Source organism: Gossypium hirsutum, chromosome A05, assembly GCF_007990345.1.
Source record: "Gossypium hirsutum isolate 1008001.06 chromosome A05, Gossypium_hirsutum_v2.1, whole genome shotgun sequence".
In the NCBI taxonomy this organism is placed as follows: domain Eukaryota; kingdom Viridiplantae; phylum Streptophyta; class Magnoliopsida; order Malvales; family Malvaceae; genus Gossypium; species Gossypium hirsutum.
The window spans coordinates 80,361,948-80,434,036 of NC_053428.1; the positions used below are offsets into that span (position 1 = coordinate 80,361,948).

At 35.7% G+C, this 72,089-nt stretch overlaps 2 protein-coding genes, 1 long non-coding RNA gene and 2 other non-coding genes across 6 annotated transcripts; 1 reads left to right on the forward strand and 4 right to left on the reverse strand.

The window, feature by feature from the left end:
* Positions 1-18,480: 18,480 nt before the first annotated feature.
* LOC107960068 (protein VAPYRIN) lies at positions 18,481-20,489 on the reverse strand. Its single transcript, XM_016896274.2, has 2 exons — positions 19,453-20,489; positions 18,481-19,149 (listed from the first exon to the last, which is right to left on the reverse strand). Exons 1-2 carry the CDS (start codon positions 20,446-20,448, stop codon positions 18,730-18,732), a joined length of 1,416 nt encoding a protein of 471 aa, XP_016751763.1. The 5' UTR covers positions 20,449-20,489; the 3' UTR covers positions 18,481-18,729.
* On the reverse strand, positions 19,614-24,310 carry LOC107960067 (probable methyltransferase PMT22). 2 transcript variants are annotated; one of them, XM_016896272.2, is made up of 8 exons: positions 23,648-24,309; positions 22,992-23,141; positions 22,583-22,853; positions 22,383-22,493; positions 22,101-22,278; positions 21,649-21,903; positions 21,376-21,570; positions 19,614-21,283 (listed from the first exon to the last, which is right to left on the reverse strand). In XM_016896272.2, the coding sequence occupies exons 1-8, from the start codon at positions 24,107-24,109 to the stop codon at positions 21,094-21,096; spliced, it is 1,812 nt and encodes a 603-aa protein (XP_016751761.1). In that variant the 5' UTR covers positions 24,110-24,309; the 3' UTR covers positions 19,614-21,093. The 2 variants fall into 2 exon arrangements, with proteins under 2 accessions (XP_016751761.1, XP_040968439.1); XM_041112505.1 differs by lacking the exon at positions 21,649-21,903 and having other exon boundaries at positions 21,094-21,283; positions 23,648-24,310.
* On the forward strand, positions 21,083-22,753 carry LOC121229139 (uncharacterized). The gene is made up of 2 exons (XR_005926731.1): positions 21,083-22,056; positions 22,170-22,753. It is a non-coding gene; the product is annotated as an uncharacterized lncRNA (long non-coding RNA).
* A 160-nt stretch (positions 24,311-24,470) lies between the features above and the next one.
* Positions 24,471-24,543, reverse strand: TRNAK-CUU (transfer RNA lysine (anticodon CUU)). Its single transcript has one exon. It is a non-coding gene; the product is annotated as a tRNA-Lys (tRNA).
* Positions 24,544-24,584: 41 nt separating this feature from the next.
* Positions 24,585-24,657, reverse strand: TRNAK-CUU (transfer RNA lysine (anticodon CUU)). Its single transcript has one exon. It is a non-coding gene; the product is annotated as a tRNA-Lys (tRNA).
* Positions 24,658-72,089: the final 47,432 nt, after the last annotated feature.

Consider the following 72,089-nt stretch of genomic DNA (forward strand, 5'->3'; position numbering starts at 1 on the left):
TAGCCGAATGTCAATTCACCCGGGGAGCACGAAAATGTACAACGACTTGAAACGTCGGTTTTGGTGGCATGGTATGAAGCGAGACATCTCCGACTTTGTTTCGAGATGTTTATTATGTCAACAGGTGAAAGCGGAACATCAAGTGCCTTCAGGATTACTTCAGCCGATCATGATACCCGAGTGGAAATGGGACCGAGTCACAATGGACTTTGTGTCCGGACTGCCATTGTCCTCAAGTAAGAAGGATGCGATTTGGGTTGTTGTTGATAGGCTGACTAAGTCGGCTCACTTTATCCCCGTGCGTACGGATTTTTCATTGGATAAACTAGCCGAATTGTATGTTACTCAGATTGTGAGATTACATGGAGTACCTATTTCTATCGTGTCGGATAGAGATCCGAGATTCACCTCGCGATTTTGGAAGAAATTGCAAGAAGCTTTGGGTACCAAGCTGCATTTTAGCACCGCTTTTCATCCCCAAACCGATGGTCAATCCGAGCGGATAATTCAGATACTCGAGGATATGCTGAGATGCTGCATCCTTGAGTTTAGTGGTTCATGGGAACGGTATGTACCTTTGATTGAATTCGCTTACAACAATAGTTTTCAATCAAGTATTAAGATGGCACCTTACGAGGCTTTGTACGGTCGTAAATGCCGTACACCATTGTTTTGGACCGAGCTCAGTGAAAGTAAAATTTTCGGAGTTGATTTGATTAAAGATGCCGAACAGAAAGTAAAGGTAATCCGTGAAAGTCTGAAGGCAGCCACAGATCGTCAGAAATCGTATGCGGATCTGAAACGGAAGGACATTGAATATCAGGTGGGAGATAAAGTGTTCCTTAAAGTTTCGCCTTGGAAAAAGGTACTTAGGTTTGGCCGTAAGGGCAAGTTGAGCTCGAGATTCATTGGGCCGTACGAAATCTCCGAACGAGTGGGGCCAGTTGCGTATAGATTGATTTTGCCCCCTGAGCTTGAAAATATTCACGATGTCTTTCATGTTTCGATGCTTCGACGCTATCGATCTGATCCGTCGCATATAATTAGTCCGTCGGAGGTTGAAATTTAGGCTGATATGAGCTATGAAGAAGAACCGATTCGTATCCTAACTCGTGAAGTGAAAGAGTTGCGAAATAAAAGGGTTCCGTTGGTTAAGGTGTTGTGGCTTCAACACGGGATCGAGGAAGCAACCTGGGAAACCGAGAGCTCGATGAAAGAACGATACCCAAACCTATTTACCGGTAAGATTTTCGGGGATGAAAATTTCTTATGTGGGGGAGAGTTGTGACAACCCAAATTAGACCCTGGTCGGAATGTGGTTTCGAGACCACATTACCGAGCCAAAAATTTATTTTCGTGTTTTAATTGCATAAATTGTTGTGTGACAGTGAATGTATGAGAAATTAAATGCTTAATATTAGCATTAGGATGGTGAATTCATTCAAAAAGGACCTAGTTGACGAAGTTAGGAAAGATGATAGATGAATTATAAGGATTAATTAATAATAGGTTGAGGAAGCATGGCTTTGCATGTCAATTTGCCCATAAAAATTCATGGTGGCCGGCCAAGGAGTGATAATGCTCCACTCATTCTAATTTAATATGTTTCTTTGGTGAACAAATGATGGGGATAATAATAGAAAAGGGAACAAAAAAAAATGGGTGTCATACTTGCCATCTCCTAGCCGAAAAACCAAGAAAAAGAAGGGGAGAAAAGAACTTGGAAGGAATTCGGCCATTGCTTGTGCCTAGGGAGAGTGTTTGATGTTGTGGCATGAAAAATGAGGGAGTTTGAATGCTTAATAAGGAGGGAAGAAGGAGTGTTCATATTTTCTTTCTTTTGCAATTGTTCTAACTAGAGGAAGAAGAGGAAGCAAGATTCGGCCAAGGTGGTCCTTTAGACCAAGGTATGTTCAATGATATTTTTGGAAGCTTACCCTAACTTTGGGGTGATGAGTCTAGATTCTATCTATTCCATGGTTGGATTTGGGGTTGTTGGAGAGTTAGGATTCGGCTAAGGAGTTTAAAAATAAAAGCTAGTTGATACCTTGATGCTATTAGCATGCTAGTTATATGGATGTGTTAAGTTGCTTGTTATGTTAGCATGAAAGTTGAAAATTGTTAAGCTATTTTGTTGGAGGTGCCAAACTTAGGACTAGGAAGAGAATGAGTATTCGGCTAACATAGTGGAAAGGTGGTGTTGCCGATTGCTAGATTTAGACTAGGGGAGTGGCTATAATGGGCATTAAGATGTGGGACTTAAGAAATGTAGTTATATGTGGACTTACATGATGTTACAAATAGATGTGAAAATATGCTAGATTAGGAAAACTCGATTAAGTGTTCATGAGATGAAATTAGGTGTTTAAATGATGTTATAGTTGACATTGTACATGTATACATGCATTTCGGCCATGGTCTTTGCTTGAATTTGAGATTTGTAATGTGATTTTCCTAAATTGTCTATGAATTTTTGGTTGTTGATTCCATGGTAATGGTATATTGAATCCATGAAAATTTAGTAAGGTTGCATTCGGCAACTTGCTTGGAATTAAAAATTGATGTCTAAGCTTAGGTGATTTCGATGATGATATATATATATTCATAAGTATATTTAGTTGATTCGGCTTTGGTAGTTGCATGAGGCTATTGGCCGAATATACTAACATACATATACATGTGAAATTGGATTGTAAATATTTAGCAAGGTGGTTAAACTAGTTAAATTATTGATTTAGCTCAAGGAGTTAAAGGAGGTGAATCGAGCAAAGGCAAAGAAAAGGTTATCGAGTAGCCGAGTTGGAACCGTCTTACCCAACACGAGGTAAGTCATTAAGCATGTAGTTGGTATTATTTCAATGGTCATAACGTTATGGATTGATGCTGAATGGAATGAATAAATATACATATATATATATATGCGTGTACGTATGTGATGATGAAATTGTTGAATGAAAGAAAAGAGGTAAGATGTATTGAGTTGTTGATCTCGGCACTAAACGTGCGGGATAACCATTTATGACCATGAGATTGGCGCTAAGTGCGCGGGATTAAATTGTACAGCACTAAGTGTGCGATTCGACTATGTTGCACTAAGTGTGCGAAATGAATATGATGCACTAAGTGTGCGAATTGACCATGCGGCACTAAGTGTGCGAGTTTGACTATGTAGCACTAAGTGTGCGATTTGATTACGTAGCACTAAGTGTGCGAGTTGATTATATAGCACTGAGTGTGCGGGCTCAATATACATTCGTGAATCATTATGGACACTATGTGTGCGACACTATTGAGTCGATCGCGGACAGCGGATCGGGTAAGTGTCTTGAGTACATGGCTAATAGGTGCTATGCTTATACTTGGTGTTGAGCTCGGAAAGTTGAACCTATGTGACAAATATACTTGAAGTCACGTACATAAAATTTATCATAGAATGGGTGAAAGGCCGTTTAGTTGTATGTTTGTAACGAAAAAAAAATGATTTATGAAAATGCCTCGAATATCCTATTGATGAGTATGTGGATTGTGAATGCATCAATTGGTATGAAATTGAATCGATAGGTTGGAGGAACTATGGTATGGTACGGTATGGATGGAGTAAATTGTCTCATTCCATTTTGTTTCCTCTTGTGATAATGTTATTGATGTATAGTAGTGCATTGCTTATGACTTACTGAGTTATAAACTCACCCGGTGTTTCCTTGTCACCCATTATAGGTTGCTTGGACTCATCTATTTTTTTTGCGGGGTCGGGCCGTCATCGAAGTCATCACACCGGATAGCAAGTTTTGGTATTTTCTTCTTAGTTGGCTTAGAAGAACATTTTGGCATGTATAAGCTATTACGTTGTGTTTGAATTTTGGCATGTAAACTTTAAGCCATGCGAAAATGGCACGAATGTTCGATTGAGTTGGATCAAGGGTAGGCATGAAATGGACCTAGTTACTTTCGTAACAGATGCTGGCAGCAGCAGTGTCATGAGATTGAAAAATCACTAAAAATAGTAGGAGTGGAATTAATTGATGAATAAATTATGTAATCGAAGCTCGATGAGTATGCTTTCATGAGGAAGTAACGAAAAGATCATATGGGCAGTATATTAAGAGATAATCAGATTTTTGTGGGACAGGGCCAGAACGGTTTCTGGATTCCCTGCTCCGACTTTGGAATTTCATTAAAAATTAACCAGAGATAATTAGGGGTCGTACCATATATGTACAGATTCCTCTCTGAGTTTAGTTTTCATAGAAACAAACGGCATGAGTATTGGAGCCCCGTGCAGGGAGATATCCAAGTCGTAATGGTCAAAGGTCAGTGTAGTCGACCCCTGCAACTTGGGAGACTTTGACTAATAAACTGTACTAATTGGCCCAACCAAAAATTCTAGAAAAAAATACATAGATGGGCACATGAGTCTAGTTTCGGGGAAAAATTACGAAACTGATTTTCGAGGTACGAAACTCAAGATATGATTTTTAAAACGACTAGTACACAGATTGGGCAGTGTCTGGAAAATAAATTTTGTAAGGGGTTAAAGCCAGTTAACACCTCGTGTTCGACTCCGGTGTCGGTTTCGGGTTCGGGGTGTTACACTTTTATTGGTTTGTTCTTTCTCGAATTTCTATATTATCACGTATTCTACTCAAGCAAAGTCGACTTTTTGGTTTGCGATGCAATTCTCTATCCAATAACAACTTAAACGGAGCAAGTGATACATATCGCCACTTACGTTCATCTGGGACTGGTGAGAATACGTGTCTCCACACATTGTATATGTATTATATTTTTTACACTTTGTTGACATAGCTCATAGGATCCAAATGGAAATTTTGACAAGCTGCAATTGCATGAGCGCATAGATAACGAAGTGCGTCAAACATCCCACAGTCGCAAGTCCTATTTCTCAGGTGTACACGATACTGCCCACCGGTAATACCTTGGTTCAGTCTGTCAAACTCTGTCACATGAAACCATAGGTTGTCATGATCGTGACACACTATGTGCATGGTGTTGGCCCGTGCGTTCGCCTTGTTAATTTCTTACAATACCTTCCGGCACTATACATGGCCTTTCTGCATTTGGCCTTTATAACTCGCTGCTTGCTTTGGAAATTGTGCTGCCAAATGGAAATATGTCTCCCACAAAAATAAGTTTATCAAAAAATGACGCATTCTTTTTAGAACTGAATTTATGCATTCAGCCAGGTTTGAGGTCATATGACCATATCGTAGGCCACTGTGGTATACTTGTACCTATTGATCGAAAGGTATGTTACAGAGGTAGTTTGCGCCTTGACCATTAACTAACCGCAAAATAGCCAACATCTCATGAAAACGGTCCTTATTGATCTCGTACCCTGTTAATATAAGTTGGTAGCGAAAAATACATACCACTCTTCCATTCAGAATAAACTGAATATTACAAACGAAATTATATTAGTGAAGATTAAATACCTATGTTGGTCACTTGTTTTCGTTCAGTGGTAAACCGATATTGTCCGTAGTAATTGGACGCAACATGCCTTGGATAAGATTGATGGTGTGTGTGATCCCATAGGCTTCCTTGTAGTTCAATTATGTATAGTATTCTAGTTTCTTGATCCGATATAATGTAGATATCAGGTCGGGGGCAAACATGCCTCCTCAACCTAGAAAGAAAGAAATTTCAGTTGTCACTTGACTCCCCTGGTGTTATGTCAAACACAATTGGAAGGATTCTCCCATTGTCATCTTGTGCCACAACTAGCAATAGCCGATGGGTATATCAACCATACATAAAGGTACCGTCAATTTGGACCAATGGCTTACAGTATACAAATGTATCCCGACATTGCTTAAAGCTCTAGAACAAAAGCTTGAACACTTGGCATCCACGGAGCAAGAGGTCGTTGTAGTACACAGGATCCGTTTCAAGGTCTGTTATGCAACCTGGGACGTACCTCTTCAGCACTTGACACCACTGCCACACCTCATTATATGAAGCATGTAACACCCCTAACCCATATCCAACACCGAGACAGGGCTCGAGGCATTGCCAGAACTTTACACTTTCGGTATACTAACTCAGGTCACAAAATTTCATTTAAATTTAAAACTTTTCAATCATGAGCATCTCGTCTCTTGTATAGGACTTCGAGTCCTACAACATATCGGAAGGTAATGCGGGACAAATACGAGCATGTTTGATTAACCTTGGGCTTCTCAGAAAATTTTTTTCTTAACATAAAGGGACACACGCCTGTGTAGATTGGGCCATGTGGACTTATACGCCCGTGTATCTTAAGGCACGCCCATGCCCTTCAACCATGGGCAACACTGATTTATCAACACGGCCATGGAAACAAGCCCGTGCTGCCTACCTGTAGACGAAACTGTCATTTTAACAGGGCCATGATACATGCCCGTGTGGCCTACCCATGTACAACTTTGAGCTAAAATTTTAAGTGCAGGGGACACACGGCCATAGCACACACCCATGGGAGGGAACCGTGTGTCACACATGGCCTAGACACACGCCCGTGTGTCCAACCATGTGGACTTTATTAGGCTATTTTCCAAGCCTTTACTCACCTGTTTCTACTACTTGTGTTTAGTGGTTACCAAGTTTGAGAGAAAACATAATTTTATGCTTGTAAATAACCTTAATGAAAATAGTTGTATGGAAACCTCATATCCTTGGTTTCATACATAAATGGTTATTTCCTCTTTAGTATCATGGGTTCCCGTGTTACATTAATCCATCCGAAATTGGCTCATTCATGTGACTCATTACCAATTGATAGCAACCCATCATTAGTAATTAAAACCATGCATAAAATTGTAGGTCATAGTCTACTTAAATTAAGCCAATTTTCATGGCCATATACAAAGAGATAAACATATTTCTACATGCCTTTACATGGCAATCAAATGACACATATAATAAAATACTCAAAAGTACTATACATGCCATTTAACAAAATAAACAGAGTCTTTATACCAAAGCTTGTTTAGTTGATAGTGTGTTGACTCTCCAATTGTCCTCCAATCCTTTCGAGTCCTCGAGCTCTGTGAGACAGGGAAAAAGATAGGGGTAAGCATTTACATACTTAGTAAGCTCGAATAACCGGAAAGTAAACTTACCGAGTAATTAGCATACATCCATATCTAAATCATGAAATCATCCATTATGAAATGATTTCCTATCACATGCACTCAATCAATGAGTTAGTCACATAACAAAGCATCATGTAATTTATATAGATGAGCTCATCATTCATCATCTTGTTAACATACATAATATTATCCCGTTGAGTTTCTAGGAAATCTCGATGGAGTACCCATTATCTGTCAATTCTTATGAATGATCATTTCACATATATGCACTCCCGCGAACCTCACATCCCATGGCAGGATTACCAATCCAAGCTAAATCCTTCATATCATGAACTCGTAAGGTGATGTCGGATTACCAGTCCAAGCTAAATCCCTTATAGTGACAAACACCCTTAATGAGTTCGGATCTGAATTACCAGTCCAGACTAAATTCAGACCCTAATTGGATTATCCATCTGGGCTAAATCCGTAATTCACACATATTCTTCGGAAGGCTTGATCATTCAAGGAACACCTATCCGGGCTAGATTCCTTTCCATATTTGAGATCACGGATTACCCGTCTGGGCTAAATCCTTACTGCAACACATGCAGGTTCTCAGTTCACATGTAAGACATGGTTTATCCATCGAATTCCTTTTTAACCTCAACCGAGATAGTTATCAACAAGTCATTACCAAAGGTGCATTTCATGCATTTTCATACCATCAATAAATGCAAATATCATGCATTCATAAATCATACAATTATGTATATTAGGGGTTTACTTTAAGTTATCCGAACTTACTTGGTATTCTTTTCAGGATTGTGTTTCGATTATTCCGAAACCTTGCGTTTACCACGATTGACCACCGGAATTTGTTCCTCGAGGTCTATAACAGCAAAATTAACTCATTAATACACTACATTATGCATTTCAAGTTTAATATCTACCCCTGTTCCAAATGACCGTTTTGCCCCTAACCTTTCACATTTTTACGACTTAGTCCCTAGGCTCGGATAATGAAACACATGCACTTTCTATCTTACCCAAGCCTAGCCGAACACTTTTCCTTCTTATGGTAGCCCACATTATCCATTATTTTCTCATTTCTACCACACATTTACATTTTTTGCAAAATGGTCCTTATAAGGGTTTCTCATGAAAATCAACTAGAAAAAGATGTTCAACACACATTAACCTTTCATATTCATCCATAGTCCATCAAAACACAATCAACTCATGCATGGGTAAATTTTTAAACATAAACCCTAGCATGAAATATGGGTAGAAATGGAGAGATCAAGCTACCGGGATTTCAAAAATACAAAGAACATGAAAAAAGAGACTCGGGAGCACTTACTATTGAGGTTGAAAATTTAAGAAACCCTAGGTATGGTGTCCTCCAAATTTCGACAGCTATGGGAAGAAGATGAGCACATTTTTGCTCCATTTTTCTATTTTTGTCCATCCAAGCCCATTTTTGTCTAAAAATTTAAAATTTGGGAAAATTGCTCTCCAAGACCTTCTAATTCATAATCTAAAGCAATTTCATACAAATTTCTTCTAGAAACCAAGTTTTGCAATTTATTCAATTTAGTCCCTAATTTCCAATTGGACATCTTATACTTAGAATTTCTTCATGAAACTTTAACAAATGCATATACTTATATTCTAGGCCTCATAATAACCATAAAATAAATATTTTGATGTCGGATTTGTGGTCCCAAAACTACTATTCTAACTAGGCCCTATTTCGGGATGTTACAAAGCGTCCCACCCACTATGCGTATTTTCCAACCCTTTCTGCTTAGCTATCCAAGCCTAGCAGTAAGAGGGCGTGTGTAACACCCTTAACCCATATTTGTCATTAAAACAGGGTTACGGAGCATTACCTAGCAAACAGAACAATAAACCATTCAATTCATACATCAATCCAAATATAATCTAATTTCATTTAAATACATTCATAGTATCCCTTAATCGAGCCCTCGAGCCCTAAAAATACAATAGAAATAATCAGGGACTAAATCAGAAACATTTGGAAAGTTTAAGAAAATGTTATAAAAATTTGGACTGCAAGGGTCACACGACTAAGACACACGCCTATGTCTCAGGCTATGTAACAATGAAATAGGGACACACGACAGTGTCCCAGCCCGTGTCCATACCCGTGTAACTCATTGACTTGTGCCACACGGCCAAGCCACACACCCGTTTTCTAAGCCGTGTAACACTCGAAATGCAAACTTAAAAACCTATAAGGGACACACGACCATGTCGCTTGGCCATGTGTCACACACGGTTGAGACACTCGCCATTGCCTTAGGCCATATGGACAAGAAATAGGCCAATTTTAAGCCATTCCTTTCACCCAAATCAACCTTGAACCTATAAACCAAAAACATCTATGAACAAAACACCAAAACATGACAAAACATGTATAATAGGACCACTTTCAATATACCATAAATCCATACAACCAATATGCTATTTAGGCACCTCAAGCACAATTCATCAAATTCACCCAAAACATATGCATAATTGATCATTGATTTGGCATTTATATCTAGCCTATTTCCATACCAAAACTTACTTTAAATGACCACAATGAAGCTTCATCATCACATACCAAGTTTGGTCATAAAACCTTGCATGAACTTGATAAAATAAACATCAACCATTTAGCATCAAAGTACCACAAACATACCAACCATCATGGTATGAAAATACCATTAATTCCACACTTCAAAACAATATTACAAGTCATAAACATGAACTAGACCTTAAACATAAGTCCACCTATACATGCCATTATAACTATGACCCAAAACGTCAAAATCTACCAATATTATAGTTGGATAGTGTGATAGATCTTCGACAAGCTTCCAACCCGATCAAGCTTCTGATAATCTATAAAGTAAGGGAAAAATAACTATGCAAGCAATGAATGCTTAGTAAGCTCGTATAAACTTTAAACATAATATTCCATTTCAACAATGAACTTTATAGATTAAATATAAACCTATACCTATACCTCAAGATTTATCCATTACATAATCATCAATTCATAAATGAGTAAGTCTATCAACATCATATGTATTTTTCATTCTTAACTTAATATGATTTTATAAACATTATACACCATCATTATCTTTTTCATAAAACTATGAATTATTTCCTTTACTTACTTTCCGTTCCATTTACTAAGCATAAACTTAAATAACAACATCAACTCACTAATTAGTATATTTATTCACATCATAGGTAAGTTCATCCATAACATACGTAATTTCTCATATATAAGCACATCATTCAATTCATCAATCCCTTTTTTGTCATATCACATTTCAATAATGAACTTACCATTTCATTACCTTTTCTTACCCATTTCATTTGTATAATACCAAAAATAAGCATTAACATCAATAATAATCTCAAGCTTGACAAAAGCCTAATCACCATCATCAATACACAAGTTAGTGCATTTATGTACACAACTCATTCGGAGTCAATCACATGATAAACCATTTTATAAGAAAATACACTTTTTGAATCATACCAACTTTTCATGAACATAAGCATATTCCCATTTTTTCCATTTACCATATCATTGTATATCATTAATATTAAACATGATATAATGTAACTATAGCTTAGCATAAATCTAAGCATCATCCACAATCTCAACTGTTCAATTTATTTATGTTTAGATCAATATTCAATAAATAACAGATCTTTCAAATTCATTAAACAGATTACCTTATCGAGATTTTCCATTCGAAGGATGACTTACGGATAAAAGTACATCGTCAACAAAAGCTCATAGAGCTAGTCCACCCAAACACACCAACAGAAGCTCGTAAGAGCTGAATAGAAGCTCAAAAGAGTTGATCCACCCGAATCACGCCAAATAGAAAGTATAACGCAAGAGTTCGCAACGAATACTGAACCTCAGTTTACTTGGGTAATATGCCGATATCTCCCTCCAATACCATCAACACTCCAAACCCCCGTAATAAACCAAAACACAAATGTAGTTTATCCCACGTTCAATTCAAAACAAACATCAAAATTAAATATTATAACTCAAATAATGATTCATTTCCAACAACGGAATATATATACATATATACATCACGTTATACCATTCACGATTTTAAATAAATATTAAAATTTTAAATGTACGAATTTACCTGGCCAAATCATAAAAATGTCAATGTAAAGAGGCTATTTGGTAATTTTTCATTCTCCTCAATTATTTCCATTCGATCTTGATCTAAATTAATAATTTCATTCAATTTATTAATTTAGAAAATAAAAAATATATTTTATGTAATTTAGTCATTTTTATATTTTTACAAAACTGCCCTTAGATTTTTACTTTTATTCAATTTAGTCCTTGAGCCTAAAACATACAAATTAACCATTTTTATTGCAATTTTCCCACTAGCCGAATATTCATAGTCTCCAATTCAGCCCATTTTTGCAATAATTTCACAAAAAAAATCCTTGTACATTTATTATTTTAGCAATTTAGTTCCTAATTGATAAATTCATCAAAAATCACTTAACAAAATACTTTTAAATAACAACTAATATTTCAAATTCATCATTTAACATAAAAAATCAATAGATTCATCAATGAAAACATTCAAAATCTTTAATAGTTTCAAAATTGAAAATACAAGCTAGCTGGACCTAGTTGCAACGATCTCAAAAACATAAAAATTAAAAGAAACAGGTAAAAAATAGCTTACCCTGCATAAATTTTCCCATGGCTGAACTTGAATACTCTCCTATGGAACTTTCGGCACTCAATTCTCAAGTAAGAAGATGAGCATATTTGTTTTCTTTTAATTTATGTTACTAATTTTCTAATTTACTAATTTACTTTTTAAAAACTAACCAAAATTCAAGCATTTACTTAGCCACAACTGTCCACTAATAATATAATTAGTATAATTGCGATATAAAACCTCCCTAATTTAATACTTCATCCATTTAATCACTCAAATTAAATAGTGATCCAATTTTACATCTTTTACGATTTAGTCATTTTTAATTAAGTAACTATCAAAACGTTAAAAATTTTCAACGAAACTTTAATACCACCTTAATGACACTTTATAAATATTTATGGCTCAGTTTATAGAAACGAGGTCCTGATACCTCATTTTTTAAAACCACTTGATCTTAGGGTCTTACCACTCGAACTTAATAAATTGCTTAAATAACATAAATTATCAAATCAAAAACCTTTTTAAAATCACATTTGACTCATAAATATTAAATAATAAAATTTAAGAACTTATTTGTCGGATTTGGTGGCCTCAAAACCATTTTTTCTGACACCATTAAAAAAAAGGCTATTACAACGTGTACCTCAATTGGCTACGAATATTGGCAATTAAGACCGACACAGAAGTCCTGCAATTTACCTTCACCATCAGTAGTATTAAGCCAGCTATCATATCTGAATCCATCTTGGGATGATATTGTGGAACACCTGTCAACAAAGTACGTTAAATAATGCAACATTAAGTAATAACAATATTATTCAAAAACCTTAAACATCTAGTGATATTGTACCAGTAACACACATATGTGGACCTTTGTACTTCTTTATCTGCCACAACCTTGTCTTTTTACTAACCAAAGCGATGATTTTCCATGAACATGTACCGTCTTGAACTGAACACTTGGCCTCAAACTTCTCGGATTTGGATTTAACCACATAGTAGTTAACCCCGTTCATGATGCTATATTGTTTCAATGCACCAAGAAAACTATCCTTACTAGAAAACTCCTTACCAACTTCCAATTCACCCGAATCCAACGATGAACTTGTACGGTCATGTCTTCTGTGTGGTAGATCTGGAAACTCCAATGCATCATCTGTCGATAGATCGACATTATGCATGTGGACTGGAGGCAAGTACGCCGTAAATCATGGATTTTCTTTTTCTTCCTTTGAACCCCTTTCACCATCTTTAGGTTCAATTGGAAAAGGCTCTGGTTTAGAAAATAATGTAACTTTTGCACCATCAGAGTCGAGCTCTAGAGGTGGATCCATATCGGACTCATCTTCCAACCTACCATCATCTGCAACGCACGAGGTCCCTTCACTGGTGGATATCGTAGGGAGTACATCATCTCTTCTTGTGGATGTTTCATAACGTATTTCCAGCATCGAACATCGACCCACCGAGGTGCATGTCCTATCCACTAACCGAGTATTATGCAAGGGTTGTGTATTCCATACTACCACCAAACACAGGCGTTTCTGTGTTCTGCCTCCCACTAACGAAGTGTCGGGCAGAAGTCGTCTATTCCTCTTGAACAGCAGTAGATGTTGAAGTCGCAAATACTTCATTTGGAAATGAAAATTGTACATATAAACTCAAGATAGGGTGATCCACTAGCTGGAGGAGTTTGCTTCATTGCCACCAAACTACGACCACCTTTGATATCAAATGAGTCATATGTCACGAGATCAATGTAACAGCCCAATTTTAAGCCTAGTCGGAACAGTGGTTTCAGAGCCACTATTTTGGGGCTGGAGAAATTATTTTTAATGTTATTTTATGTGTTATAGCATGATCATATAGGTGCATGAAAATTTTGGTGAATTAATTTTAACGTTTGTGAGCTTAATTGCGAAAAAGGACTCAATAGCATAAAGGGAAAAAGTTATGTTTTACTACCCAAATGTGTTAAATAGCTAGAGAAACATAATTGGAGGTCTTTAAAGTGCAAATATACCCTTAAATATATGTTCGACGACCATAGAGACAAAGATAAGACATTTTTCAAGTTAGGTGGAATTTGGTGGCTTATTTGACTAAAAAGAAAATAAAATAAAGAGGGAATGATATATCTTCTTCTCATCCCTTTCTCCACCAAAAATACAAGCAAAGAGGGGCTTTTTGAAGCTTTAAAATTTCAGCTAGTTTATCCTCTTTCAAGTAAGTGCTTTTGTGACTTTTCTTTATGATTTTTACATTTTTGGGACCCCTAAAGCTTAATCTAGCTATTGAGGGGACTATTTTGCAAAATGGTTGAGAGTTTAGGGTTTTTCCATGAAAGCATGTGTGTTGTTAACTGAAATTTTATGGAATAATATGAGTCTTGGTTGTGTAATAAACAACTTTTGTGAAAGGATTTTCATGGAAAACACCTAAAATGGCCATTTTATAAAAGTTATAAAATAGATCATAATTGTGTGAAATAGTGGAAATTTTGGGTTTTCATAAGAGTAATAATTGGTCGGTTAGGCTTGGATAATAAGGAAATTCGATAAAAATCGATTTCTGGGCCTAAGAGTAAAATGGTCATTTTGTGAAAGTCTAGGGGTAAAATGGTCATTTTGCCAAAAATGTGAATTTTGATTGTCCAAATTTATTTAGTGATTAAACGAGTGAATTTCATCATGTTAGAACAAGAAAATCGAGATTTGGGCTTAAACCGAGAAAGTGCATGGTTAAGAACAAAAAGAGAATAATTAGCCGAAATTGCATTTGAGGTAAGCCTGTGTGATTAAATGAGCATGATATTTATGTCATTGTTATTATACTTGAAAATCTATCTTGCCATGATTGTATTAAAGTTTAAAGTTTATGTTGATGATATTGTATATGAGAAAGTGATGTCAAATGTAAATAACATTTATGTGTTGATTGAATGCTTGGAGATTTGATGGAATATGATATTCCATTGAAACGAGTAAGTTATATGTAAATAATACAACTACATTGTTATTATATGTGTTTAAATTGATATAGCATGAATTGCTTGGTTGTGGAAATGATTATGTATGATGCATATTGATATAGTAGAATTCTCGTTGAACCTTAAGAAACAATTCGGATGTTCATGCCATGACATTCTGGCTATTTGTGTGCTAGTGTAAGACATGTCTGGGACATGCATCGGCCTCGAGATGTAAGCTAGTGTAAGACATGTCTAAGACATGCATCGGCTACGAGATGTGTCAGTGTAAGACCATGTCTGGGACATGGCATCGGCATTATACCCTATGTTTGAGGCTTAGTGAATATTCGATAGCTTTCCGAATGGTTCAACGGTGAGAGTTACGGTTTAAGCTAAATGAGAAAGATTATGACTATATTGTGAGTGGTACAGGTACTTATATGAAATTGATGAGATGTGAATTCAATTCATGTTATATGATTAGTAAGGAATGAATATGAGCATGTTGAGTAACACAGGTATGTATGTCAAGCTCATAAGAAATGATTTCAGTTTATGATGCACATTTGGTGAAGATGTAAATAGGTAATTCATGCCTATGAGAATGATTTTGTGATAATATTGTGATTATAGGTCTATATTTATGATGTATGAATATGTAACCTTACCAATGTGGTGAAAATGAATTAATATGGTGTGATAAACTTAGTATCGTTAATTTACACTAAAACAATTTTGGACAGCAGCCATAGTCCGACTTTGAAAATCCACCAAAAATTGTGGAAATTAAGTTAGAGGCTGAATAAAATATGAAATTAAAGCTCTATGAGTCTAGTTTCACATAGAAGAAACGATGTAAGTAAAAGAGTTTCATATTATGAAATATTTAAATTGTTGTGAGACAAAGTCAGAATGACTTTGAAATCCCCTGTTCTGATTTGAGAAAATCATTGAAAATTGTAAACAAATATTTATAGGTTATAATTTATATGCTTAGAATTCTTAATGAGTATATATAAATAGAAGGGAACATCATCCGAGTCTCGTATTATGAGATAATTATAGGAGACATGAAGGCTTGAAGATAGCCTAAATGTTGGCCACACGGGCTGAGACATGGTTGTGTGTCTCAACCGTGTGAGGGACACGGCCTGGAGACATAGGCGTGTGGGCCGGCCGTGTGGTTCGATGTGTATGCTGACGTCATAAACAGAGAGTTACATGACCTGGGGACACGGGTGTGCCAAAGGCACACGGGCGTGTCCCTATGTCCACACGGGCGTGTGACCCTGTTTCATGGGAAAATTTTTTAAGTTTTCCTGAAACTTCTCAAATTTCTCGGTTTAGTCCAGAATCAATTCTGATGAATGTTTTGGGCTTCGTAGACCCAAATAAGGGACGACATGCATGTGTTTGAAAGGTTTTGAATTAAAAGAGAATTTATGGCCCGGTTTTCACATGAATGTATATGTTTAAGTCCGATAATGCCTCATACCCTGTTTCAGCGTCGGACATGGGTAAGGGGTGTTACAATCAGCCGAAGCACAAAATTGATACTTAATAGACGAAACTCTCATTGGAGTCATTCCAAAGATTTTGCGCCTAATTCTTTTACGAAATTCTGTCAAATCTATGTTTTGGTTAAAAACCAGTAGCACTGTGTCCTCCGATAAAAAAAGTATCGTTCTCGGTGTCACGGGCCTCACCATCATAGTAAATAACAACACTAATACGTTCACTTATGTTCTATTTCTATTCTGCTTAGCCTCTAATTTTTCTTACTGCAACTTATGCAACATGAGAATGAAATTTGATTCATTTATAGCCTAAGGCCAAGCACGAACTATTGTAGAAAAAGAGTGTCCATGCAAAAGCTTTTTTCAGTAATTTTGCTGACAGTGCATCCTACTTGAAGCGTTTTTGACACTATTTTTTTCAAAACTGTCTTTTCACAATTATTTTTCAGGAACTACTGTAGAAAAAGAGCGTCCATGTAGGAGCTTTTTTCAATAATTTTGCTGACAGTGCATCCTGCTTGAAGCGTTTTTTACACTATTTTTTCAAAACCGTCTTCTCAAAATTATTTTTTTAGAAACTACTGTAGAAAAAGAGTGTCCACGTGGGAGCTTTTTTTAGTAATTTTGCTGATAGTGCATCCTACTTGAAGCGCTTTTGACACTATTTTTTCAGAACCGTCTTCTCAAAATTATTTTTTCAAGAATTACTGTAGAAAAAAAGCATCCACGTGGGAGCTTTTTTCAATACTTTTGCTAACAGTGCATACTGCTTGAAGCGTTTTTGACATTAATTTTTCAGAACTGTCTTCTCAAATTATTTTTTCAAAAATTACTATAGAAAAAGAGCGTCCACGTAGGAGCTTTTTCAGTACTTTTGCTGACAGTGCATCTTGCTTGAAACGTTTTTGTCACTATTTTTTCAGAACCGTTTTCTCAAAATTAATTTTTCAGAAACTACTATAGAAAAAAAATCATTCTTGTCAATATAATTTTTTCAAGACTCACCCTTAAACCATTTTACAAAAACCCTAAAACCTAAACACAAAATTATTTTTAAAAAATCCTAAACCCTAATTTAACTAATTTTTTTTAAAAAAAATTCTAAACCCTAATTTAATTAATTTACTTAAAAACCCTAAAACCTAAATTAATTAATTTTTTTTAAAAAATTCTAAACCCTAATGTATTTTTTAAAATCCTTAAACCCTAAACAAATAAATTCTTAAATTATTTTAACAAAACCGTAACCCTAAACTACTAAAACTCTAAAACCATAAACTTTAGGTACTAAACATGCAAATAACCCTAACCTTAAAAACACGGGCTCCCTAAAGAACGCATTTGGCTGATTTCCCCTTAAAATGCTTCAAAGTGGACACGTTTTAGCATTTTTGGTCAATTCTAGTAAATAATAAATAAAGTGACCCATTTTCGTAAATAAAATAAGAAATGGGCCTTTCTTGGTAAAATAGCCAATTTATTTACCCATCCAACCCATTTAGTACAAGGAAATTGACAAGTCTATAAATACCCCGCCTATTTCTCTTTTCTTCTTTCTCAAAATCAATAAAATTTCCATCTCAATTGTTTTTTAATTTTGTAATTTTTTATAAAAAATATTTTTAAGATTTTGTGAAACTAATTATTATTTTGTGATTATTTGAACCATGAAAAGATTAAATTATTCGTATTCAACATAATTTAAAATTCTTAAAGGCCAATGAATATAGTGTAGATTGCTTGAAGATTATTGACTTATATGTGACATTTGCGATAATAAAGTTTAATATGATACTAGAGTTGTTTGCCGCCTTACTGGAAAGATATATACAAACTCACTGAACTTTAGACTCATTGATGTCACGGTATCTTTAAAAAATTAAACGTAAGGTATCCTTCAAAAAAACCTATTTTAAAAATTAACTTGTATACACGTATATATATATTTTGATGAAATATAAGAAGAGGACAAAGCCTTAGCAACAATACGATTAACGCGACTTGATCTCAGGCCACATCTAGGACGGTGAACACCCTACCTATGAGGCCAACTAAATAATAAATGCAATAAGAAAAGATTATATTTAACATTAAATTTAGTAGCTTAAACAATTCTAAATTTATTGCTAAACATATTTATGATATAGTTAAAACGGTGGTTAGCAATTTTGTCCGAATACACTAAAATATTTACTAATTTGATTATTAATGGATATTGTTTAAAACGTAAATCACTACATAGCTTGGTTCTAGTTGCACTGGTCATAAGGTGAGTCGTAGCCCCTAGGGTCTCTGTTTCCGTTTCTGTGAGCTTTTTCAAAAACCCAATGGGGATAGGTACTTCTATTGCTAAATTAAACTGCAACTATCTCTATCTCTATGTTTGCAGTTATTGAATTCAAGTATTTTTCTCAGGTAAATACCTCCTAACCAGAAGAGGGAGAAGAGCAAGTTCCTCTGTTGAGAAGAAGCTGTGAGATATGATCATAACCCATAATTTTAGCCATGTATAGAGGAGAGATCCCAGTTTTGGTCTTAGCATTTGCATTGGCTCCATTATCAATCAATGCTTGAACCACCTCTACATCCCCACCTTCCACGGCCATATGCAAAGCGGTGTGGCCCTCATTGTCCTGGCGTTCTAAGTCCAATCCCATTTCTACAAGCACCAACACCACATCCTTGTGGCCTTTTATGGCCGCTATATGCAGCGGTGTCAAGCCGTATTGGTCTTGGAAATTCATGGAACCACCATTTTGTAAAAGGGCTTGCAGCCGCCTCTTGTCTCCATATCTTGCCGCCATCAACACTTCCTTTCCACGTTCCATAATCTCCACCATCTCATCCTGCCATCATCAATAACAACTCACTTTTCCACTAAAAAGCTTCCATTGAATTTTCAAGGTGCCCAGACGTTAAGATACTTGATTATTAGTATATTTTATAAAAATGTTTTGTTAATGCTAAAAATATAACAATTTCGATATAGAATCATAAATGCAAAATTAATTATTTTCAAAGGTGTTAATTACAAATGATTAGCGTTATAAAAGAATATTTCCTTCCATGAAACTATATTTTTTATATTCCCAAGTTTTTGATCGAGAAATGGAATTCCCTGCCAAATTTGAAAAACCAAAACTACTTACATGCCCCTTATCACGAGCATTATCAAGAGCTGAATGGCCACGATCGTCGCAAATTGTGGGGTCCGCATCCAATTGTATCAACATTTCAATCATCCTACGGTTCCCATTAGCTACAGCTCTGTGAAGTGCAGTCCTCCCATCATTGCTCTTTGCATTCTTCTCCGCACCCGATTCTAACAACATCTTAGCACACTCGATATTTCCCTTAGTCGCCGCCAAAAGCAATGGCGTTCTGCCTTCTTTGTCTCTCCCATCCAACGTCTCCCGTCTCCCCTTCCTTAACAACGTCTCAAGGTCAGCCGTCCGATCGAGTGCTACTGCCACGTGTAACTCATTCCATCCTTTAGATTCCCACCGTGGGTCCACCTGATAAAATCCCACATTGCTGTTATTTGCATCTTCTTCTTGATCCTCACGCGAGCCTGTCCTTAAACCCGCTTCAAGCAGCAAATTCACCATGTTCTCCGAATTGTTATCCAACTGAGTCGCGACTCGGAGGAGTGACTCAGCTTCTTTCGTAGATAAATCATACAAAACCAATTTCTGCCGCTTGATAATGTTCTTCACTGCCTCAAAGTCCCCGCGGCTAACAGCTTGTTGGAGAAGAAACGGCCCAACAAAGGCGACCTTGAGCTTGATGTCCTGAGTGGGTCGAGTTGATAGCCAAGAAATTACCGAGCCGGACTGATTTGAGCCATAAGAGTCGAGGTCGAAAGGGGCAGTTCTGATGAGGAAACGATCGGAATGAGAGCGAGGAAAAGTGGGGGGGATGTGGTCTTGGGGTTTAAGGATGATTTGGAGGGCAATATGGGAAGAAGGAGGAACGAGTCCACTGGGGGGATTAACAAGGAATTTATGAGGTGAAGAAGTCTGGACTTTGAAAGCAACTGGGGAAGAAGGGCAAAGGGATCTTAAAACAAGGTTAGAACGGCATTTGGTGTTGAGAATGAAGTTTATGCGTACTTCTGCCTCTGAAATTTCAACGAAATTTTCCATTGCAGATGAAGTTTATATATGTTATTGCGAATAACTAACCAAGGTGTAATTTAGCGGTGAAGGAACAGAGATATAGCAGTTGAAATTAAGGGAAGTGTCGACTGAGAATTGTTTAGCTTGCATGTGATCTTTGTTTGGGGACGATATTTGTTGTCGTCTGACGCTTAGTTCCCACCTAAGCTTGCATGTGATCTTCGACAAAATGAGTCGTCCTTATCAAATATATTTTTAATATCTTTTAGAAAAGAGAAGTTTATATCAGACAAAGAAATAGAAATTGCTTTTAAATAATAAAATTGTGCCAATCAATGCTAAACCATTGTATCAGTATTTTTTTAAAAAAAAAAAAAGATAAGATGAGCTTGAGGAATTTTATATCAAGTAAAAACAAATAAATTGTGAGGGAGACAGCACAACCATATTCATATTTAAAAAAAAATAATAATAATATGTAGATATTTTTTTATTCCTTCAAAGATATAGAACAAAATGTCCAAATCCCTCTATTGGATGACCTTTTCTATACGATTTACACCAAATATTAGAAAAAAAAATGAGAGGTAAATGTCAAAAGTCTAATCCTTCTTCCTTGCAAATCGAAGAATAAAGTGGGAGTTGAAGTACCTTGGTCCGTGTTCCTTGCATTTAGTATTTGGGACGCCAAAACCCCTTCTTCCCAACAAGAAATTGGCCTTCATAAAGGCGTGTCGACCACTGTAGTGATCGCAGTACTGGATTCAGCTTCTGAATGGTTTCCATGGTGTCTTGAAGTAACAGATATCCACCAGGTCTCAGTATGCGATCCATTTCCACAGCTACATCTATAATGTTACATCTGACAGACAGGTTCAAAATCTCGCATCACCATTCTACATTATTCACTCTTTTTCAAGTACAAATCAGAGCAATAGATCATTACTTATATACCTCTCTTGACGGTTTTTGAAGAGAAAACTGGAATGCAGCAGATCATATGTTCGAGGGTACGTACTCAATGACTCGCACCAGTCATGATAGATTCCGATCAAGCCCCTTTCGAAAATAATGGACAAGGTATCTTGTGCATCAATTGGTACAACATTCATCACCCAGAGAGGAAGCTCATTAAGTGCCGCCGCAAACCTGTAAAACCACAATGCCTATGGTGTTGTAAGATTTCTTTATGACAGAAACCTGTAAAAACATAGTTCTATTTCTTACCCTCCATAACCAGCATTCATATCCATCACATTTCTTAAACTAGCCCAGTTTATAGCTAGAGCATCAAAATAGACATCAGATACAAGTGCAGCCCAATGTTTGGTGTCCTCATTGAATATAGCTTGGGCATCTGCTTCAGCTGGAAGGCTTTGAGGCTTATTCCTAAGCCTGTGGGGCCATGGTGAGGGCCAGCCAAGCAAATTACCGTTGCTATCAACTGGAAGTCTGGAAGTACAATGCCTAAGAGGCTTGTACCTGTCATTGTGAATTAGAAATCTCAAGAAGCAATTTCAACATAATTAGAAGGTAGCATCTTTTATGCCAACATTATTTTAGGACAGAACACTCTGTCTACACATAACAAGTGGCACACAGAGCTGTGAACATGTTGAAGCATGCCTTTCGAGTGTAAGCAATGTAATAATATTATATATTAGATCATAAAAGATTACCATGAGACTTCCTTCTTAGTTTTCTGATCACATAATGGTGGACGTTTTGTTCTGTCGTGTGCATAACAGGAATATGAGGAAGGCTTTTGATATATTACAAGCCCAATTTCAGTTGAATCAAAATTGTCACGTTTAGCCACAACCTTCCAGCAGATTGATTGTGTCAAAGCCACCATAGCTGTAATATATACAGAATACCAGAACAACATGGCACATTCAGATTCCACTAACAAAACGGTGAAAACAAACAAGAGAGGAAAGGCCAGGGAGTTGTATCCTCACACTTCCAAACATAACGATCTCTCTCATCGTTTCGATAAACTGGTGTAGCAGACCATACAAAGAATCCCCCAGGCCTCAGAATCCTGTTCAGCTCCAATAATGGTTTCCCACCTGCTTTTTGCATTTAAGTCTCAACAATTACATCATAAGATAGAAAAAGGAAAACTGTAACAATGAAACTAAACATAATAACATGGTACCATCCTCTTCCCAATGAACTCTGCATCGTGCACAATGTATCAAGTCATATGCATCGTCTGGAAATGTCAACTTTTTTGAACCGATGACAGAAAGTGTAGCTGGAATTCCCCTCTCTAAAGCAAACTGTATCTGAGCTTCATGTTCATCCTTGGGGGCAAATGACATGGTAACCACATCTCTGTCCAGCAAATAACCACCAAAGCTAGCAACGCCACACCCAACATCTAAAACAACCCTAATGTGCTCTCCCCATTTAATGGCCGGTACTGTCTACAGAAAACCAAAAAATGAACTAATAAGAAGGTATTTATGGAGTTGCAGTCTTCAATCAAGTTCAGACCAAAACAGATGAACAAATGAGTAGTGAAGTGTTAATATGCAAAAGCATAGGAAAACTAGATTTGATACCTCTGTAATGAAATCAATATAGGCAGTAACCCCATTCTTAAATTGAGTACCACCTCCAGGGAAAACAAAATAATCATCGGATTTACGCACCCAATTCTGTTCTTTCTTGTATTCTACAAGCTTAGGATGAGGAACGTTGCTATACCAAATCTGTGGACGTGTAAGAAAAGTCGTATCACCAATATATTTAGTGAGTAAAAGCAAGCTTAAATTCACTCAAATTTTCAAAAAAAGGAAAAAAGAAAAATTAAGATTACTATCATAAAAACCCAACTTTACATGTCATTTAGCTCTTAGAAACTTACACAAATGAATCAACCATTCAAGAGCTGATATTTATTAAATAAATAAATTCCCATAAAAGAAAGTGTTTAACTTTCATTTTTGTAGAAAGAAAGTCACGTATCTTTTATCGACAACTTTATTAACATATTACAACATGATATGAAATCATAGAATTTTCGTTTTTCAGTTTAATAAATCACTCGGAATTCAAATTTTAGGAATAATTAAACCTAATATCAGACTTTTAAAATGATTTAGAGTCAGTGATTGAAAATCTAATAATAACAACCAATTAAAACAGATCCAGGAAAAAAAAAAACAAAATCTTACCAAAAATAAAAAGTAGCAGTATCAAGCAAACTCAAGCTCACCATGTCCCTGCTCTGAGGCCATTGAACTGGAACCTTATAACCTTTAGGCAAAGGCACCAAACACCTTGGAGGCCGCTTCGGACAATGCCTTTCCCTGTGTTCCAAGTGTTTCTTGGATTTCAATTGCTTAATCGCTTTGGAATTATCCAAACAGGGAATATAATCCACCGTCACGGATCCTAATCTACAGGCTCTCCACCTTATATTCAAACTGACGTTTAAGTCGAGGTGGTCAGCTGGCTGGGTTTCGAGCTCCAGTTCCGTCGGGAATTGAAGGGATGAGGATCGTGAAGGAGGGGGAGGTGAAGATACGGAAACGTGGATGTCGGAGGGGAGAGAGAAAGCGAAAAAGAAAGGGCAAGAGGTGTAGGTTAAAAGGAGGAATGCAAAGGAGATGAGGAGGACTGATGCAAGGCAAAGGAATGAATATTTTCGTTCACTCAACAGCACGGATATCGGCATTTCCTCGTCTTTGCTTTTGTTTGGATGGGAGAGAAATTACAAAAGGAATGAAAGAATGTTTGTTATCATTCAGAATTGAAAACGTATATTTATTTAGTTCTGTTTTGTAATAGTCAAAGGTGCTTTGATTCGTTCAGCTGCAGTCGCTGCCTTTTTTCGTTTTGTTAAACGGAATTCAAACAGAACGAACCAAATAAATAACTGAAGTATCGGGGCCGGACGATGAATAAGAATAGTGGGTTTTATGACGGGCTACTATGCTATTTTGCCTTGCTTAGCTTATAAAAACGTACAATTATTAGAATATAAAATAAAAAATTTGCCAACCTTGGGATTTCGAACCCCACGAAAATAGAAAAAGCGCCCACCGTGGGGCTCAAACCCACAACCACAAGGTTAAGAGCCTTGCGCTCTACCAACTGAGCTAGACGGGCTACTACGTTATTTTGCCTTCCTTATTAGAAAATTAAAAATGCGCCCACCATGGGGCTCAAACCCACAACCACAAGGTTAAGAGCCTTACACTCTACCGATTGAGCTAGACAGGCTACTATGCAATTTTGCCTTGCTTAGATTATAAATACATAAAATTATTAGAATATAAAATAGAAAATTCGCCCCCCTTGGAGTTCGAACCCCAAGACCACAAGGGTAAGAGCCTTGCGCTATACCGACTAAGCTAGACGAGCTACTATGCTGTTTCACCTTGCTTACATTTATAAATACGTAAACTTATTACAAGATAAAATAAAAATGCTCGCACCCACGACCACAAGGCTGGTTAAGAGCCTTACGCTCTACCGACTGAGCTAGACGGGCTACCATGTTCTCAAAGTATTTAGTTTATTTATTGATTACTTGAAATGTGTTCCATGGTTGTTTTTATTACAACAGGCATTGATTCAACTTTCTTATCATTCACTTTCGAGTCTAACACTTAAGCTAAGTAGGCTTCATAACCTTTCTTTACATATTTCCGTACTTTCATTACAGATATCACATCTGGTAGTCCATTCCGATCACTGGACTCAATTCGAATTATCTCATACACTTTAAATTAATGACTTTTCTTTTACAGTTCACAACAGCATCGTGCAATGTTAACCAGTCCATCCCCAAAATTATATCAAATTCGTCGAAAGGCAATACCATTAGATCAGCAGGAAAACAGGTATCTCGAATCATTAACGGACAGTTCTTGCAGACTTTATCAACTAAAACACTTTTGCCTAAAGGGTTCGATACTTTAACTATAAATTCAGTAAACTCTACAGGCAAATTCTTATTGTGCACTAAATTCATACAGATATAAGAATGCGTTGATCCAGGGTCTATCAATGCAATCACAAAAGTATCATAAAGAATGAAAGTACCAGTAATCACGTTTGGTGATGAGGCTTCCTCACGAGCTCGGATAGCATAGGCTCTGGCAGGTGCTCTAGCCTCAGATCTAGCAGCAGTATCTCCAGTAGCTCTTTGATCACCACTTGCATTTTTTGTGCTTCTGGAAGATCTACCTCTAGCTGAGGTGTTACTCGGTCTTGGACTCTGCAAATTCTCTTGCTCAGCAGGTTCAGAACAATCTCTTATAAAATGATCCAGCGATCCACATCGGAAACAGACTCTGTCATTCAATCTACAATTCCCCGGATGTCTTTTACCACAGTGTTTACATTCAGGTCTCTCAGATCAAACATTTCCAACACTTGCAACAGAAGTAACAGGGGCTCTGGTGTTCAAATACGATCTAGCTCGGTCTTGGTTCGAATGGCCCGCATTAGTATTTGAGTGGTTCTGACCATCTCGGAATTTTTTTGATCCAGACTGAAAGGATTTACTCGAAGAGCTCTTTCTAGCATCTCTAGCTTTAGAATCAGCTTTTCTTTTCTTTTTAATTAATTCTTCAGCTTTACATGCTCGCTCAACGAGCACTACCATTTCTTTAATTTCCAGATTTCCAACTAATAGACTGATACCCTCGTTTAATCCACCTTCAAACCTTTTGCACATTATTGCTTTGTTTGATACACATTCCCGAGCATACTGGCTGAATCTCACAAATTCTCGTTCGTATTAAGTAACGGACATACGGCCCTATTTAAGCTCGAGAAACTCTTTACATTTCTGATCAATAAATCTCTGACTAATGTATTTCTTCCGAAATTTAGCTTGGAAGAAATCCCAGGTAGCCCGTTCGCTTGGAACCACAGATATTAAAGTTTTCCATCAATGATACGCCGTATCTCTCAAAAGTGAAACTGTGTATTTAACACATTCTTCTGGATTTAGAGACATTTCATCAAATACCCGTATTGTATTTTCTAACCAAAATTTGGCTCTTTCAGTATCATCATTCGTTGTAGCTCGGAATTCTTCAGCCCCATACTTTCTAATCTTATCAACCGATGGTCTATTTAGCGGAACCGAATTCACAAAAGTCACGACAGGAATCTGAGAAGGATTAACCGGGGGTGGAGGTTGTTGTACAGTCGGATTGGTTCTAATGTATTCGGTGAACCATTCATTCATCATCTGATAGAAGGCTTGCTTAGCCTCACTATCACGGCTACTCATAGCCGATCGTGAATCATCTTGTACAGCCCCTTGCGCGAGAGCAGGCACATTGCTTTCAACATCGTCAGCTACAGCTCTGTCGGGATCCATTTGCTATATAAAAACACATCTCAAAGTCAGGAGTCATCACACTATCACAGATTCAAATATATGGCATGTATAGCTAGACTCATATACACTATGGTAGTCCTAGAACCTACTAAACCATAGCTCTGATACCAATAAAATGTAGCACCCCTATCCCGAAACCGTAATCGGAATAGGAAATGGGAGTCACCGGACAGACAGAGCGTTTCAGAGTAACACAAATTCACATATATAAAATAATATCAATACATAAAAATTCATCCACAATTCATCCATTAATATGGCCTAGGAGACCTAAAACGTACATTTAGGGAAGATCGGAACTAAACCGAACCCATTCAGAAATTTCAGAACTTAATCAATATTTTCAAAATTGACCAAGTCACACGCCCATGTGACTAGGCCGTGTAACTCACACGGGTACAAGACACACCCATGTGGTTCAACCGTGCGAAAAAGAGGTCCTATACTAACTTTTTAACATGGCCAACAGACACGACCGTGTTCCATGACCGTGTAAAATTTAGCTAGCTACTGACTTTCTCACACGGCCACAAGGCATGCCCGTGTTCCCTGGCCGTGTGGCACAATACAGGCTTGGTTTAAGCCAATTTGCCACCCTTTAAGGGTCCAATCCTACCAGCATTAATAAGCAACATTTCTAACCAATTCCATGCTCAAAGATGACCATTTCATATTAGAACATAACACATTTCAAAATATGCATCAAAACTATGCACAAAACTTAACATTTGCTAGCCAATTGACATGGCATAACATATATATACAATTCAAAACTTAATACATAAACATTCTAGCCTATACATGCCATACTTAGCAATATTTACACTTTCAAAGGTACCAAAAAGAGCTTGATAGTGTGGTGATAATCCTCAACTATCCCGAGCCTTTAGTAGCTACGATAACTGTAAAACAGACAGAAATCACACAGAGTAAGCTACGAAGAGCTTAGTAAGTCAAGTACAAATTTCCAACTATTATAACATAAAAATAATAGTAAATGGCCAGATTTCACAACCGTCTCATAGAATATTTCCTTACTTCACAGAAACATAGTCCCTTTCTATTCAGAAATCTAGTACGATACAAACGTACCTGTATGAATTCTACATTTCATATCTCATACTTTATCATCAGACAATCCAGAAACGGAATAAATATTCACAAACAAGTACAATGCCGACGTCCCAGACGTGGTCTTCCATGTAATTCAGTATCGATGCCTCTATCCCAGACTGGGTCTTATACGAAAACAGATACGATGCCGATGTCCCAGACATGGTCTTACACGTAAATTTCAAATCGATGCTGTGTCCCAGACACGGTCTTGCACGATAATTCAAGTCAATACCAACGTTCTTTTATCAGGCTCTCAAGGCCGTCCAATGCAGATAACAGTTTATAAACACAGAATTTAATCAACTTAACACATAAGTGTAGTTTGACTTACCTCGTTTGGATTTCAGATGAAAATGAGTCGACTATTCGACTACTTTGGACTTCCCTCGATCTAAATCTGATTTTCTTTGTTCTTGATCTAATTAAATCTAAATTCAACCATTCAGTCATTTATTTCTTTCAAAAATAATCCATGAACACGTATTTAGAGTACTTTGCATTTTAGCCCTTTAATTTCAAACTTTGACAATTTAGTTCATTTTTCACCAAATCACAAATATGCAAAAATTCACCAAAACTATAGCCTGGCCGAATATACATGGCTTCTATACAAGCCCAATTAACACATTTAATTTACAATTTAGTCCTTCAAAACCTCATTTTCACAAATTAGCTCAAATAGCTCATTTCATTAAAATTTCAAGAACAAAACATATAACTCATCTAACAAGCCTTCATAATTCATCCAAAAACATCACAAAAGTCATGATATCAACAATGGCATTTCATGAAATATTTAATAGAAATAGAAATTAAGACATGGGTTTTGAAGAACACGAAGCAACGATCACAGAAACGTAGAAATTACCAAAAACGGAACAAAACGAACCTTGAATCAAGCTTGAATCATGGCCGAATGCTTCAAACACCCAAAACCTCTCTTTTCTTTTTATTTTTTGTGGAAAAGGATGAAATAAATGGACTTTAACCTTTGTTTTATTTAATATAACATAAATTCACCTTTAACCATTTTTCCCTTCATTAATATACCTTAAAACTTACCAACTACATGTCCATAATTGTCCACCATTTAAACAAAATGTTACAATTGACATGCAAGGACCTTTATTATAAAGCCAAGACAAATAGGTGCTTTATCATCTAGCACTCAAGTTTTATACTTATCGCGATTTAATCCTTTTTCGTAATTAAGCATAGAAATAGACAAATTAAATCACAGAAATTTCACAGATATAAATTCACATATCACAGACATAGAAAATAATATTAAAATATTTTTCAAACTCAGATTTGTGATCCCAAAACCACTATTCCGACTAGGGTCATAATCGGACTGTTACAATTCTTCCCCTTAGGGATTTTCGTCCCCGAAAATCTTAACGTTAAACAGATTCGGATATTGATGTTTCATTGCATTTTCAGGCTCCCATGTAGCCTCTTCTACTTCATGTCTATGCCACAGTACTTTGACGAACGAAATTCTCTTATTACGCAATTCTTTAATCTCATGAGACAGAATACGAATCGGCTTTTCTTGATAAGTCATGTCAGAATGGATTTCAATATCAGACGGAGAAATTACATGCGAAGGATTAGATCTGTACTATCGAAGCATCGATACGTGAAATACAGTATGTATCTTTTCCAACTCAGATGGTAGCCTCAATCTATAAGCAACTGGCCCAACTCGTTCGGTGATTTCATACGGTTCGATGAACCTTGGACTCAGCTTGCCCTTTTTGCCAAATCAGAATAGTTTCTTCGACGGAGATACTTTCAGAAACACTTTATCACCGATCTCATATTCGAAAACCTTTCGTTTTAAATCTGCATAAGACTTCTGACGATCAGAGGCTGCTTTCAGACTATCTAGGATTATTTTCACTTTCGGTTCTGTATCTTTTATTAGATCAACACCGTAAATCTTATTCTCACTGAGCTAAGACCAGTATAACAGAGTTCTACACTTTCTACCATATAAAGCTTCATACGATGCCAATTTAATGCTCAATTGAAAACTATTATTATAAGAAAATTTAATCAAAGGTAGATATTGTTCCCACGTACCTTCAAACTCAAGAATGCAACATCTCATCATATCCTCGCGTATCTGAATAATCCGCTCAGATTGATCATCTGTTTGCGGAAAGCAGTACTGAAATGCAATTTAGTACCCAAAGCATTTTGCAATTTCTTCCAGAATCGCGATGTAAATCTCGGATCCCAATCTGACACAATCGACGATGGTATACCATGGAGTCTTACAATGTCAAAAATATAAAGCTCAGCTAACTTATCAAGTGAAAAATCAGATCGCATTGGAATAAAATGAGCTGATTTCGTCAAACGATCAACTACAACCCAAATTGCATCTTTCTTTTTCGGAGACAGAGGCAAACCTGGAACAAAATCCATGGTCACTCGATCCCATTTCCACTCTGGAATCATAATCGGTTGTAATAATCTAGATGACACCTGATGTTTAGCTTTAACTTGCTGACAGATTAAACATCTCGAAACAAAGTCAGAAATATCTCTTTTCATTTTTAGCCACCAATATAGTTGTTTCAAATCGTTATACATTTCCGTACTTCCCGGATGTACAGAAAATCTACTGCTGTGAGCTTCACTCAAAATCATCTGAATCAACTCCGGATTTCTCGGAACACAAGGTCTATTTTTCAATCTCAAACAATCATTAACATTAGCCCAGAATTCAGAATCACACAGAGTTCGTTTAGCTATCAATTCATTGTCAGATTTCTAAGCTTCACAGATCTGTTGTATAAACAAAGGTTTTGCTTTCAGTTTGGCATAAACCAAAGTATCATCAGACAGTGCTAGATTAGCATTCATAGCACACAACGCAGACAGCGATTTCCTACTCAAAGCATCGCAACAACATTAGCTTTGCCCGGATGATAGTCAATCACAAGTTTGTAATCGTTTAGCAGTTCTAACCATCTTCTCTGTCGTAAATTCATATCTTTTTGCGTCATTAAATACTTTAGACTTTTATGATTAGAAAACACGTGACATTTCTCACCAAACAGATAGTGACGCTAGATCTTCAAAGCAAATACAATGGCAGCTAACTCGAGGTCGTGTGTTGGATAGTTCTTCTCATGCAGCTTTAATTGTCTTGAAGCATAAGCAACAACTTTTCCTTTTTGCATTAAAACACAACCGAGTCCATTCAACGAAGCATCGCTGTAAACAATGAATTCTTTACCTGACTCAGGTTGTACTAATATCGGAGCTTCAGTTAACAGAGCTTTTAACCGATTGAAACTTTTCTGACATTGTTCAGACCATTCAAACCTCACATCTTTCTGAAGCAATTTTGTGAACAGAGTTGTAATCATCGAGAAATCTTTTACAAATTGTGTGTAGTAACCGGAAAGTCCCAGAAAGCTACAGACTTCAGATACATTCCTCGGAGGCTTCCAATCCAGAACAACTGAAATTTTACTCAGATCAACTCGAATACCGGAAGCTGATACAATATGACCCAGAAAACTAACTTCTTGCAACCAGAATTCACATTTACTGAACTTTGCATATAACTGTTTATATCTCAAAATCTGTAATACTATTTTCAAATGTTCAGTATGCTCAGATTCATTACGTGAATAAATCAAAATGTCATCAATGAAAACTACAAAAAAATTGATCTAAATACGGCCTGAAAATTCTATTCATCAAATCCATAAATACAACAGGTGCATTCGTTAAACCAAAAGGCATCACTAAAAATTCATAATGCCCGTACCTCAATCTGAAAGTAATTTTCGGAATGTCAGAGTCCTTTACTCGCAACTGATAATAACCCGATCTCAGATCTATCTTTGAAAACACAGTAGCACCTTTCAACTGATAGAATAAGTCATTGATTCTGGGCAGAGGGTATTTGTTCTTTACAGTCACTTTTTTAAGTTGACGATAATCAATACACATTCTCATTGTGCCATCTTTCTTTTTCACAAATAGAACAGGAGCACCCCAAGGTGAGAAACTCGGTCTAGCGGATCCTCGACTGGTCAATTCTTGCAACTGAGGTTTTAATTCTTTTAGTTCAGTCGGAGCCATTCTTTATGGAGCTATTGATATCGGAGTAGTACCAGGTACCAATTCAATACCAAACTCGACTTCTCGAATTAGAGGCAAACCAGGTAACTCTTCAGGAAACACATAAGAGAATTCACAAACAACAGGCACTAATTCAACTTTCTTATCATTCACTTTCGAGTCTAACACATAAGCTAAGTAGGTTTCACAACCTTTCTTTACATATTTCCGTGCTTTTATTACAGATATCACATCTGGTAGTCCATTCAGATTACTGGACTCAATTCGAATTATCTCGTCATTCTTACACCTTAAATCAATGACTTTTCTTTTACAGTTCGCAATAGCATCGTACAATGTTAACCAATCCATCCCCAAAATTAAATCAAATTCGTCGAAAGGCAATAACATCAGATTAATAGGAAATAGGTATCTCGAATCATTAACTGACAGTTCTTGCAAACTTTATCAACAAAAATGCTTTTGCCTAAAGGGTTTGATACTTTAACTATAAATTCAGTAGACTCTACAGGCAAATTCTTACTGTGCACTAAATTCATACAGATATAAGAATACATTGATCCAGGGTTTATCAATGCAATCACAGAAGTATCATAAAGAATGAAAGTACCAGTAATCACGTCTGGTGATGAGGCTTCCTCACGAGCTCGGATAGCATAGGCTCTGGCAGATGCTCTGGCCTCAGATCTAGCAGTAGTATCTATAGTAGCTCTTTGACCACCACTTGCATTTTTTGTGTTTCTAGAAGATCTACCTGTAGCTGAGGGGTTACTCGGTCTCGGACTCTGCAAATTCTCTTGCTCAGCAAGTTCAGAACAATCTCTTATAAAATGGTTGAAAGGATCCACATCGAAAACAAGCTAGGTCATTCAATCTACAATTCCCCGTCTCTAAGATCAAACATTTCCAAAACTTGCAACAGAAGTAACAGGGGTTCTGGTGTTCGAATACGATCTAGCTCGGTCTTGGTTTGAATGGCCCGTATTAGTATTTGAACGGTTCTAATCATCTCAAAATTTTTTTGATCCAGACTGAAAGGATTTACTCGAAGATCTTTTTCTAGCATCTCTAGCTTCAGAATTAGCTTTTATTTTATCTTTACTTAATTCTTCAGTTTTACATGCTCGCTCAATGAGCACTACCATTTCTTTAATTTCCAGAATTCCAACTAACAGACGGATATCCTTGTTTAATCCATCTTCAAACCTTTTACACATTATTGCTTCATTTGGTACACATTCCCGAGCATACTGGCTCATTCTCACAAATTCCCGTTCGTATTCAGTAACAGACATACGGCCCTGTTTAAGCTCTAGAAGCTCTTTACGTTTCTAATGAATAAATCTTTGACTAATGTATTTCTTCCGAAATTCAGCTTGGAAGAAATCCCATGTAACTCGTTCACTTGGAACCACAGATATTAAAGTTTTCCACCAACGATACGCCGTATTTCTCGAAGTGAAACGGTGCATTTAACACATTCTTCTGGATTTAGAGACATTTCATCAAATACCCGTATTGCATTTTCTAACCAGAATTTAGCTCTTTCAGCATCATCATTCATTGTAGCTCGGAATTCTTTAGCCCCATACTTTTTAATCTTATCAACCGATGGTCTATTTAGCTGAACTGAATTCATAGAAGTCACGACAGGAATCTGAGAAGGATTAACCAGGGGTGGAGGTTGTTGTACAGTCGGATTGGTTCTAATGTATTGGGTGAACCATTCATTCATCATCTGATAAAGGCTTGCTTAGCCTCACTATCACGGCTACTCATAGCCGGTCATGAATCATCTTGTATCACCCCTTGCGTGGGAGCAGGCTCATTGCTTTCAACATCATCAACTATAGCTCTGTCGGGATCCATTTGCTATATAAAAGCACATCTTAAAGTCAGGAGTCATCACACTATCACAGATTCAAACATATGGCATGTATAGCTAGACTCATATACACTATGGTAGTCCTAGAACCGACTAAACCATAGCTCTGATACCCATAAAATGTAACACCCCTATCCCAAAAACGTCACCGGAATAGGAAAGGGGAGTCACCGGATAGACAGAGTATTTCAGAGTAACACAGATTCACAAATATCATATAATATCAATACATAAATATTCATCCATAATTCATCCATTAATATCGCCTACGAGACCTAAAACGTACATTTAGGGAAGGTCGGAACTAAACCGAACCCATTCAGAAATTTTAGAACTTAATCAATATTTTCAAAACTAACCAAGTCACACGCTCGTGTGACTAGGCCATGTGATTCACACAGGCACAAGACACGCCTATGTGGTCCAACCGTACCAAAAAGAGGTGATATACTGACTTTTTAACATGGCCAACAAACATGGCCGTGTTCCATGACCGTGTAAAATTTAGCTAGCTACTGACTTTCTCACACGGCCACAAGGCACGCTCGTGTTCCCTGGCCGTGTGGCACAATACAAGCTTGGTTTAAGCCAATTTGCCACCCTTTAAGGGTCCAATCCTACCAGCATTAATAAGCAACATTTCTAACCAATACCATGCTTAAAGATGACCATTTCATATTAGAACATAACACATTTCAAAACATGCATCAAAACTATGCACAAAACTTAACATTTGCTAGCCAATTGACATGGCATAACATATATATACAATTCAAAACTTAATACATAGACATTCTAGCCTATACATGCCATACTTAGCAATATTTACACTTTCAAAGGTACCAAAAAGAGTTTGATAGTGTGGTGACAATCCTCGACTATCCCGAGCCTTCAGTAGCTACGATAACTGTAAAACAGACAGAAATCACACAGAGTAAGCTACGAAGAGCTTAGTAAGTCAAGTACAAATTTCTAACTATTATAGCATAAAAATAATAGTAAATGGCTAGATTTCACAACCATCTCATAGAATATTTCCTTACTTCATAGAAAAATAGTCCTTTTCTATTCAGAAATCTAGTATGATACAAACGTACCTGTATGAATTATACATTTCATATCTCATACTTTATCATCGGACAATCTAGAAACGGAATAAATATTCACAGACAAGTAAAATACCGACGTCCCAAACGTGGTCTTACATGTAATTCAGTATCGATGCCTCTGTCCCAGACAGGGTCTTATACGAAAACAGATACGATGCCGATGTCCCAGACATGGTCTTACACGTAAATTTCAAATCGATGCCTGTGTCCCAGACACAGTCTTACACGATAATTCAGGTCAATACCAATGTTCTATTATCAGGCTCTCAAGGTTGTCCAATGTAGATAAGAGTTTATAAACACAGAATTTAATCAACTTAACACATAAGTGTAGTTTGACTTACCTCGTTCAGATTTCGGACGAAAATGAGTCGACTATTCGACTACTTTGGACTTCCCTCGATCTAAATCCAATTTTCTTTATTGATGATCTAATTAAATCCAAATTCAACTATTCAATCATTTATTGCATTCAAAAATAATCCATGAACACGTATTTAGAGTACTTTGCATTTTAGCCCTTTAATTTCAAACTTTGACAATTTAGTCCATTTTTCACCAAATCACAAATATGCAAAAATTCACCAAAACTATAGCTTGGCCAAATATACATGGCTTCCATTCAAGCCCAATTAACACATTTAATTCAGAATTTAGTCCTTCAAAACCTCATTTTCACAAATTAGCTTAAATAGCTCATTTCATTAAAAATTCAAGAACAAAACATATAACTCATCTAACAAGCCTTCATAATTCATCCAAAAACATCACAAAACTCATGATATCAACAATGGAATTTCATGAAATCTTTAACAGAAATAGAAATTCAGACATGGGCTTTGAAGAACAAGAAGCAATGATTATAGAAACGTAGAAATTACCAAAAACAGAACAAAATGAACCTTGAATCAAGCTTGAATCATGGCCGAATGCTTCAAACACCCAAAACCTCTCTTTTCTTTTTATTTTCAGTGGAAAATGGATGAAATAAATGGATTTTAACCTTTGTTTTATTTAATATATCATAAATTCACCTTTTACCATTTTGCCCTTCATTAATATACCTTAAAACTTACCAACTACATGTCCATAATTGTCTACCATTTAAACAAATGGTACAATTGACATGCAAGGACCTTTATTATAAAAGCCAAGCCAAATAGGTGCTTTATCATCTAGCACTCAAGTTTTACACTTGTCGCGATTTAATCCTTTTTCATAATTAAGCACAGAAACAGACAAATTAAATCACATAAATTTCACAGATATAAATTCACATATCATAGACATAGAAAATAATATTAAAATATTTTTTGAACTCAGATTTGTGGTCTCAAAACCACTATTCCGACTAGGGTCATAATCAGACTGTTACATAAACATACTAAATAAACTTCCCAAATAAAAATTTAAAGAAATAAAGAGGCTTTATTACAGCCCAATTCGAAAACCAAAGTGATTAATTAAATAAACGTAATAGAAAAAAACATGTGCAGTTTTGTGGTCGTCTCCAAGTCCCTCTACGACACCGATCCACCTAACGCTGGGGATTACCTGCACAGTTAATAAACGGGGTGAGTTTACGAAAACTCATGTCTAATCCCCTCCTAAACTAAAAAAGTTAATGAATAGACAAAATTCAAAATTAGTCTGGGCTGGAGCCCATTACAGTAACAGAACTATGTGTGTGGGCCTAAGCCCAGTACAATTTCACTTGGGTCTCAGCTCTCATCAGAATTAATTGCGCCTAGCCCATTCTCAATATCAGTAATAGTTGGGCATAGCCCATTAACAGAATCAGGTGGTCCTAAGTCCAGCACAGAATTAGTATCAGATGCAGATATGTAGACAAATTTCCAGCCCAGTCCAACCAACGCACCACTCGTACCACCCAACTCACCATGTAGGGATAAAATCGACTCACCTAGCCAACACGCCAAGCTTAGCACCAATTGTGGCACTAAGTTAACAGGACGGCTTAACGTTGTAAACAGGACGGCTCAACGTCGTGGACAGGACGGCTCAACACCGTAGATAGGATGACTTAACGTCGTAGACAGGACGACTCAACGTCGTAGACAGGACAACTAAAGGCCGTAAATATCGTAGCAACGCTTCCAGTAACAGAATGACTATAAGCCATAAGTATCACAAAAAGGCTGAAAGGCTTATACAGGATGGCTACAGGCCGTACGCTTCCTCTGTCCATAATAACCCAACCCCATGCAATATGTCATGTCATAACTATTACGTGCATGCAAAGTCATACTTAGCACAATCATATATGTAAATCATAGGCACATCAGTCATACGGAACATACGGGCATAATTGTCATTCTTTCATACAGGGGTATTACAGTCATTTTACACTACAAGGGGATTTCAGTAATTTTACAAATCGGGATCTTAACGACCCAACAGAAGGTCCACCATCGTCTCGAGCGACTTAAGTAACCTAAACAAACATAACAATGCAAATGGGCCTAAGACCCATAACTCAGCCAAGTGGGCTCACACCCTCGTGTGGCCCATTTAGCCTAAATTTAGATTGGCTATGTGACCTACATTGCCCAATCTAATATTTATCACTTATCGCGGATTTAATCTGTGTAGGGCCCACTAGTCCATTGGGCCCACATAGCCTATTTCTGCCCAACGAAGCCCTTAACGGCCCATGCCATGCACACGACATGATAGGCACAACTATTTCCCACCTAACGGTTAGATTTACACAAGTGGGCCCTCGATTCCCCCCAGCATACGAGAACGCTCGTGGCGGCCTCTATAGTCTATCGCCCATGATTTGTGGGCTTGGCTCGCCTCACGTGCGTTCGCACACTCGTGAGGCCCCGAATGCCGAGGTTTTGACTTTTCGACTTTTGTCGACTTCCAACAAAGAAGGGCATGAATACACACCTATTTATGGGAACGCGTCGAAGTCCACGATCACCAACCTTGGTTAAGCAGGTATGAAATAATCCCTCCTAAAACCAGTGATCACCAACTCATCTTGTTCGCTCTATTTAAAGGCAGCTTCTCACCAATTCTCATGTTAGCTTCCTAATGTGGGATTACTTTCAACCATTAGGAAAATTCCTTATTTTTATATGACCACTTCAACCACAGAGTTCCAGTCTAACTCCACCTCCTACACAGCTCAAACAGCAAAATAAATACCCCATTGCACATCACAAGACTTGAACCTTAGACCTCATAATTACACAACACGCCACCTTGCCACTTCACCACAAGCTCTTTCTGTGTCACTAATTTAGCCTTAATTAATTATAAGGTCCATAGGCCAAAGTCTAGGTTCCTTTAAAAGAAAAAAAAATTGCAAGAGCCAAGGCTTGAACCCTAGGCTCCCTTACAACCTTAATGATGCCACAACCATTAGACCATATGCTTCCTTGTGACATTTATTTACCACAATAATTTAAAAGGCCTTCATTCAAGCACCAAGGGTTTTATTCGCTGAAAACCAAAATTTTTGCTAAAGTGCAGGTTTGAACCCAAGGTTTCTCCAACACTTCTCAGGGCCATTAACCACCAAAGAAGACATTCAATTGTGTCATTTCCTTGTACAATTAAATGCTTATATACAACCTTCTTACGGACCCATACTCAAGGCCTAATCTTCGAGGCCCAAATTTGGGGCGTTACAGAAAATCCACCAAAAATTGTGAAAATCAAATTAGATGCTGAATAAAATATAAAATTAAAGATTATTAAGTCTAGTTTCATATAGAAGAAACAGTGTAAGCAAAAGAAGTTCATATTATGAAATATTTGAATTGTTGTGAGATAGAGTCAGAATGATTTCAAAATCCCCTATTTTGATTTGGGATAATCATTAAAAATTGTACAAAAATAATTATGGGTTATAATTTATATGCTTAGAATCTTTAATAAGTATATTTTCAAAAGAAATAAAATAAAATAAAATAAAAAAGAACATCATCTGAATTCTGTATGAAAAGATAATTAATTTTTAATAAATATGGGTCAGAACTATTGGACAGAGAAATAGGGGTGACTTTAAAGAATAAACTGTACTTATTGACTAAACCAAAAATTATAAAATTTTATGTAAAAATATATGTGAATCTAGTTTTTGGAAAAATTAGCGGATCTTAATTAGGAGTTCTGTAGCTCTAGATATAAATAATTTAGTGACTGCAACTCAAGAAAACAAGTTGACTTAAACATAAGAAAAAGCACAAATATTTTGGTATTACCTTGAGAATCAAGTTGATAAATTGCTTACTAAATTCATACGGTCTTACTAATCTATAAAGCTTACTCCCTTCCTTTCCTTTTCTTTAGTGTTGACAGGTTAGCTCAGGGTTGGAGATCGTCAGAGGCAGCACCACACTATCAAACCATCACCTTTGAAATATTGATATATATATGTTAAGCGCCTTCAAGTGAGTGGCATGTATAGGGACTTGGTTTTTTTATGATATGTGTTAACATGACTAGCCAAATGTATTGGCCTATATTGAGTTATTTGTATATGGCCTTGAAGGATGGTTCATATTGATTATGGTTTGTGAACCTAACTATCTATGTTATGTTCTAATGCTTGTGATGTGATTATGCTTGTTGGCCATATATGGTTGGTGTTATGAAATATGTGCATGATGAATGTTTTATGACCAATCTAAATGGTCATGGCCATGAATTAAATGTGTAATATGTAAATAAAGATGTGAAGGATTAAGGGTAGCATAAAGGCTTGAAAAATAGCCTAAGTGTTGGCCACACGGGCTAAAACACGACCATGTGTCTCAACCGTATGGGGGACATGGCCTTAGTACACGGGCGCGTGGCTTGGTCGTGTGGTTAAATTTATTCACTGATGTCATAGCAGAGAGTTACACAGCCTGAGGACACGAGCGTGTGACCCTATTTCATGAGAAAAAAATTCTAAGTTTTTCCCAAAACTTTCCAAAGTTCTCGATTTAGTTCCGGACCTCTCCCAATGTATGTTTTGGGCTTCGTAGACTAAAATAAAGGACGATATGCATGCGTATAATTAAGTTTTTTAATTTAAATGAAATTTTATGGCCGGTTTTACATGATTGGTTGTGTTTAAGTTTAGTAACGCCTTGTACCCTGACTCGACTTATGACACGGGTAAAGGGTGTTACATGACCCTTTTTAGGTCGTATGTTGGCCTTATAAATGGCCTATTTTTGTCCGCACAGGTAGAGGCATGGGCATGTGTCTCATCCGTGTGCGACAAACGATTATGTTACATGGCCGTGTGTCCCCTGGGGTACCTTATGATTTGAAGTCAGTATACCCTATAGTTTTGACACAGCCTAGACACACGGGCGTGTCTATTGGTTGTGTGCAGCACACGGGCTGGCACATAGGCATGTGGTCGGCCGTGTGACCCAAGTCAGTAACCCCCTTAGATTTCACATGACCTGGCACACGGGCGTGTCCTCGGCCGTGTGGTAAAAGTTAGTATGTATGCCTTATTTTCACATGGCCTATGACACGAGTGTGTCTGGTAGCCGTGTGAGGCACACGGATTGTTCACACTGGAGTGTGACTCTTATATCTTTGAAAGTTTTCTATGTTTCCCAATGTTTTTGAATGTTATCTGTAATAGTCTAATTTAGACCCTAATAGAAACGGTGGTTTTGGGACCAAGAATCTGAGTCAGAAAAATATTTAAATATTATTTTTCGTATTTATTATATGTGAATTTGCATGTTTGAAAGTTTCGTATAAAAATTTGATTGTTTATGTGCTTAATTTAATAAAAGGACTTAATCGCATAAAATGAAAACTTGATAGTTTAATGTATAAGGGCTGAATTGTTGTTGTCTTTTTAAATGGAAGTACTTATGTTGTAATTAGGCCATTGGCTATATGAGTGGACGGTTGTAGGCATGTTTTATATGGTTTTATAATTAAAATTTTAAGGTTAAAAATGTAAATAATAAATGATATATATGATATATTATAACATAAAAAAAATAAAGCCATGCATTTTGTTCATACTTGTGACCGAAACTAAAAAGAAAGAAAAGAAACTAAAGCTTGGTATATTCAACCATTTCTCAAGCTTGATTCAAGGTTAGTTTGGTTTCGGTTTTTGATAATTTTTACGTTTTTGAGATCGTTGCTTCGAATACTATCCGACCCATGCTAGAATTTCTGATTTTGATGAATATTTTGAGTTATTCCATTAGTGAATATTTGTGTTTTGTGATGTTTGATGATGAAATATTAAAGATATGTTTTAGATTAACATGTTTTGTATTGGAGTTTTTGAAGATTTTGAGTTATTAGGACTAAATTGAAAAAATAATAAATTGAAGGACTAAAATGAAAAATAAATGAAATGTATGGACTATTCTGAGTATAAGGAAGATTTGGCCTAACTATGATATGGGGAGATTTTGTGTATTTTGTGTTTTGTGCAATTAGGACTAATTTGTAAAAGTATGAAATATTAGGGGTAAAATGGTAATTTTCCCATTTATGTGTAGTTGGATTAAATTGAATGAAATTGTGTTTGAATGAGGTTAATTTGAAATTATATAGATCAAGAACAAAAGAAATCGGACTTGGATCCGGGAAAAGCAAAAATAGTCGAATAGCTGATTTATAACGTTCGTCAATATTCGAGGTAAGTCTTTAAGCAATTAAACATCATTTATATTGAATGTAACTTGGTTTAATATGCTATTTTGGAATCTATAGATTCGTAAAAGAGATAGCCGAATGTGTTTAAGCATAGAAATATTATATTTGAGTTTAATTCGATTGAGTTATATCATTTGAAAGTACGTATAATCTATATGGAATATCTAGAGTTTTTGTTATATGAATTGTGTATGAGACAGCTTTATAATAGTGATATTCGGGCTTTGAGCCTAGCAAGCCTTGTGCTGGTGAATTTGATTGGGCTTTATGCCTAGCAGGCTTATTGCTGGTGAATAAAAAAATTAGACCTTGTGTCTAGCAGGCCTTGTGCCGGTGTGTGATTCAGGCTTATGCCTAGCAGGTTTTATACCGATGATTTATTTTCAAGCCTATGCCTATAAGATTTCTAGTTGATGTGGGAATTGAGCAAGTAAAATTGAGCTAAATGACCTTGTATATTCGGCCACATAGGTACGTACATATGTGATGTTGTATTGGATCTTGAATATTCGGCCATGAAGGTATGCACAAATGTGATATTATATTGAATTTGTATATCCGACGATATAAGTAAGTACATATGTGTTGTTAAATTTGATCTTTCATATTTGGCCATATAGGTAAGCACATATGTGATATTATATTTGATCTTGTATATTTGGCCAAATGAGTGGTGTTGTTATACGAAGTTTAATTTTGTTTTGTGAGTTTGTGGAAATATGTGGAAATATATTTGGATATATAATGATATTTGGTTTGGTTTAATTAAGTTGATAATATTATTGAAATGTTTATTTTTTATGACTTACTAAGCTAAGTTAGCTTACTTTGTGTGTTATGTTTATTATGTTTTATAGATTTTGGATTCAAGTTACAAGCTCGGGGATTGTCAGCAAAGTCTTTCACACTATCGACTATCTTTGGTATTTTAAATAGCAAACTTTTGAACCTATGGCATGTATAAGCTAGATTATGTTTTGGAATATTGTATTTTGGTCTGTGTTTAATAAGAGCCATGCGAAAATGGCTAAGTTGATTATTGAATTTATGTTATTTCGGGTATAAATTTTAAGTGTGCTATGCATGAATCATGATGGAGTGAATTGAATATGACCTTGGTGATTTGGTTATGTGATTAATTTAGATGATAAAAATATAAGTGTTAAAGGTGATGAAGTTCAGTTAAGATATTTATATATATATAAATGGTATAAATGATAAGAAGTGAACTTGTGGTTTAACTTATGTGTGATATTTATGGTTAATGTATGTGGTTATAATGTTATATATATTATGAACGAATGGCATATGTGATTTGTATTATATCTTTTGGAAATGGTTTGTAAATAGTTGGTGAACTTGATTATGGTTGATAAGTTTGATATAAGCATTATATGTTAATGGACATTTGATGATATATATATAAGTTCGAATATGGTAAAGGTTATTTATGACATGTTATATCTTATAAAGGTTTTGTAATTTAGCTTAACTGTTAAGTAAGATGTTAATTATATTTATATGTACATGTGTATGTAAGTGTAATTGAATGATGTTGGTCAATATGATTTGGTTAGTAATGGAAGTGTATTTGTGTATATGATGTTTATGTGGTTGGAAAAATAGGTATAAATAGTGAAGTTTAATATTGAATAGGTATTAGATATGTTTTGTTATTAAATAAGATTTTTATTATAAATGAGAACGTTTAGAAATGTACTTAGGTTCTGTAATGCCTCGTGACCCTAATCTGGCGATGGATACAGGTTAGGGGTGTTACATTATCGATTTAGTCCCGAACCTCTTTTAAGCATGTTTTAAGGTCTCGTAAAACATCATAAGGGACATTGTGAATGTTTTGAATATGATTTGATAATGTGTTAACTATGTATGTGATATGTTTATAATATGTTATGATTAGTTCAGTAATGCCTCTTAACCCTAGTCTAGTGACAGATATGGGTTAGGGGTGTTACATTTAAATTTGTATCAGAGCTACGGTTTAGTCGATTCTAGGACTAACGTAGTGTGTGAGAGTATAGCTATACATGCCATATATATAAAATACGATAGTGTGATGATTACTGACAGTTAAAATGTGTTTATCGTATAGTAAATGGATCCCGATCGAGCCGTAGCTGATGACGTGGAAAGTAATGCACCCGCTCCTTCTCAAGGGGTAGTGTCGACTGATTCTAGGCCAATTACGAGTAGCCACGAGGGAGATGCTAAGCAAGCCTTCTTCCAGATGATGAATGAGTGCTTCACTCAATATATTAGAACTAATCCAGCTGCTTCACAACCTTTACCCCCGTCTAATCCTCCACAAATCCCTGTCATGCCACAAGCTGTGAATCCGATACAATTGAGTAAGCCTCCAGTTGATAAAATTAGAAAATATGGGGCTAAAGAGTTTCGTTCCACTACTGATGATGATGCTGAGAGAGCTAAGTTCTGGCTTGAAAATACAATACGAGTGTTTGATGAAATGCCGTGTACTCCTGATGAATGTCTTAAATGTACTGTTTGACTTCTGAGAGATACGGCGTATTATTGGTGGAAAACATTGATATCAGTGGTTCCGAGAGAATGAGTCACTTGGGAGTTCTTTTGGATTGAGTTCAGAAAGAAGTACATTAGTCAGAGATTCATAGATCAGAATGCAAAGAGTTTCTTGAGTTGAAATAGAGCCGTATGTCTGTTACAGAATACGAACAAGAATTTGTGAGGTTAAGTCAATATCCACGAGAATGTGTCTCGACTAAAGTAATAATGTGTAAGAGATTTGAAGATGGCTTGAATGAAGATATTCGATTGTTAGTTGGAATTTTGGAAATTAAAGAGTTCGTTGTGCTTGTTGAACGAGTGTGTAAAGTTGAGGAACTCAGGAAAGAGAAAATAAAAGCCGACTCAAAAGCTAGATATGTACAAAAAATATCAACAAATAAGTCATTTCATTCAGCATCAAACAAGTTTTGAGATGATTTTAGTTGTTCGAAGGCTACTGAGAGCTATTCTAGACGGGATTGAAACAAACCGCCTGTGAGTTCAAAAGCCACTTTTATAGGTAGTGTTAGTAATGTCAGACCAAATCAACCTGAGTGCAAGCATTGCGGTAAATGATATACCGACAATTGTAGATTGAATGACCGAGCTTGTTTCAAATGTGGATCACTAGATCATTTCATTCGTGAATGCCTTGAGTTGGTTGAGCAAGAGATGGTGTAGAATACGAGGTCGAGTAATACGACAGTTCCAGATAGACCACTCAGAAACATGAGTAATGTGAGTGGCAGTCAGAGAGGAACTAAAGAAACAACTGTTAGATCCGCGACTCATGCACTTACCAGAGCTTATGCTATCCGCGCTCGTGAAGAAGCTTCGTCTCCAGATGTTATTACTGGTACTTTCACTTTCTATGATACTAGTGTTATGACATTGATAGATCCTAGATCGACTCATTCTTATGTATGTGAAACTTTAGTATCCAGTAAGACTTTGCCTGTAGAGTCTACTGAATTTGTGATTAGAGTATCAAACCCCTTAGGCAGATGTGTCTTGGTTGATAAAGTATGCAAGAATTGTCCGTTGATTATTATAGATTCCTGCTTTCTGGCTGATCTAATGTTGTTGCCATTTGACGAATTTGATATAATTTTGGGTATGGATGGTTAACGTTACATGATGCAGTTCTGAATTGTAAACAAAAGACTATTGATTTGCGATACCAGAATTATGAGATTATTCGGATTGAGTCTAATGATCTGAATGGTGTACTCGGCAGTGATATCTTTGATGTTAGCTCAGAAATATGTGAATAAGGGTTGTGAAGCTTACTTTTCCTATGTGCTTGATTCTAAAGTGATCGAAAAGAATATTGAATCAGTACCAGTTGTGTGTGAGTATTCGGATGTGTTTCCTGAAGAATTATCGAGTTTGCCACCGATCTGAGAGGTAGAGTTTGGTATTGAGTTAGTGCCGAGGAAAACTCCGATATTGATAGCTCTGTACAGAATGGAACTGACTGAATTAAAAGAATTGAAAGCTCAGTTGCAAGAATTGACAGATAGAGGTTTCGCACGACTGAGTTTTTCTACCTGGGGTGCACCTGTTTTTTTTTGTGAAAAAGAAAAATGGAACTATGAGAATGTGCATTGACTATCGACAACTCAATAAAGTGACTATAAAGAATAAATATCCCCTACCACATATAGATGATTTTTTCGATCAGTTGAAAGGGGCTACAATGTTTTCAAAGATTGATTTGAGATCGGGTTACTATCAGCTGTGAGTGAAAGACTCTGATGTGCCAAAAACTGCTTTCTGAACGAGGTTATAGTTTTTGGTTATGCCTTTTAGACTAACAAATACACTTGATGCTTTTATGGATCTAATGAATCAGATTTTCAAACCATATTTGGATCGATTTGTAGTTGTGTTTATAGATGACATTTTGATCTATTCTCGGGATGAATCTGAGCATGCTGAACATCTGAGAGTAGTGCTACAGACTTTACGTGATAAGCAGTTGTATGTGAAATTCAGTAAATGTGAGTTTTGGTTATGAGAAGCCAATTTTCTAGGACATATAGTATCAGCATCAGGTATTCGGGTTGATCCGAGCAAGATTTTGGCTATACTAGACTGGAAACCTCCGAGAAATGTATCAGAAGTCTAAAGTTTTTTAGGACTCATTGGTTATTACAGACGATGTGTAAAGGGTTTCTCTATGATTGCAACCCCAGTGACAAGACTACTTCAGAAAGATGTTAAGTTTAAGTGGTCAGAAAAGTGCCAGAAAAGTTTTGAGCAATTGAAAGCTCTATTGACCGAAGCTCCAGTGCTAGTTCAGCTAGAATCGGGTAAAGAATTCGTAATTTATAATGATGCATCGTTGAATGGTCTGGGTTGTGTTTTAATGCAGGAAGGAAAAGTCATAGCTTAAGCCTCGAGACAATTAAAGCCACATGAAAAGAATTACCTGACGCACGATTTAGAATTAGCAGCTATCGTGTTTGCGTTGAAGATTTGGAGCCACTATCTGTTCGGTGAGAAATGTCACGTTTATTTCGATCACAAAAGGTTAAAATATTTGATGACTTAGAAAGGTCTGAATCTATGACAGCGAAGATGGTTAGAGTTGTTAAAAGATTACGAGTTAGTGATTGACTACCATCCGGGAAAGTCCAATGTTGTTCCTGATGCTTTAAGTCAAAAATCTTTGTTTACTCTTCATGTGATGAATATGCATTTGGCTTTATCTGATGACGGCTCGATTGTAGCTGAGTTGAAAGTGAGACCGTTATTTATACAACAGATTTGTGAAGCTCAGAAAGTTGATAATGAATTGTTAGCAAAACGGACTCAATGTGATTTGATTACTGATTCAGACTTTCGAATTGATGCTAAGGGTTGTTTGAGGTTCGGAGACTGAATTTGTGTTCTAAGAAACTCAGAGTTGATTCAGATGATTTTAAATGAAGCTCATAACAGTCGGTTATCTATACATCCGAGAAGTACAAAAATGTACAACAATTTGAAACAGTTTTACTGGTGGCCTGGTATGAAGCGCGATATCTCTGAATTTGTTTCGAAGTGTTTAATATGTCAGCAAGTTAAAGCTGAGCATCAGGTACCATCTGGGTTACTATAGTCGATTATGATTCACGAGTGGAAATGGGATAGAATTACAATGGATTTTGTTTCAAGTTTGCCTCTGTCACTGAGTAAGAAAGATGTGGTCTGGGTAGTGGTTGATAGACTGACTAAATCTGCCCATTTCATTCTGTTACGCATGGATTGTTCACTCGATAAGCTTGCTGAGTTTTATGTCTCTGAGGTTGTGAGATTGCACGGAGTACCTATTTCTATTGTTTTAGATAGAGATCCGATATTCACATCGCAATTTTGGAAAAAGTTGCAAGATGTATTAGGTACGAAGCTATATTTTAGTACTACTTTTCATCCACAAACCGATGGTCAATCTGAGCGGATTATTTAGATACTCGAAGATATGTTGAGATGTTGCATTCTTGAGTTTAAAGTATATGGGAACGATACTTACCATTGATTGAATTTGCCTATAATAATAGCTTTCAATCGAGCATAAAAATGGCACCTTACGAAGCTTTGTACGGTCACAAATGCCAAACACCTTTATATTGGACTGAGCTCAGTGAGAATAAGATACACGGGTTTGATTTGATCAAAGAAACTGAACAAAAAGTGAAAGTGATTCGTGATAGTCTGAAAGCAGTGTCAGATCATCAAAAATCGTATGCAGACTTGAAAGGAAAGACATTGAGTTTCAGACTGGAGATAAAGTGTTATTGAAAGTTTCACCATGGAAGAAAATACTCTGATTCGGTCGTAAAGGCAAATTGACTCCGAGATTTATTAGGGCGTATGAGATTATTGAGCGTATAGGGCTGGTTGCTTATAGATTGTTGTTGCCATCTGAGCTAGAAAAGATCCATAATGTATTTCATGTATCTATGCTTCGACATTATAAATCTGATCCTTTGCATGTGATCTCTCTGTTTGAGATTGAAATTAAGTCCAATATGACATATGAAGAGGAACCGATTCAGAATTTAGATTGTGAGGTTAAAGAATTTAGAAATAAGAAAAGCTTTTTAGTGAAAGTATTATGGCATCGGCACGGGATTGAAGAAGCTACGTGGGAGCCCGAGGATGTTATGAGAGAACGTTAACCAAACCTATTCGCTGGTAAGATTTTCGGGGATGAAAATCCCTAAAGGGGGAGAGTTGTAACAGTCCGGTTTAGACCGTAGTCAGAATAGTAGTTTTGGGACCACAAATTTGAGTCAAAAAATATTTTAATTTTGTTTTCCCTGTTTACAGTATGTTATATGATATGTGTGAAAATTCCGTGAATTAATTTTATCGTTTGAGTGTCCAATTTGATAAAAGGACTAAATCACAAAAAAGTGCAAAAGTTGTGTGCTACATGATTAAGTGCCAAATTGCTTTGATATATTAAATGTGAGGTTCTTATGTTGTAAATGGACCCTTGGATTAATGCATGGACAAAGTTAGACATGAGATAGTGGATTATTAATGTTATAATTAAGGTTAAATTGGTAAATGGTTTATTAATGTGCATTAAATAAAACAAAAAATTAAATTAGCTAATATGTTCATCATCTAGCCAAATTTGAAGAAAGAAAAATAGTGATTCTAAGCCTTCAAACATTCAACACTTATCTTGGCTAATTGCTATGTGAATTTTGATCCATTTTTGATGATTTTTATGTTTTTGTGATTGTTGCTTAGTACTCTAGCTAGCCTATGCTTGAATTTTTGAATTTGATGATGATTTTGAGACATGCAATGGATGAATCCATGAGTTTTGTGTTGTTAATTGATGAAAAAAGAAAGATATGTCTTGGGTTAATATGTTTTGTATTGGGATTTTTGATGAATTTGATTATTATGGGCTAATTTGTGAAAATGAGAAATTAAAGGGTTAAAATGTGAAATAAGTGAAAGTTATGGGCTTTTAGAGACTATATGAAAATTCGGCTAAGCATGAGAAATGTGAAATTATGTGTATTTTGTGATTTTATGAAATAGGGATTAAAATGTCAAAATGTGAAATTTTAGGGGATAAAGTGTAAAATGCCCTAATTATGTGTATGTGGATTGAAATGAATAAATGTGTGATTAAATTAGTGAAATCTGAATTTATATAGACAAAAAACGAAAGAAATCAGAATTAGATCGGGAAAAGTCGAAGGTTGCAGAATAATCGACTCGTTTAGCCATTCTCATTTCTGAGGTAAGTTCATATGCAAATAAATGTATTTCAATTGAATAATATATGTTTGATTGTTGTGAAAATGTATTGAATTGCTATGAGAGCTAAATAATTGAATCCGAGAAAGTATCGACAAAGTTACGACATCCAAAAGCCCCGTACAAACCATAGGAATAGTATAGGATACATATGTCATGACATAGGATTTCGAAGTGTGATAAAATGTAAGATCACATCTGGGAGGTTGGCATCAACTTGAGATTTACTTGTAAGACCATGTTTGGGACATCGGTATCGTATATGGTTTCGTGTAAGACCCTGTCTGGGACAGTGGCATTGATATTTGATTACATGTAAAATCACGTCTGGGACGTTGGCATTGTACGAGCTTTCTGAGCTATCCGAGTATCCTTATTGCTTTCGAACGGTTCAACGGGCATTATTGAGAAATAAATGATCAAGTGAATGTGTATTCGATTCAGACACGTACAAAAGGTATATAAAATTTGGCAATGAGAAGAATGAATATGATCATTTAAGATGTGAGCTATATAAAAATGTGATGTGTTTATAAGCAAGTGATTATGAACAATTGAGTTATATGAGAAATATGGTCTTGCAATTGGTTTATAATTGTTTATGTGATAAGTTTATTTGTATATGGCTTACTAAGCTTTAGAAAGCTTACTTTGTGTTTGTTTTTCATTGTTTTATAGATTATTTGAAGCTACCATAAGCTCCAGGATCGTCAAGGATCGTCATCACACTATCAAACAATATTTTGGTACTTTTTGAAGTTGTATATATTAATGTATGACATGTATAGGCTAGTGATGTTATGATATGTGTTAAGTGTATTTCTTGCCATGTGATATGGCATGAATATGATTGAGACTATGGCATTGGTTTTAGTATAGACTATGTGATGGAAAAATGATATAATTGATGTATATATATGGTCTTATATGAATGGCCATTTTGGTATGATTGGGTAGTTGAAATGGTAGGTTTTGATATGATTTTGAGTTTGATTAAATGTTGTTTAAGACAAATAGATTGGTATGATATTAGTTCATGAAATTGGTATGTTTCGTTATGAAATTGAGTATGAAATTTATTGGTGATATTGAGGATTGAATTATGCATGTTTGGGTATGGTTTTGGTAGCTATTTGGTCATGAGTTATGCTTTGGTTGATGCTTGTTGAGATGTGGCCTATTTTTGTCCACACAGGCAGAGACACGGGCGTGTATCTCAGCCGTGTGCAACACACGGTTATGTTACACGGCCGTGTGTCCCCTGGGGTACTCTACGATTTAAAGTCAGTATACCCTACAATTTTGACATGGCCTAGACACATGAGCGTGTCTATTGGCTGTGTATGGCAGACGGACTGGCACATGGGCCTGTGGTCGGCCGTGTGACCTATGTCAGTAACCTTCCTTAGATTTTACATGGCCTGACACACGGCCGTGTCCTCGGTCGTGTGGTAAAAGTCAATATGTATGCCCTGTTTTCACATGGCCTATTACACGAGTGTGTCTGGTAGCAGTGTGAAGCACACGGCCTGTTCAAATAGGTGTGTGGTTTTTATATTTTTGAAAATTTTCTATGTTTCCCAAAATTTTTGAATGTTATCGGTTTAGTCTCAGACCTTTTCTAAGCCTGTTTTAAGGTCTCGTAAAACCTTATAAGGGACATTGTGAATGTTTTGAATATGATTTGATAATGTGTTAACTATGTATGTGATATGTTTATAATATGTTATGATTAGTTTAGTAATGCCTCTTAACCCTAGTTTGGTGACGGATACGGGTTAGGGGTAAGCATCAACGAAACAACCATATAGCATAACCTCAACAGTTCCAACTCCAGTTTCATATTATACTTACTCATGCATTATTACCAGTTCTTTTACATGGTAACATATTCACTTAAAAGCATATATCCTATTACACATATAGTCGCCTAACGTTCAAACATATATCACAATATTCAAAACATCTTCAAAGATAAGTTGCACAATGGTCACATACTCATTTGGGAATACATCACATTACACATATATACATTTTAAGATAATTTGGCACTTAAGCTGTGAAACATAAAAGTGAGCTTTATCATCACTGATAATTTGGCACTTAAGCTATGAAACATAAAAGTGAGCTTTATCATCACTCATCGGATAAGCAATCTCCAACACACCAAACATAGACTCATCGAGTCAAACATGTCCCAAAAGTGAAGCATAAAGCTAACACTCCTTATTTCCTCTCACATGTCCTGTTGAATGAAGCTTAGCTAACATTCCCTTATCCGTCCAACATGTCCTAAGGCCTCAATGCCCAAACTCACTATACATATAGGTAAGTACTCACAATCCTATGGCATGCCTACTATATCCAACGGTTTCAAGATCAAAAGGCCAAAATATTAGAAATCAAACACATATCACTTACTGGAAACATGAAAATATACAGACTTTTTCATGCCCTTTTTAACCTAAATTCATGCAGTTTCGTAGTAATTCTTCTCGAAAAATACATAATAATTATAAAAAAGTTAAATTTCACTTAAACTATTAACATATTTAATTTTAATTAATTTTATAATAAATTTTCATAAATTTTAATTTATTTTCAACAAACTACACAAAGAGTGAAAATTGGCTTGACAAACACTACTAGAAGCACAAAACCGTGAAGTAATTTTTGAAGCATCGAGGTGAATTAATTTTTCAGCCTAAGACGGTCCAAATTATGAATATTAATTCATAATATAATTAAATTTAATTAAATCCATCTTATTTTGGGTTAAAAAATTATTATTAATTATATTATGAAAGGAGGCCCAATTGTGCTAAACCGAAAGACTGATCTAACTGAGCAAATAGGCTACCCAAAATCACCCAACATGCTGACCCACTCAGATCAAATTAGCTTATTATTTGACCTACAAATCAACCCTTGAAGTTTCCTTGAAATTGCATTTGAACCCCTCCACATTCTGTGCTCTTAAAGATTCACCCAAGCTAAATTTAGCAAATTTGAATAAGTTTGAAACATTCAAACTTGCCACATGTGTGGTCGGCCAAAAAGGGGCATATGGCTGCTTATTTATTTTTCTTTTTTTAGCAGCCAATCCCACCTATAAATACCCTATTCACCTATTCATTTCAACACACCTCTCATTCCTCACATTTCTCTATCTTTCACTTACTTTTTCTTATTCTTTCCCATTTTTCTTTCTTGTCCCTTACTTGCCGATTTCCCTCTTGGAAAAGATCCCTTCAACCACCTTGGGTAGCAATATTCAAGTGCTTGTGGAAGCCTCAGTTCAACAAGAATGAGCAGAGAAGGAGGGACGGAGCAAACTAGTCAGACTTCGGAGAAACACCAGATTTGGTTCTAGTTTCCTATCCTTTAACTTTTATTGTTGTTGTTATGAACATGTCTATGAATATTTGTTATGTTGTTATTCTTAGTTTAATTAACATGGCTGAAATTTAATTCGTGTTAGGTTGATTGCATTTAGTCTATGTAAGTTATTAAAATTATGTTTGTGTTATAGGTCTTGATAAATTGTATGATTAAGTAAAATCATGTTTATGTTGTACTTGCATTATAAGTGTAAGGTAACTAATGAATTAATTATTAATCGTGTTGAAATTGTAATTAATTGACACAATACTTAATCAGTGCATGTTTAATCTTCTAAGGTAGCTGAGGATTAAATTAGCGACGGTATTAAACAATACATTAGCCTTACATAACTTACAAGATTATTGTGATTAATCTGTTTCAGTGTAGGAATATATTGTTACCTCACTTAATCTTTTACTTTCTTAATTAAATTGATTAATTGTTTGAATTGACATAGTAATATGTTCAAGAGATTAGTTAATTTAGTAATTCTGTATGTGCTATAGTTAACAAATTACCAAGTTGCCGTGAATTTATTCATAACAACATGAACATTGTTTTAGTAATATTAAGTTAAGAAATTTGATTGATCTAACACAATTTTGTCATATTGATTAAACTTATTTTTCAGAAATCGTGCTTTGGAATTTTTACCTTTTAATTTTCTTAGTTAATTTTCTTAGATAAAATCTAATTTTATTAAACCCTTTTCTTTCAAAACAAAAGATTTTCCTTCACCAAAGTCTTTTTAATTGCATTTCATAAATATTTTCTTACACAGTCCTTGTGGGAACGATAACTCGACATTTACTTGTCACTTTATTACTTGATAATATTTGTGTACACTTGCACATTTCCATCATTCCAAGTTTTTGGTGCCGTTGCCGAGTTCTGTTTAAAAGTCATTATTTGTGAATTTGTGAATTTTTCATTTTGGTTTTTTTTTCTATTCAATTTTAACTTCATTAATTTTTCTGTGTTTGTTTCAGGTGTTTATGAGTATTGATTGAGTCATTGATTTACTCCCTGTAGATCTTGAAATTGAAAAAACTTTTTGATAACGAAGAAGACAAGCAATTCAGAGAAGGATCGAAAAGATAAGCTACGAATATCATAATCAAGGAAATAAAGCAAACCCTGCTCAGTATCCTATCCTTATTGCTGATGATAGGGATAAAGCTCTAAGACAGTATGTCATGCCAGTGTTTCATGATCTTAATCCGGGTATTAGGAGACCCAAAATCGAGGAACAACAGTTCGAGCTAAAGCTAGTTAGTAGAAAGATTCCTCATGAAGTATTTCCCGCCTAGCAAGAATGCTAAGTTGAGGAACAAGATCACTACTTTCCAAAAAATGGATGAAAAGTCCTTGTATGAGGCATGGGAAAGGTACAAAGAATTATTATGGAAGTTCCTTCATCAAGGAATCTCGTATTGCATCCAACTTGAGACATTCTATAATGGTCTTAATGCTCACAAGAGAATGGTAGTGGATGCTTCTGCTAATAGTGCTCCCCTTTCTAAGTCTTATAACGAGGTTTATGAAATCATTGAGAGGATTGCTAGCAAAAATTATCAATGGCTAACCAATCGAGCAGTGTCAGGAAGACGAGTCGCTGGAGTACTTGAAGTGGATGCTTTCACTTCACTTGCATCTTAGGTATCCTCAATATCATTGATGCTTAAAATATTTACCACTAATTAACTTGATAGTTTTGCAGCACAACCACCCAATCAATTTGAAAATATACCCTATGTTTATTGTGGGGAAGAACATTTATTTGAAGAATGTCCATCAAATCCAGAATCCGTGTATTACATGGGTAATCAGAGCCAGAACCAAGGAAGACAAGGACTACAATCCAATTTTTATAACCCATCTTGGTAAAACCACCCTAACTTTCCTGAAGTAATGGTCAACTATTTAACGTCACAGTAATAATGTGCAAGCGTACACTATCGATGCAAGTATAGTAGACAGACGTGAGCCTGGCAAATATCGATCCCACAGGGTTAGGTGTCTTTTTTCTATTAATGTCGGTGTAATAATTAGATATAAAATAGATGAATTGTGAGGATAGTTGTCTATGCAAAAACTTGAAACCAATAAAATAAAATATGATAATGATAAATTGGGATCCCCGACATGAATCTTTAGCAAAATACTAAGTACTCACAAGGTATAAAAGGATAGGTGATTATCGAGGCAATAAAATCCAATGTATATCTTACCCAACGTCACTCTGTACTTAATCTAAGAATTAAACATGCACATTAACTCCACCTTCTGATGATGGCAACATGGCACTATTATGAACAAGTGGATTAGATTCCTCTAATCCTCACTCAACTTCTGTTGTAATGCTTGTTAGCTCGAACTGTCACTGCACTTTCCAGTGTTAGTGACTGCAATAACACTTCCGTGTTAAGAAACATTCAAACCCTAAGGCTAAACAATAAAATCAATATTTAATAAGATAATATTTAACAAAGAATTCATGTGTACTTCCATGCAAACACAAAATAGAGAATAATAACTAGCATTTAGAAAAAAATAAGAAAGAATCGAGTGGAGAATACTATTCTTAGACAACTTGACTGAATCTCTCTGTTCCCTCTTATCTCGCACTTAGGTCTCTTCTTTAGAAGCTAGTTTGCATCAAATTTTTACGTTGGCTCACCGGGAGAGGCTTAAGCTGGCATAGCCACAAGTTAAGGTAGGATGTAGAAATTGATGATCAAGAAAAAGCTCTCTCCTTTTCTTCTTATATCAACCTTTTATGTCCTCCTCCAAAAATACAGGTGTCTTTTCCTTAGAATTATTCTGTCCTTGTACGTACCGGTTGGTTATACCAGACTGGATAGCTTACGCAATTTTAGTTAGGTGCGACAACAATTTTGGACGCAATTTGAAATTAACTCATGCAGTGACATTAATGCAAGAAGATAGCAAAATTAAGGATAAAATAGGCTAGGATTCATTGAATTATAAAATGAAATTTACTAAAATGAAAATGCTAAAATATATGCTAAGGATAACTAAATGGGAACGATTTAACTAATAAGGTAGGGGGAAAACCTATGTTCTTTCTAGTGCTATCAAGTAACCAAGGGGTTGGAACCAATTACACTTATGCACAACCTAGAACGACCCAACCACCTGTTTTTAGCCAACAAGTTCAGAAACCAACTCAAGCTGAACTTCCAATAGCTTAGAGAACCTATTAAAGGTATTTATGGCAAAAATGATGCCACTTTAAGAAATTTAGATAATCAAGTGGGTCAAATTTCTACTGAACTTAGGAATCGACCACAAGGTGCTCTGCCTAATGATACGAAAATCCAAGAAATCCAGGAAAAGAGCATTGTAAAGCATTGACATTGAGGAGCAAAAAGACATTAGAGCCCAATGATCACGTGATTTCGTGATAGGTATTAAATATTTATAATTAATCGTTCTTGAAACTAACTATTATCGTGATGTAGGCAAGTGTACCTATCGAACAGTAGTATAGTTTTAGCAAGATCCGATTGTCGAACCCAAAGGAACTAAAAGTACTAGTAATGACTGTCTTTTTATATCTAGCCTAAGAATAAAGAGGTTTTGTTTGAACTAATTAATTATCTAAACTAATAATTCACAGAGAATGGAATTGGGGAATTTCTTTTGGGAAAATCGATTGAATTAAGACAATACCTAAGGAAAAATCCACCTAGATTGTGCTTGTTATTCTGGCTCTAAATCGGACGATTTATTCACTTAACTTGTTCCGTAGAGATCCCTAAGTTATGTTATTATCCCTATTCAAGACTAATAACGTCTAATCCCTAGATTGAATAATTGAGACCTTTCTCTAATTAACACCTTAGGGTTGCATTAACTCGATCTATGGATCCCCTTATTAGGTTTCACCCTAGTCCGGCAAAATCTTGTCACCCTATGTCTAGGCGCACAAACAACTCCGCTTAATTATGACAAATGTACTCTTAGACAGGGTCTATTTTTCCTTTGAATAAGAGCTTATCTTGAATCAGTATCCTGGGATATCAAAACAAGAATTAAAAACACATAATTAAGAACAAGTTAAATATTTGTCATACAATTCAGAAAATAATAACAAGATTCGTCTTAGGTTTCATTCCCCTTAGGTATTTAGTGGTTTTAGTTCATAACTAAATAAGAAAACATCTTAGAATAATAAAGAATACAAAACATAAAGAAAACCTAAAACTCCTGAAGGGGAAATTGAGGAGAGATCTTCAGTATTTATGATGAATCTGGCTTCTGAGATGGATCAATCGGCTTCCTTGGAGTAATTTCTTACTCCCTTCCTGTGTGTCCCTTTTTTCTTCCTCCTCTAGGGTGTATTTATAGGCTTTGGAATGCCTAAGAGCCCTCAAAATTAGCCTTTTCTGAATTGGACTCAACTTGGGCTCGGTAGTGACACGCTCGTGTGACACGCCCGTGTACGATTACTTCAGGCCATGCTCAAGCCTGTCAAATTGACACGGCCGTGTAGTTTGCCCGTATGAAGAGGTCCAGGCTGTGTTGATTTCATACGTTGGCCTATTTTCTCTGTTTTTGGCCCGTTTCTCGTTCCTTTCACTCTCTTATGCTCTCCTAAGTATAAAACATGAAATTAAAGCATTAGGAGCATCGAATTCACCAATTCTAATGGGAAATCATCCATAAAATACGTTAAACATGGGGTAAAAATATGTATAAATTACGGTTTATCACCCAACACTGTCGAAGTTGAAGAAGAGCCAGCTGATGCTCAAAACTTAGTGGAAGTTTAGCCGAGTGTTAAAATTCTAGCTTAACAGGAACCAGAATCTACAAAATCTGATAAGGTAACTTTTGAACCAATCAATTTTGATAAACTAATAACTTCGTCAGATGTAGAATTGCCACAGATGATAATTTAACTAGTTCCAGTAAAGAATCTTCTACCACCCTACCCTCAAAGACTTCAAAAGCAGAAGCAGGAAGTCTAGTTCAAGAAATTTCTAAACGTACTCATGAAAATTCATATCAACAATTTCGTTGATAGGAGTACTTGAACAAATGCATAATTACGTCAAATTTATGAAAGATATCCTGTCCAAGAAACAGAGACTTGGAGAATTTGAGATAGTAGCCTTGACGAAAGAATGCAGTGCATATCTTCAAGACAAACTACCCCCAAAGTTGAAAGATCCTGGATATTTTTCCATACTTTGCAACATTGAAGCAACATATTATGGTAAGGCACTATGCGATTTGGGTGAGAGCATTAACTTGATGCCCATGTCCATATTTAGAAAATTAGGCATAGGTGAAGTTAGACCTACTACAGTTACAATACATTTAGTAGATCGATCCTTAGCACATCCAAAAGGAAAAATCGATGATATATTGGTACGTGTAGAAAAAAATTTTTCCTACTAACTTTGTTATTTTAGACTTTGAAGCAGAAAAAGAAGTGCCAATCATCCTAGGAAGCCTTTTCCTAGCAATTGGAAGGACCCTTATTGATGTGCAAAAGGGCGAGCCTACTATGCGTGTTCAAGATGATTAAGTAACATTTAATGTTTTTAAGTCTATGTGATTTCCTAACGCAGTTGATGATTGTTCTATAGTATCCGAGTTAGAGGAATTAACCATGGAAAAGGAACTCAACTATGTTGAGGACCCATTGGAGAAAATTTTGACATCAAACCCTCCAAGTGATGAAGACGGGGAGGAATACTTAGCTTTGCTAGAAGCTAATTAAAGGGGATTTAATCTGCAATCCCGCTTTGAATATTTTAAGTTAGAGATTAGAGATCACGTTCAACCAAAAGTGTCAATTGAGGAGCCACCTAAATTAGAAATGAATGTACTTCCCTCACATTTAAAATATGTTTATTTAGGTAACGCTTCTACTTTTCCTGTGATTATTTCAATGGAGTTAACTGAAGAGCAAGAAGAGAAACTCATTCTAGTATTGAAAGAATTCAAGAAGGCTATCGGATAAACTATAGCTGATATTCATAGAACTAGTCTATCTGTATGCATGCACAAGATCATTTTAGAAGATGACAAGAAAGGGACGATTGATAGACAACGAAGATTGAACCCCATCATGAAGGACGTGGTAAAGAAAGAGATCATAAAATGGTTAGATGTAGGTATAATTTACCCCATATCAAATAGTTCGTGGGTAGGTCCAGTCCAGTGCGTATCAAAGAAAAGAGGTATCACGGTTGTTGAGAATGAGAATAATAAGCTAATACCAACCAGAATGGTTACGGGATGTAAAACTTGCATAGATTATCGAAAGTTGAACAAGGCAACTATGAAAATCATTTTCCTTTGTTGTTCTTGGACCAGATGCTGGATAAACTCATAGGGCAAAACTATTATTATTTTCTCGATAGGTACTCGGGGTATAATCAAATTACAATAGCACCAGAAGATCAACACAAAACAACATTCACATGCTCGTACGATACATTTACATTTAGACGCATGCCATTTGGTTTATGTAATGCACCTGCTACATTTCAAATATGTATGATGTCGATTTTTACTAACGTGGTTGAGAAGTATTTGGAAGTATTTATGGATGATTTTTCAGTATTCGAAGATACATATGATGATTGCCTAGCCAATCTAGCCAAGGTATTAAGGCAATGTGAAGAATCAAACCTTATACTTAACTGGGAAAAGTGTCATTTCATGGTACGAGAAAGTATTATTCTAAGGCATCGAATAACGAGATATGGGATCAAGGTAGATAAAGAAAAGGTAGATATTATTGAAAAACTTCCACCTTTAACATCTGTAAAGGGTGTTAAAAGCTTTTCAGACCAAACTAGTTTCTAACGAAAATTTATCGAGGACTTCTCTAAAATTGCTAAACCTTTTTGCAAATATTAGAAAAGGACACGGTGTTCGAATTTGAAAAGGAGTGTTTAAGAGATTTCAATCATTTGAAAAGTCGATTAGTTTCAGCACCCATCATTGTCACACCAAATTGGGAATTGCTATTTGAATTGATATGTGATGCAAGTGATTTTGCGATAGGAGCTGTCATGGGCCAGCCAAGGAACAAAGTTTTTCATCCCATCTACTATGCAAGTCAGGCTCTAACGGGAGCTCAATTGAATTATACGGCAACAGATAAAGAATTACTTGCTATTGTATTTGCTTTTGACAAGTTTCGATCTTATCTTATAGGTACCAAAGTGACAGTTTATATGGATCATTTGGTAATTAAGTATTTACTTGCCAAGAAAGACACTAAGCCGAGATTGATCTGATGGGTCCTTCTACTCTAAGAATTTGATCTAGAAATTCAAGATCGAAAGGGAGTAGAAAATTAAGTAGTAAACCACTTGTGCATATTAGAGCCGGAAGAAGGGACTTCTCCAACTATACCAATTTAGGAGACATTCCCAGACGAACACATACTTAAGGTAAATCATATCCATAATACCTATTGGTTTGCTAATTTTTCTAACTATCTAGCTTGTGGTTAGATGCCTCTAGATAAGTAATATCAACAAAATAAAAAGTTTCTTCACAATATGAAGTACTATTTCTGGGAAGAACAATACTTGTTTAGAAAGTGTGCAGATCAAATGATCAGGAGATGCGTTGTAGAAGATGAAGCACCTAAGATTTTATATCATTTCCACAAAGTTCTGAATGAGGGGCACTTCGAAGGTACACGTACTGCAGCCAAAGTATTGCAAGTTGGATTCTTTTGGCCAACACTATTCAAAGATGAGTATGCCTATGTAAAGAGTTGTATTCGATGCTAGAGGGTTGGAAACACCACCAACAGAAATGAGATACCTCAGACAAACGCCATTGAGGTAGAATTATTCGATACTTAGGGTATTGACTTTCTCGGTCCTTTCCCTCCGTCTTTTGGTCACAAGTACATATTGGTAGCAGTAGACTACGTGTCTAAGCGGGTTGATGCTGAGGCATATCCAGCGAACGATGCCAAGGTTGTGATAAAGATTTAGTAGAAACATGTGTTCACAAGGTTTGGAACTTCTAGGGCCATCATCAGTGATGAGGGGTCCTATTTTGTGAACAAATGGTTGAAATGGTTACTCGAGAAACATGGAGTGAAGAACCAGGTTGCCATAGCTTACCATCCGCAAATAAATGGGCAAGCTGAATTGGCAAATAAAGAGATAAAAGGCATACTCGAGAAGGTAGTTTTTCTAGACTGACGAGATTGGTCCAAAAGACTAGACGATGCTTTACGAGCCTACAAAACAGTATACAAGACACCTTTAGTGTAATAACCTGATTTTGGGCCTAGTCAGAACAGTGGTTTTGGGACCACGAATTTGACGTAGAAAAATCTATTTTTATTATATTTTTATGGTCTATAGTTTTATGGAACTATTCTGTGAAAATCTCGTTCAAAAATTTTGACGTTTGGGCACTCAATTTAGTCAAAAGGACTAAATTGTAAAAAGTGAAAAAGTTGAGTTCTACTTATTAAAGGTATCCAATTTCTATGAGATTTTAAATTAGAGGTCCTTAGTTGGTAATTAGACCATTGGATAAGTTAGTGGAAAAAAATGGACATGGATAAGTAAAATTTGAAAGTTATGCATTAAGGGCATTTTGGTCATTTGGTAAATAAAAGAATAAAAAGGGAAAATCAAGTCAAAATTGGTGTCCATCTTCTTCACCTTGGCCGAATTTTACAAGGAGACCATATCTAGGGTTTCTTCAACTTTCAAGCTTGATTGTTAGTACATCCTAGCCCCGTTTTTAATGCTCTTTACATTTTTAAAGTTGTTATCATCCGATCTATCTATTTCTACCATTAATTTGAGTTATGGTTGATGTCTAGGGTTTGGCCTATGTTATAAATTTATGTATTTTGATGTCTAATGGTAGAAAATGAATGTTTGGTGTTAGATAAACAACTTTTACGAAGTGATTTTTGATGAAAATGCTTAAAAGGATCTATTTGTAAAAAGTTGTAAAATGGGTAGTAAAAATATGATTTAATGGAAAATGTGGGCTGCTATAAGTATGAAATTAGTTCAGTTAGGCTTCAGTTATCAAGAAATCGAATACATTCCATTTTACGAGCCTAGGGACTTATTTGTAAAAATGTGAAACTTTAGAGGAAAAAAGGTAATTTTTCCATAATGTGATGTTTGGACTGATTTGAGTAATGTGAATATTAAATAAGCTAACTTTTCTATTATAGATTCGGACCTTGATTGGGGAAAGAATAAGGTGTTTGACAACTAAATGCTTTTCTACTATTTGTACCGAGGTAAGTTCGTGTGTAAATAAAGACAATGTTACATCTGTATTTTTATATGTTTTATCATGCATGAATTGTATAAATGACAATGTGGATACGTTCGACGACGAAATGACAAGTGAGAAACCCCGTTTGAACCTTAGGAATAGATTAGGATACGAGTGACATGTCACTAGGAACCCATGTGATATATGTGATTTATGAGATCTGGGTGCTGGTCTCGTACGTCTATCGGTGGTTGGGTAGTCTGACATGTATTATGGATACCTAACAGCTTGTTTGAGCAGTACTGCGTAGTTACGTTTTGACTGTCAGCTTGTGTGAGTAGGTCCGTAATTATCTCAAGAGCGAGCCCTTATGTGTTATGAGATATGAAGTAGCATTGGCTACATAAGTGGCACTTATGTGCAAGACTTTTCGTGTATCTGATTAGTATTCCAAGTGTTCAACGGGTATGTCAAAGACAAGAGAGAGTATGATATGTTACGGGTTGGTACAGGTATGTACGAAAAACTCATAAGAATGAGCTCGGTATGGGATGAACACTTGGTAAGATTAAGAATGATTAAGTTATGTTTATGAACCTATGATGACAATTATGTAACTTGTGTTATACTAATTGTATGTTATTCATGTTTAATGTTGTTTAATGTTGCTTATTATTTGCATGTGAACTTACTAAGCTATAAAGCTTACTCCCCTTCTTTTCCTTTACCTTATAGTGTAACCAAGCCAGCTCGGGATTGGAGAATTATCAGAGATCCATACACATTATCTACAACAATTATTTTGGTACCAATGAATTCAAGTATTTCGAGTTATGGCATGTATAGGGACTTGGTAATTTTGTTATGTGTCATAATTGATTTGGCCAAATATGTGGCTCATATTGGTTGATAATTCATTTTGTAAATGGCCATTTGAAATTGGCCAATATTGGTATAAGTATATACATATGATGATGCTTTTCATGGATGTGGGAATTAGCATAATTTGAGTTAGTATGTGTGTGATATTTGTGTATGATAAATGTTAGCATGTGAATGAGATGTTGATGTCTTGGTTGTGGCTGATTGGTTGTATGTATATGCCTGGATTGATGTTATATGTTGTTGTCTAGGTATGTGCATATAAGGGAGACAAAATGGCTTGGTAAATAGCCTTATTTTTGTCCACACTGGTAAACACAAGGGCGTGTGTCTAGGTCGTGTGTGACAGATGGCTTGCCCCATGGGCGTGTGTTCTGGCCGTGTGTCCCCTGCACCTTAATTGTTGCAAAACAGAATGCTCAAAATTGAGCACATGGGTAGAGACACGGGCGTATGTCTCAGCCGTGTGGACGGCACGACCTCTATCATGGGCGTATGCCTTGGCGGTCTGACCTCAATTTTTCATGACTTCATAAACAGAGAGTTACACGGGCTAGGAACACGGGTGTGTTCCTTACTACACGAGTGTGTGGCCCTGTTTCCATGAGAAATTTTCTAAGTTTTCCAAAAGTTTTCAAAGTTCTTGGTTTAGTCTTAAACCACTTTCGATTTATGTTTTGGGCCTCATAGGCTCATTTTAGGGACAATACAAATGTATGTTATGTGATAGCCCTATTTTGACCCTAGTCAGGAAGTGGTTTCGGGACCACAAAAACCGAGTTAAAATTTTTTTCTAAATGCTCATTTCTATGTCTATTATATGTGTTTAAATCATGTGTGAATTTTTTTTTGATGTTTTGATATAGTCATTTGATGTGAATTTTTCCAAATAGGACTTGAGTGTGAAACATGAGAAGTATAATGGGTAAAATTATGGTGACTAACAAAATGCATGCAAATAGAAAAAAAATGTGGACTTGCATGTCAATTTACCCAAAATACTTTGAGTGTCCAGCCATGACAAGATCATTTCCACTAAGTTATGTTTTCTTGCAATATTAAATTGATAATGAATTAAATGAATTAAAGATGAATAAAAGAATAAGGGAAATAAAATATGTGTTAGTGGGAGGAGAAACCAAAGTTGGTTCATCCTTGTTCCTCCATTGCTGTAGCTAGAAAAGAGAAAGAAGAAAATTTTTGTTAAAATTTTTGGCTAAGGAAATTGCTAGAATAAGGTATGTGTAATGCTACTTTTGGAAATTCATGCATAATTTGAATGGTTAGTTTGAATTCTACCTATTTCATGGTTCGAATTTTTGTTATTTTGGAAGATTGATATTCGGCCAAAGGCCCTATGTGCTAGCAAATTTGGATATAAATGTTTAGGTGTTATTCATATTGTATTTGATGTTTTGAAGAATAAGTAGTGGTTAATTGAAGTGAAGAACGTTAAATTTTGAGTTTTAGTTAAGTTTGTGCATTCGGCATATTGCCATAAATTGAAATGGTGTAATATGAAAGTTTTTAAATAGTTCATAATTATGTGGTGATAGAAACATGAATGAAATTTTGTTAAAAGAGCTATGAACATGTTAAAGTTTGATCGATTGGATTTTAAATTCATTTTATATCCGGTCAAGAAAAAATTATATGAAGCTTGAGTAAGGTTAAATTGTAAATGCCAAATGAGCTATAGGAGTTGTGGATAACTTTTATGCATGTGAGTGTGTGTATGCCATTTAGTTGGTGACATTCGGCATTACTTAATTAACATTAGAGATGAGTGCATGAAAGGGTAGAAATTTTAAAGTGGGTTATGACCTTGATTAGAGCAAGATAGGATCGGCCATGAGCATGATTAAATGGTTCGGTCATTGTTTGGCATAGGTGACCATATTGATTGTTTGTTATAAATGAAGTCAATTGAAATGGTTTTGATCAACTTGTGGTTTGGCAATTAAAATATAAATAACCATACCTGTAGAATTTATTAAATATATAATTTGTCTTAACGTATACATGCTTATAATTATAAACTTGATAATGCCTAGTAATGTGTTCGGTTGTGCATGAGTAGGGAATATATATATGGTGTTTAAATAACTAGTTATTAAGGTCATTTGTACCTTAACTATATGATATACATGCATTAAATTAAATTGCCTATTTGATAAGTGATTAAATAGTAAATGATCTTGGTTAAGTAATTAAATAAATCTATTTGTTTTAAATTAAGCTCAAGAGCAAAGAGGGTCGAAGTTCGATAGGAGAAAAGAGAAAGTAATTGAGTAGCCTTTCCGCAACCGTGCAAGTATATCCGAGGTAAGTTTTGAATAGTCACATTTAGTATGTAATTGATAATGTCTTGATATGTGTATGATAACTGTACTGCAATCTATTGATTCTATTTGAATATAGTTGAGTGACAAATAATTTATGTTTAAGGCTTAAAGCCGAATAGACATTAGAAGTTAAGCTTGGAATGTAAAATGGACATATATTCTTATGTATGTTATTGAGCCAAAAGTTATATGAATGGTGCTTATGTTATGCTATTGTTTGAATGGAATAAATGAACTATGATTGGGAGATGTTATGTGAATTGAATTTTCTTGCGAATAAGTATGCATGACATTCAGTGATGTTTATCCAGACTTAAGGTCCGCAGGCTATATGCTGGAATTATATCTGGACTTAAGGTCCGCAGGCTATATGCTGGAATTATAACCGGACTTAAGGTCCGCAGGCTACGTGCTAGAAATATGTCTGGGCTAAAGTCCCGCAGGCTTCGAGCTGGTATTATACCGGGTTTAAATTCCCGCAGGCTTGTGCTGGTAATTGGTTTCAAGTTCTAAGACCTGACAGGCTTAGTGCCAGTAAGTTAAGTAAGATTACGATATTGAATGTTCGTAGTAAACCATTGTCGAGTAAGTACTATACATTTAAGATGTTCAGGTACGTATTACTTACTCATCGATGAATTGATTTCGAAATGAATCATTAGCATCAAAGAAGAATATATATATAAATATGATTGATGGTTATATCTGCGAATATGAGAATGATTTAATCGGTCATGGTATATTTGTATATGAATTATATGTTAAAATTTCTTTATGTACTCATGTACGTTTAGTCAATGATTTTGTGAATTATTAGTATCAAAGAATGATATTTAAGTGTGAATGATTATTATATCTACGAGTAAAACAATGACCTATTCGGTCAAATGTTGTTAATATATGAGATTATTTGATTTAAATGCGTCGTATGAACTTTAAGTAGAAGAAAAATATGTGCTGAGAAATCTATGTATATGTTTATGTGTATTCGGCCATGAAGCAATTTGAATTGAGAATAAGTCTGTTTAAATGAATGTTTCGATTTTCGATAAGTCTTTAATTGTTTGTGATGCTTAAAACTTACTAAGCTTTGAAAGATTACTCTGTTCTTTATTTCTCTGTTTTATAGATTGTTAATTTTGGCCACCGACTAGGGGATCGTCAGCAGTTCATCACACTATCGATCTTTTTAGGTACAGTTATATTTTGGACTCGATATGGCATGTATAGGTTAGGCTGATGATATCGATGTTTTGAAATTGTAAATATTTTGGCCATACGAAAATGGCGTATAACTTAAATATCAATATGTATTTCAGCTCGATCTCTGTTTATGTTTATTGACAATGTGAATGAGATAATTAAATGTTTAGTTCGGTAATACCTCTTAGCCTTAATCCAGCGATCGGATTTGGGTTAGGGGTGTTACATGTTAAAAGTTTTTAATTTGGACAAAAAGTTATAACTCAGTAATGTACTTTTGCTTGTGTTTATGTCCGGTAATGCCTTGTACCCTGTTCCGGCGTCGAATACAGGTAAGGGGTGTTACATTTAGCGATGTCACCCTATAGGTTGGTCTTTGGGAAAACCTATCATCTACCTTTAGAGTTAGAACATAAAGCTTACTAGGCTCTCCAACAACTCGACTTGGATCTTAAGCTTGCTAAAGAGAAATAGGTGCTTCAACTCAATGAGTTAGAAGAGTTCCAAATGTTCTCATATGAGAATGCCAAACTATTTAAGGAAAAACTTAAAAGATGGCATGACAAGCACATTTGAGTTTGAGAATTTGAAGTAGGTTAGCAAGTCTTGTTATTCAATTTCAGATTAAGGTTCTTTCCAGGCAAATTAAAATCACGTTGGTCAGGTCCATTTATGATTCACCAAGTTTTTTTATATGGAGTTGTCGAACTTCAAGGTAAAGGATGTAATTTTCGAGTTAATGCTTAGTGCTTAAAACATTAATGGGGAGATAAAATTGAGTGGGGGTAAAGTCTCTTTCATTTTATTGGATACTTAATATTTCTCGTTTTCTTTTAAATAGATGATTTAGGGTATGTTTTTAAGATTAGTATGTTAAAATAAATTCCGTCTAGGAGATTGAAACTTAAGTGGGATCACTTGTGACCCCTCCAATCTTTTCTGGGAATTGATTTTAACATAATCTTTCAAGAAAGTATTCTCTAAATGGAAAATTAAATTTTTAGTTTTTCAAATAAAAGGGTTAATTTTGATCCAAATGTTAATTGCAGCTCAATTTCGAATTTTCTTTAAGTTTATGTACTTACTTGAATTATTAAAAAATTTTGGTTGTTCTTTTTGTAAACATTAAATGTTAGATGTCTCTTTTTGCAAATATTTTCAAAGGTATCCAAAATAAAAGTTTTTAATTTAATTTTTAATAAATAAGGTGATAATAATTAATATACAATTATATTTATTATAATATATATTAATTATTATCAATTTTATATAAAATTAGGATTAGTTTAAACTGTATCATATTTTAGTAAAATTTATTTTAATAAATAAAGTAATAGCAAATAATATTTTAATATACATCATATTAATTATTAATTGTTATTAACTTTATGTGGAATTAGGACATATAATATTTTACTATTAAATTATTGTAAGAATTCTAATTGAATTCCTTCCTCCCTCCACTATAAATTCTACCAACTTTCTCCTCCATTCACATCATCTTAGAACTTTCCAACCTTCAAGCTATCTAGTGTCGCAACTCCCATCGGTAACTGTCGAAGGCACCCTTAGCAGCTTTATTGCCCAGCAGCTACCATGGTGTGCACCTTGCAACCTGCTCCCTTGCGCACGTCACAAGCCTTACCTACGCAACATCCCAGTATCTGCTTCTTGTTGCTGCACTTGCCTGCACACCCAGCTCCAAACCTACTCATGCACGGACTTGCCTCCATCGCACCATGTTACTATTGTTTGTTGCCTAGTCGACGCACCTACTTACTCCTAGGTTGTGCTGCTGCTGCTGTTCTTTGCTTCAAGCTCGTGCGCACCCTTGCACAAGTCGCATGCCCTTATTACTTGTGCACCACACTTCCATTAGATTTAGCCACCAACCGATCACCTTTCCAACCAACCCTCAATTAAAATCTTTTACTTCTAATTTTATTTATTGAGTACTTAATTTTTATACAAAGGTGGTAAGAAAAATTTTCTCCTAAATTTCAATTTTATTTGATTATTTAATTTTTCAATTTATTGAATTATTAATATTTTATGCAAATTGAATTTTTGAAAAATTTGTTCCCACCTTATGTTCAGGTTAATCGTGCCTTGTAAAAGAACTCATGCCTCTGTCTAAATTGAAGAATCACAAAACAAATTTCACTATGAAGAAGCCAAATCAAGATACGATAGAGTTTTCAAGAATCAACAAATGCACCCTGAAAAAGGCTTTACACTAAAAGAAAGCAACTATATTGATTTCATGGCGTGCATTCGACAAATTGTTGAAGCTCTCAATTAAGAGTCATTTTGTAAGAAAAGACCTAGTATAGATGAAGAGTTAGTTTGTGAATTTTATGCAAATTTGACCTCAAGTGAATTAACGAAAGTTTCTGTCTGATGAATCAATGTACGAATAAGCTCAAACGCTATCAATGAATTCTTTGAATTACTTGATTTTGAAGATGACAAATATTCTTCGTTGATGAGAAATATTGAAGCGGGAAAATTGCAAGAACTTCTCGAGGAACTTACAGTTTCGGGTTCTAAGTGGATTGTGTCAAAGCATGGTACTCATACTTGTCACAGAGAATATTTGACTCTAGCCATGAAGGAGTGGTTCTATTTCTTTTGGTTCAGCCTTATGCCTATTTCACATGGACCACAATTTCATTAGAGCGAATGGTCTTGTTATACTCGATTTTAACAAAAAAGACCATTGATGTGGGAAAAATCATTCTGAGAGAAATGGGGAATTGTGTTGCTAGATGTTCTGGCCCAGTTTACTTTCCCTTTACTATAACAATTTTGTGCTTGAAAGCTAAAATTCTTACAATTGTAAAGAAGATAGGTTATATCCAGGGCACAATCATAGATTGAGACCTCTACTGAATAGCCGGAGATTCTATTCTACAGCAAAAAGTTGAAGAGAGTGAGGATCCCAAAGAAAAAGAGGAAAAAGATCCCACAGAGATCAAACCAACACAGTCAGCTGAAATCCCTGATAGTGTAGAACCAATGGAACCAATAACTAAACCTGACGTGGCAACCTCAACATTCAAAACTCAATCGCCTCGCCCAGATCTTCGAGATGAGCTATCAAAGTTGATGGACAAAATGCAACATATGTAGTGGCAGCAACAAGCTTATTGGAGATATTTAAAAGTACGAGATGACTCAATGAGAAGCGCTCTTATGAAAATATTCAATGACCCGTTTCTTTTTGTGCCTGATTTTCCAGATTTTATATTTGAACTATGGAGTCCAATATCAAAGAGGGAACAAAGCAAAAAAAAAAAAGAAGACTATGGAGTAAAAGATGAGTCGGATTCTGAGGGATCTGCAAATAAATAAAAAGGGGGAATCTTTACTTTATTTATTTTCTTTCCTAAGTTATTTAATGTTTTAGGATTATGTTCTATTAGGACTTTTATTTCTCACATAATAAAACAACAGATGAAAAACATAAATAAAAATGATCATGTTGCAAAGTACAAAGTGTGGCAATAGATATATACATGTCTAGGATTCGATCTAGAGAGAGCTTGGTACTTAAGCAGTCAAATTGACTCACCTCCTCCGTTCTAGAGTCCTATCTATTGTATAGTGTCTATTCACTTCTAAAAATAAGGACATTGTTCATCTTAGGTGGGGGGACCAAAAAATTGAAATTATTTCTTTTTAGAATAGAATTTTCTTTTAATTATGGTTAGGTTATATTTTGTTCAAAAACTTGAAATTTTTTTAAGTATGCTAAACTTCAGTATGAATAAAGTTCTGTCATTTCAATAATTTTTATGTTAGCTAAATTATGACATAAATGTACTCTTAATAGAGTAAGTAAATTATACCATAAAATTTTTAGTTCCTTAGGAAAGCTAGGCATGCATGAAAGTTTAAGTCTCTAGAATTGACTTAGTAATTTCTTAAGGCAAAATCCTAAGAAGTATGAAATGTTGAAAATGATTTAAGCAACTTTTGTTTGGACCGTTTGAGCCTTTCAAGTCAACCTTGATGAATTTTTATCCTTTGAAACCCAACTTTGAGACTATATCGCCTAATTGTATTTGAACCTTTGTAATATTTAGCCATCACTTCTCTCATAATTATCTTTAAATTGTCTCAAATACTAGACTTAGTACTATTCAGAATGTAACGCCCCAATTTTCGGGAATTTTAAAAATGTTGGAAAAATTTAAAAATTCTGTGTCCTGTTTGTTTGTCGTAGGATTAAGTACGTTAGTGGGCCTCTAGAAGGCCCAAGCTTAAGGTAAAACCCGATAGTTTTAATTAATTTTAATTCCATAAGAAAAAGGGGTTCTGGTTAATTGGGCTTTTAGGTATTAATTGTGTAAAATAAATCACAAGGAAGCATATGGTAAAGTGGCTAAGTGACGCCACTGGGAATGCTATAAGTGGCGTGTGGATGATTGGGAGGACCCAGGTTCAAGTCACAATGACAGCAAATAAGGGATTAATTTTTATGAATGGAAAAGGTAAGTAGTGGAACTGAAGTGAAAGACTGTTAGGAAGAGTTGGAGTTGCTCAGGAGATTGAGTAAGGAGGGGATAAGGGAGAGAATTTAGGAGCTGATTAGGGAGAGCTGTGTTGGCCGAATAATGGACTCTTGAGGAGCAAGAGTTGGCCGGCCAAGGGGAGCTTTAGGGAGGCAAAATTCGGCTAGGGTTAAGGTTAGTATAAATTCGGCATTAAGGGGAAGTTGGGTCGTTTGCTGACCATTTCCCTCTTCATTTTTCTCCCCTCTCTTCATCAACCTTTTTCTTATTCTCCTTTCTCCTTCATAGCCGAACCCTTCTAATCTCTTGTTCATCTCCATCCTTCCCTTCAGATGTTTCAAAACCTTCATAGCCTTTGGCCATAAAAAGCCGAAATCCCGAAAGCTACACTTTTTTCTGTGCCAATTTTTCCTAGCAAAATTCTCTTATTTTGCTTATCATCTTTGGCTGATTCTTTCCTCCTTTAAACCTCAAGTTTTTGTCGACAAGACCACAGTAAAACCCTATTAATTCATCTTTTTCTACACAGTTGCAAAAAAGCCGAAAACCCCACTTTCATAGGGACTTAGCCGAATATTGAAAACACTGAAGGCTTGACTTTGGTGATCGTTTGAGGGTAGAGCGGCATTGGATTTAAGTAGGCATCAATTGGAAACATTGGTCGAAGGAATCGGTGGTAAGTAGTTTCAAAACATAGTCTTTCTTTCGTATTTTAGGAAAGGCAGAAATCCCTAAATGTTAGGGAGACTGTCGATTTGGACTTGTAGCCCTAAGGGGTTGTAATAACTGTTCTGCTTTGGTAAATGGTGTGATTTAGAGGCTGCTGATCAAGGGCTTGGACAAGTGGAACGATCAGATCTTTCGATTTAAGACATAGTTCGGCAACAAGGTAAGAGCAAGAAGGTTCTAAGCATGTTTGGCCGAATATGGTAAGGGGCTATTTACTCAGTATTAATTCGATATCTAGAGTAATATGTTAGTGATTTAATTTTAGGAAAT

What these genes read in the sequence shown, in the direction of transcription:
- LOC107960068 (XM_016896274.2), bottom strand. Translation starts at nt 20,448, where the DNA reads ATGGAAAATTTCGTTGAAATTTCAGAGGCAGAAGTACGCATAAACTTC. An exon ending in ATGCTCGTGATAAGGGGCAT is followed by an intron (nt 19,150 to 19,452) that starts GTAAGTAGTTTT and finishes TGATGATGGCAG; the next exon opens with GATGAGATGGTGGAGATTAT.
- LOC107960067 (XM_016896272.2), bottom strand. Translation starts at nt 24,109, where the DNA reads ATGCCGATATCCGTGCTGTTGAGTGAACGAAAATATTCATTCCTTTGC. An exon ending in ATATTGATTTCATTACAGAG is followed by an intron (nt 22,854 to 22,991) that starts GTATCAAATCTA and finishes GGTTTTCTGTAG; the next exon opens with ACAGTACCGGCCATTAAATG. An exon ending in TTCAAAAACCGTCAAGAGAG is followed by an intron (nt 21,284 to 21,375) that starts GTATATAAGTAA and finishes CCTGTCTGTCAG; the next exon opens with ATGTAACATTATAGATGTAG.